Genomic DNA, 72089 nt, shown 5'->3' with positions numbered 1-72089 from the left:
ATCTCAGAATCCATATCACCTCTAGACTCTTATCATTTTACACATTAGCTTTTGGGGGACATCTCAGATCAAAACCACAACACAGGTGGAGAAAGAGAGAAAGGAGAAAAGCAGAGAGGGAATTTCATCAAAACAGAGGAAATATCAGTAGCATAGATGAAGGCAATTAAAGGGGAGTAAGGTGGGACAGGAAAAGGGAAGAATAGTGGAATGAACCTGATAGATGTTTCATGTGTACATAAATATAGCCCTGTGAATCTGAACATCAAGTATATTCATAAGATGCTAACTTTTAAAAGTATAAATAATTGCAGAAATATTAATAAAATAGAGGGTGAGAAGTATGGAGATGGAAAAGGGGAAGTGCTGAGGACTGAAATAGGACAAATTACATTCCATGTTTTTGTGATTATGTAAAAATGTATCCTGAAGTTACATATAACTAAAAAGAATCAAGAAAAAAGTCATTTGATCATAAAAAGAGAAGAATTAGGGATCACCACTAGTAATGAATATCAATTGCCCCAACGTTAGAGAACTCATACTGGTGGAAAAAAGAACAATAAATTAAGACATATATATAAGTGTCTCATTTAATTTAATTGTTAGTACACCTGAGTGAATTTACATTGATGAGGTAAAATTAATGTTGAGAATGTGAGCAAATTTTACTGTGTGCATAAGTTAGTTAATACAAGTAGATTTATAGTAGTAAGAAATCCAATGAATATAAGGAATTCAGAATGAATTTAGAAGCAATTGAATCTATGTTGCAAATCAGAGAATTCATACTGATTGTAAACTTTAGAAATTAGGAATTGGAGAATGCCTTTATTGTTTGTGGACAAATTACTCAATATCAGAGAATTTATACTAGTGAGAAATTGGATGAATGTAAAAAATATGAAAGAGATTTAAAATTCATAACTTACTATTTATTAGAGAATTCATACTGGTAAGAATCATTATGAATATAAGAAATACAACAAGTACTTAATTATTTGTGCATAACTTACCCTATCTCATAGTATTAAATGGATGAGATATTTCATAAATACAAGAAATGTAAAAAGGTATTTATACATAATTGAATTCTTCTAAAAACTGGATAATTATACTATTGATAACTTTATGAATTTAAAGACTATGTAGAGTAACCAGGGAATTCATACTGGTGAGAAACTTGATGAATGTAAAAAATGTGAAAAAATATTCAGACTTGGCTATGTACTCACTCTATATTAGAGAATTCATACTGGTGAGAATTCTTGTTAATGTAAGAAATAAAATCAAACCTTTTCTGTTTGAATAATTTGAATATAAAAAACACTTTTAAATTTTTTGAATATTAAAAAACACTGTTTTTTAAAACCCCTATGAGTATAAGGAAAGTGGAAAAGCCTTTAAGGTGCATTGAAACGCAATTTACTGGAGAAATACAAATTATTGGAGATTAGAATATTCATATTTTTGAGAATGTCTATATATACAAGTAATGTGAAAAGACTTTTAGATATAATTTAAAACTTACTGCATTTCACTGAATTTATACACAGGTGGAAATTATGAATGTATGGAATATGAAAAAATCTCTAATTCGGTAAACATCTTGAAATTAAAAAAGAGAACTCATACTGATAAATATCCTATAAATATGAGCACTGTGATGCAAATTTAATGTTCATGAAATTACTCAAATTAGTTTAATTTAATTTATATCAGAGAAAATTTTATAAATGTAAAGTATGTTTTGTCCATTTCAGAAGTCTCTATGATTTCTTGAAATCAATTATTCTGTTAAGAAAAAACATATAGCACAGAGAAAGGCCAATGAGCAAAACATACATATTTCTCCACATTGAGAAGTCTTAGCATAATTTAATTGAACTGAGCATATATTTACTTTTTATATTTGTTTGTAGAATATCATAATATGCATTCTAAACGAAAATTTGGAAAATATAGAAAATTCACATGCTACTTTAATCTCATGTCACTAAATGGCACATTTTACTAGGTACAATTGTGAATTACAGAGAGCACTGTGGAAAACATCTGATTTGGAATTAAATTCATACATTTGAGATGGATCTTATGGAAGAAAAGTGAATTTATATTTCTGCTTTCCCAGTGGTGTGTTTTTCTCAATTTGGATGAAAAAGTTTTCAACTAAAATCTGGACTTTAAAATTGTTTCACTAAATAAATCCTTAACTAAAGCAAATGGGAAATATGAGAACCTTTCAATGGACTCATTTGCAGATCCATGAAGCTCATTCTACTTCCTTGCTTATATCTTCTATGCTTTCCTTACACTTCCTTCACTCTCAAAAACTTGCTTTACTTTCATGGATTACTAACCTTTAGTTCTCATTCTTAACTCAAATTGAGATAGAGGGCTCCTTGGGGAGAGAGAAAAACAGATCCTGAGTATATAGAGCTCTGAATCTTCAAGAATGTCCAGTCACGCATGACAGTTTAGTTAGATGAACAAAACCTCCATGGTGTACTTATAGCAAACTGAATATAACAAAAGCATAATCAGTTTAAATATCATATGTTACTTATGAGATAATTGCAGATGAATAATAGTCAGCATGTACTGGCTTCTCCCTGAGATTGAATTAAATCAACAATTGTGCAGATACATGACAAAATAAGGGAACAGTGGGCAAGCACCATATTCCAACTCAGAGAACCATTGATTATCTAAAGCACAGGAATAATTATTATTAAGAATAATATCAGGGCTGGGGATGTGGCTCAAGTGGTAGCGTGCTCACCTGGCATGGTTGCGGCCCGGGTTCTATCCCCAACACCACATACAAACAAAGATGTTGTGTCCGCTGAAAACTAAAAAATAAATATTAAAAATTCTCTCTCTCTCTCTCTCTCCCTCTCTCTTTAAAAAAAAGAATAATATCAAAGTAAAATAAAAGACACATTGAAAGACTACACCAGTCCTGAAGGCTTGGCCATTCAGTGGGGGAGCAGAAACTCCTTCCTAGAGAATTGAAGAAAAGAAATAATAAATATTTCAAGAAATTTAGCCTCCACCATCAGGTCAATAGGCATATAGAGTATAAAGCAAATTTACTATGTAATGAACCAGTGTGACTAAAGGGCAGATCTGCACTTGCTGCTGGAATCATTTTTGCATTTATCATAATTGCCATTCAAAGTGGTGTAAGGGATTGATTAAAGCACTTTGAACAAGTTCAGTGGTTAAGTACCCCAGAGTTAAATATCTGGGTCCTCTGGCACAGAGATATAGTGCTGGCTTAGGACATATAGTAACATGAAAGCAGCCTACTAAAAAGTCTTTATAAGACAGTAGGAGAAGGGATACATTTCAGCTCACGGGCAAACTTAAATATGAGAAATCAAGGAAACAAGATGTCTCCCAAAGTTTGCAACTTCCTGCCGCAGTCTGGCTGGGCACAAAATAACCGAGTCACCATGAGGCACTTGTAGGTCCAAACAGGAACTACTTTATTGTCCGAACTCTCACTGGCACTCACTCGCGCACTCCCCGGGAACTCTCTCTGCCCTCCACACGGCTCCACGAGAACTCAACGGGAACTCTGTGAGAAGTCAACGGGAACTCCCTGAGAACTCAAAAGTAGCCGGTGACCGAGGCAGCAGGAGCTGCCCTATTGCTGGATAGCAGGGGTCTATATATAACTGAATACACAGCCTGTTTCAATCCAGCATCATCCAGTCACAGCAATTATACACAACTTAACTTAATTATCATCATCTTAATGGCTTGCTGGAGTCACCTCTCAACCACTCCTTCTGGCAAAATGCCAGGCGCCATCCCAACTCGGCTGTGGCTCTCAACATTTCCCCCCTTCTGTTTAATTAAACAACAAGCTTGTGGCTTAGGGACCGTGCCTGTCTTAGGTTGTCCAATACTACATATGGTTCTTACCCATCATTGGATGAACTGACCTCAAGGTGTCAGCCTCCTGTCTTAGGTTGGTACCATTGCAATTGGATCTTACCCATCATTGACTACTGGCCCAGCATACAGCCATACTTGTGGATAGGCCTTTGCACCAGTGTGGGGGGGTGAAGTTCTTTGCCTCACCTCTGTTGGCCCCCAAATTTTAGCTGAACGACCATCACAAGCAGAAGGGAGGAGGATACAAAATGCCACAACACCAAGCCAATTGATGGCTCCTTTTGGAAAAATTGTACCACCGATGACACCATCAGCAAAAATACCCTGGCACTACCAAAGTCACTGCACCAACAGATAGTTCACAATGCATACAAGTGATACATAGTCCAGGCAAGTTCTGCAAGTAGTTCAAAGCAGAGGAATCTATTAATATGTCCATTTCCTCCCAAAGTAAATCGACTTCTTGATTAAGCATCACTTGTTGAGTTACATTATTCATTGATGCATCAGTTTATACAGTTTGTTGTGATAGCTATCGCAGAAGCTGTAGTTTGGTTTTATCTTTGTCTTCACTGGCACTGGGATGAAGATAGGAATTCTGGCAATGATGGCTAAAAAAAATTATGTAACATTCCAGAAGGCACTAAAAGAAAGCAATTTTCTAAACAATTTAGTATCCTGAATGGAATTAGATATAATGAAAAAGAAAGGTGAAAGTAAACAAACAGATCTGTTAACCTCCTTATTTGTTCACATATTAAAACAATCCTCAACAGCTGTTTACCCAATTTAAATTAAACCATTTAAATCATGTGAATAAAAAGAAATTTGGATCCATTTTTTCATGAGCACTCCTCATATATGATATGTGTACATATGCACAGACATACAACACAAAATACAAGTGTGCACACACAATACAATACATACAACACATAACATAATAGTAAAGGCCTTGTAGCTTTTCACAGGTGAAATCCCCATTGCAATGCTCAAAAACTCCACAGTCAAAAAATAGAACTGATCAGAAAAACATTAACCTAGGTCTGTATGAGCTCAAAAAACAAAATAGAACTTCATGATGTGGGGAAGGGCAATAATAAAATTGATATTGAAAAAAGCATCCTGGTTACCACCTGGGTTTGACTCTTCTTTTGATATCTCATCCTTCTTCCTGTAACTTGCAAATGGGTTTGAAGGTATTCCCACAAGCAAGCCCCAAGGTTATTTACATTTGAAATAGGCCTTAATGGTGTTCATTATTCATTAGCCTCCAGGTGTGGGAGAACCACTGTTGCAGATGTAAGGATAGCTAAACTGAAGTTCTGGATATCAGCTGTTATGGATTTGAGCCAAGTCATCTTCTTTTTGGTCTGTAGAAATCGCTTTAGTTAGTCTCTCTGGAATCCAAATTGGCTGCTGTTCTCCCCCCCAAGCTTCAGGCGTCCCCTGCACGGGCCACCAAATGCCATAGTCTGGGCACAATATAACTGAGCCACCATGAGGCACTTGTAGGTTCAAACAGGAACTACTTTATTGCCTGAACTCTCACCGGCACTCATTCGCGCACTCCCCGGGAACTCTCTCTTCCCTCCACATGGCTCCATGAGAACTCAAAGGGAACTCAAAAGTAGTGGGTGCCCAAGGCAGCAGGAGCCGCCCTATTGCCGGACAGCAGGGGTCTATATACAACTGAATGCCCAGTCTGTTTCAATCCAGCATCATCCAGTCACAGCAATTATACACAGCTTAATTTAACTATCATTATCTTAATGGCTGGCTGGCGTCACCTCTCAACCACTCCTTCTGGCAAAATGCCAGGTGCCATCCCGACTCAGCTGTGGCTCTCAACAACCTCCCAAGCATTGAATTCACAAATATCAAAGTGGATGAAATTTCAGATAAATAATTCAAAAAGTTGAGAGTTACCATGATCAATGAACTAATAGAAGATCTAGGGAATAAATTAAGATAAAAAAATACAAAAGGTGAATCAGTCAATAAAGAGAGATTCTAAAAAAGAATCAAACAAAAATCCTGGAAATGAAAGACATAATATACTAAATAAAAAAATTTTGTTGAAACTCTCTGAAAGAAAACTGGCACAGAACTGATTACACACACACCAAGGCAGAAACAGATTTATTGCCAAGCACCTGTCAAAAATGCTCTGCATAGAGAGAGAGTAGCAGCAAGTGAGGGAGGGAAGCAACAACTCCCCTCGGGGGTTACTTTTTCTAGGCCAGAATAATGTCCGCCTGTTAGGAGCGGGTTTAGTTCTTGTGACTAGAATAGAAATCATCACCTCATTTAGCAGAAGGCAAGTTTCTGCCTTTGGGGAACAGAGATGGGCAAGTATTTATATCGTAAAGAGAGATCAGAGACCAGCAAGTCTCTGTCTCTCAAGGAGAGAACAGAGACTGGCAAGTTTCTGTCTCTCAAGGATGGGCAAGTTTCTATTTCTTGAGAATAAAAACAGTATTCATAAAGTAGGATGGGGAAAGGAAGATGGCTGTAGTTGTGGAGACACTCTCACCAATATATTGAATCATGCAAAAGACAGATTTTCTGGACTTTTAAATACAAGGTATTTGTATTTGAACACTCATTCTACAATAAAGATAAAATATAAAGAAACCATTATCAGAATATATAAGAAATCTTAGACAAAATTAAGAGTGCAAACTTAAGACTCATTGGAATATAAGAGGGATCTGAGATACAACCTAATGGCATTGATAATCTTTTCAGTGAAATAATTCAGAAAAAAAATATATAAAATAAAAAACCTTTATGATACATTGTAGTTAAAATGCCCAACATATGTAACAAGCAGTTTTAAAACTATTTTGTAATCTTCATTCACATGTCTCAGCTCCTAATTTTGACTCATTTATTTTAATATCGACTCTCTTCCTCTCTGCCCCATCTTTCTTTCTTTTCATACACACACACACACACACACACACACACACACACACACACAATTTTTTTCTAAACATTTTAAGAGTAAATAATTTAAATCATGTACTTTTACCCTTAAAATACTTAAGTCTGTATTTCCAAAGGAGAAGAGTATTTGCCAGGTGAAGTTTCACATGCCTGAAATACCAGCAACTCAGGAGGCTGAGGCATGAGGATTGTACATTCTAAGCCAGGCTCAGCAACTTAGTGAGGCCCTAAGCAATGCAGTGAGATCCTGTCTCTAAATAAAATACAAAAAGGACTGGGGATGTGGTTCAGTGACTAAGTGTCCTGGAGTTAAATCCCTGTGCTAAAGAGAGAGAGAGGGTGAGGGAGAGGGAATTCTTAGGTAACAACAGAACAGTTATTAACCTCAAGCAGAAATTAGAATGGAAGGAATAAAAAAACTTTCAGTATGAACGGAAAATGCATGTAAAACCAGGGACAAGGAAGACGTTGTTAAAGAGATTACAGTAACTAAAAAGGTGCTAAGTATCTTGCACAGAGATAATTGGAGAGATGACTTGAAGCCGTCTTTAGAATTTGAAAGACTATATTCATTTCAGACCCATGGATGTAGAAGAAAAAATTTGAGATGAGATCATGGGGCCTTGCTTACTTATGAATTTGTTTCACCATGCTCAGCCATGCAGCCACTCAGAAGCTACTGAAGCCATGATTCCAGGGTCCCAGGTACTGAGGAAGCTGGTATTAGATCTTGGCATCATCCATGTGATTCTGGTTAATCAAGAATGCAGAATGCTGAAGTTAGGGTATCATGAACACTTCCACTGAGTTTTAAAAGAAGAGCCTACAAGATCAAAGTTTAGCAGGGTTGGAATCTCTGCCTCTGAAAGGGTAATGCATAAAGATATGAAGAGAAGCTAAGCAATTGATTATTAGGACCATAATAAGCACTAGAAATAAAGTAATACACATCTTTATACAATAACACTGATTTTATTTATTCATTTTAAAAAATATTTTTTAGTTGTCAATGGACCCTTTATTTTATTTATTTATATATGGTGTTGGGGATTGAACCGAGTGCCTCACATGTGCTAGGCAAGTGCTCTTACCACAGAGCCACATCCCCAGTCCCTGATTTTATTATTTTATTGGTGCATTATAGTTACACATATCAATGAATTTTGTTATATATCTGTACATGTACACCATATAATTTGGCCAATATCATTTGCCAGCATTTCTCACCTCCCTCCCTGCCTTTCAACCCTTGGTCATTTTTGTTTTTTGATCTCCCTTTGGTTTTTTAGGAGATCAAACACCGCCTTTGTTTTCTTTCTTCCACTCTAGCTTTCACATATGAGAGAAAACATATGACCTTAATCTTCTGAGTTTTACTTATTTTGCTAAATATGATGGTCTCTAGCTCCATCAATTTTTCTGCAAATGCCATAATTTCATTTTTTCTTTATGGATAAATAAAACTCTATTAAATAACACTGCTTTTAAAGGTCTCATCCCTCCACTTAAAATACAGACTACTTCAGAGGGTTTCAAGGTCACTTTCCTGGCTGCTCCATGGCATGAGACCAAGAAAGCAGATATGCAGCTTCTCAGCTAGGTGAGTTAACAAAAAATGGGTGAGGACTTCATTGGAATTTAATATTGAACATTCAAAGCATATCAGGGACTCGGGATGTTGGAAATAATAAAATAAGGAAGAAATCCCCAGCACCACTACTATTGCTATGTCTGGAGGCACAATCCAGAGTGGTTCCTGAAGTGTGTTTGCATATGGAGAGTTTAGAAATAAAAGACATTGCCTTACTAAACTTGAAGGCATGCTGCAAAATATCATTGTGTGGAAAAAAGCCACATCTCTCCCAGCTGCATGCAGAGGACAGAGGAAGGAACCATTTTGTAGCTACAGCTCAAAATCTGGAAGCTGGGGAGCTAATTTTTGACAAACCCAAGCTTTGCTCAAAATGCAGTCCTGGAAAATCCACACTGCAAAACATAGAGTGTGCCTAAGTGACCAGGAGAAAATTAAACATGGAGAGAGGTTTACACAAGGGACTACTGGTTGTGAAAACCCACCCAGCTCTTCTCCTCCCCCTGAATTCTGGCTGCTTAAAGAACTGGCTGGGAGTTCAAAAGGGCAGGGATGGGAGAGATTGAGTTTGAAGACTGAATCTGAAACCAGGAAATACAGTGTCCACAAGTGATGTAGTGGATTAAGAGGGCTTCTACACCACATGAGTGTTACCCAGGGGAGATCTCTGTCATGGAGTCTTCCAGCATGGATGGGCAATTGCTGGGCCCTGGACATACACTTATTTAAAATCTAGAGGCCAGTGAAGATCCTGGAACATACTTAAGCCTAAACCCTGCCTCTATTGTTCTGCTTGCAGAATTGCCTTTTTCACTCAAGCAACCCCACCCTGAGAGTGAAGAAAGCAACACACTCCAGATGACCCCACCTTCCACTGCTGAGAAGAGAAGCTAAGAATTGTTTGAACTCCAACAAAAATAAATCTTTAGTTTTCATTGAGATCTTTTCATCTCTTCTAGTTTAATTATGACCTTAATAGTTCATGAACATTTATACATATTCATATATTTAAAAATCATTTATAGCATTTTTGAAGCCAGTTGTTTTTCATGGATCAGTATTTTGAGAACTAAGATGTCAGATCATAATGGAATAAAATTAGAAATAAATGATAAAATAAAAATAGAGCTACTCAAATGTAGTATAAGACAGGAGATAATTAAAACCAGAGTCAAAATCAAAGAAATTGAAGCAAAAAATTCAAAAAATTAACAAAACAAAAAGTTGGTTCTTTGAAAAAATAAAATTGATAAACCCTTAGCTAAGCTAATGAAGAGAAAGAGAAAACTCAAATTACTAAAATTTATGATGAAAATGAAGTATAATGAAAGACACTACTAAAATGCAGATGATCAAACTATTTTAAAAATGTATACTCCAATAAAATAAGAAATCTTGAAGAATCAGCAAATTTCTAAAGACACATGACCTACACAAATTGAATCAGGAGGACATAAAAAATTTAAGCAGATAAATTTCAAGTAATAAAATTGAAAATTCTGTCAAATGCATACCAACAAAGTAAATCCCAGGACTAGATGGAGTCTCAGCTGAGTTCTATCACATCTTAAAAGAAGAACTAACACCAACCCTCCTCATACTATTCCATGAAAAAGAAAATAAAGGAATCTTTTAAAAATTGTTCTATGAAGATAGTTATCATACTTATACCAAAGCCAAAGACACATCAAGGAAAGAAAATTTTAGGCCAATATCCTTGATGAACATTGATGCAAAATTCTTAATAAAACACTGGCAAATTGTGCACAAAAACATATTAAAAAGATAGTACACCATGATCAAGTGAGGTTCATCACAGGGATGCAAGGTTGGTTCATCACACAGAAATCAATAAGTATAATTCATCATATCAATAGACTTAAAGATAAGAATCACATGATTATCTCAATAGATGCAGAAAAAGCATTTGACAAAATACAGCATCCATTAATTCAAAAGTAGGCCAACTCTCCATCATGTCACCTTAAGAAGTGAATTCATCAACAAGACTCTGAAAGTGCAAGAAGTAAAATCAAGAATCAATAAGTGGGATAGCATTACACTAAAATACAGCAAAGGAAACAATCAAGAATGGGAGAAAATCTTTGCCATATGCACCTCAGATAGAGCATTAACCTCCAAGATACACAAAGAACTCAAAATAACTTGACCCAGCTATCCCACTTCTTGTTTTATACCCAAAGGACTTAAAAACAGCATACTACAGGGACACAGTTACATCAATGTTTATAGCAACACGACTCACAATAGCTAAGTTGTGGAACCAATCTAGATACCCCTCAGTAGATGAATGGATAAAGAAAATGTGTTACATATACACAATGGAATAGTACTCAGTATTAAAAGAGAATAAAGTCATAGCATTTGCAGGTAAATGGATGAAGTTGGAGAACATAATGCTAAGTGAAGTAAATTCCTCCTCCCTCAAAAAAACCCCCCAAAATTGCTGAATGTTTTCTCTGGTATAAAGATACGGATCCTGAATGTGGATGGGGGTGAGCATGGGTGTAAGAGATGAACTTTAGATGGGGCAAAGGGTAGGGAGGGGAAAGGAGGGGACATGGGGGTGGGAAAGATGATGGAATGAGATGGATATCATTACCCTAATTACATATGAAAACACAAACTTTGTGACTCTACTTTGTGTACAACCAGAGGCATGAAAAACTGTACTCTATTTGTGTTATATGAATTGAATTGCATTCTGCTGTAATATATAATAAATTAGAATAAATTAAAACCAAATAACCCAACCAATAAATATACAAAGAAACTGAACAGACACTTCACAGAATAAATACAATTGGTCAACAAATATATGAAAAAATGTTCAACATCTCTAGCGATTAGAGAAATACAAGTTAAAAGTACACTGAGATTTTATCTCACTTCAATTATCAAGAATACAAGAAATGAAAAATGTTAGTGAGGATGTGGAAAAAAGGTGCACTCATACATTGATTGTGACACTGCATAACTGGTGCAACAGCTTTGAAAAGCAGTATAGAGATTTCTCAGAAAACTTGGAATGGAACCACTATTTGACCCAGTTATCCCACTCCTTGGACTATACCCCAAAGACTTAAAATCAGCATAGTATAGTGATGAGGCCATATCAATGTTTATAGCAGCTCAGTTCACAATAGCAAAGCTATGGGACCAACCTATATGCCCTCAAAAAGATGAATGGATAAATAAAATGTGGTATGTATACACAATGAGCTATTACTCCACCAGAAAGAATAATCAAATTATGGCATTTGCTGGTAAATGGAAGGAACTGGAGAAAATTGTGCTAAGTAAAATAAGCCAATCCCCAAAAGCCAAAGGCCAAATGTTGTCTTTGATATGTAGATGCTAACACAATAAGGATGAAGGGAAGGAAGAATAAATGTTCATTGGATTAGGCAAAGGGAAATCAAGTGAAGGGGGTGATGGGAATAGGAAAAACAGTAGAATAAATCAGGCAAAACTTTCCTATGTTCATATATGAATATATGACAAATGTAACTCCACTTCATGTACAACCACAAGAATGGGAAGTTATACTCCATGTATGTATAATATGCCAAAATACACTCATTGTCATGTATATATAAAGTGAACAAATTAAAAATAAATAAATAAAAATAAATGCAACAGTGGATATTGAATTCTCCCACTATTTTTGTTCAATATTATGTCTATCCTCCCTTTGAGTAACCTTGATTCATATTTTGAGGTTCTATTATGTGTATTCATATTTAATTTTTAGAACTTCAATATAGACTGAAACATTTACCAATATAAAATATTTATTTTTATCTCTAGTAACATTTTCATATTCAAGTCTATTTTGTCAGGTATAATTTAGTTAATTTAACTTTTATATATCAGCTGTTTGCATATATCCTTTGCCAATCATTTACTTTCAATGTATTTCTATATTTGATTCCAAAGTGTGGTCTTGTAGATAACATGGTTGGATTATGATTTTTAAAAATTCCATTTTGTCAATTTCTGCTTTTTTAAATTTGATTTTAAAAATAACAGCAGAATGCTTTACAATTCTTATTACACATATATACCACAGTTTTTCATATCTCTGTTTGTACATAAAGTATGTTGACATCCAATTTGTGTCTTAATACACGTACTTTGGATAATGATGTCCACCACATTCCATTATCCTTGCTAATCCCCTGCCCCTCCATTTCCCTCCAATCCCTCTTCCCTAGATGGAATTCATCTATTCCTCCTATCTCCCCCTCCCTACTCCACTGAGTCAGCCTCCTTATATCGGAGAAAACATTCAGCATTTTGCCTTTTGAATAAATAATTTTATACATTTATGCAGGAAGCCATCTGTAAAAAACATGAGAACCTCGTCTTGGCATGGAAGCCAGGGAAGGATAGGACTGGCATTGGGAATTTCTCAATGCTCTTGACCTTCCCCTCTGCTATGCTAGAAAGGTTCCTCATAGTGGCACTGGAGATAGGCATAACCCATTAGGAACTAAACAGCCCAACTTTAACCTGTTTTGGAAATGAACATTCTATAGAATCTCTTTGATGTCTCCCAATATAAATAAAGCAGGCATTTTGTCAGAAGCTGTATCCTTCGGCTCAGCTTGCCCATCCTGCCACCACTTTTTAAACTACTTTCTGTGCTCTATGATTTTTTTCACTATTCTATTTTCCTAGCTTTTATTTCTCAGCCAGTTTATTTCACCAAGCAGAACCCCATGCCCACCGTCCAGAGAGAACATGGGTGGAACATTTATAGTTAGGGTAATTATTAATAAAAAGGACTTCTGCCATTTTGGTTTTTATTTTATATATGTTTAATAGCTTTACCCTGCTCATTTATTCCAATACCGCCTTATTTTTTGTTTAGTTGATTTTTACAAAGTAATAAGCTTTGATTCTCATTTAATTCTGTTTATATTTTTTAGATATTACCCTTATGAATAACATGAGAATTACATATAACATCTTTTCTCTTTTGGGTATGTCCCCCCAAATTCATGTGTTGGAAATTTAATTCCCAGTCCAACAGCATTGGAGTTGGAATATAATAAGAGTTGATTAGGTCATGGTAGATCTACTCTCATTAGTGGATTCATGTTATAGACATTGGAATTTGTTAGCTATTTCAAGAATGGTATTATGTTTTGGATGTGAGGTGTACTTCAAAAGCTCATGTGTGAAACAATGCAAGAAATTTCAAAAAAGAAATTATTGGATTGTAAGAGTCTTAACCCAATTAGTGAATTAATCTCCTGATGAAGATTCACTAAGTGGGAACTGAAATGATAGGGTGTGGTTGAAAGAGGTAGAAATTAGGGACCTGGTTTTGGGGTATATATTTGTATCTGGCAAGTGAAGACCTCTCTTTCTGCTTCCTGATCATAATGTGAGCTATTTCTGTCTGTCACACTCTTCCACCATGATATTCTGCCTCACCTTGAGCCCCTAGGAATGGAGTCAATCTTCTATGAACTAAGACTTCTGAAACTGTGAGACCTCAAATAAACTTTTCCTCCTCTACAATTGTTTTGGTTGGGTCCTTTAGTCAAAGCAGTGAGAAAGCTGACTAAAACAACTGGACTAATTATAAAAGTGAGTTTGACATCCTCCTGCTTTTATGTTCTCTTTCACTTTATTCCTAATGGAATGATGTAGTATAAAGACTTTCTCAAGATGTCAGCACCTTGGTGATGGATTTCCAAGCCTCCAGATCCATGGAACAACTAAACTTCTATTGTTTCTAAATTAGCAAGTCTATGGTGTTCTTTTAAAGCAAAACAAAACAGAGTAAGGCATTATCCTAAAGTTATAGCCATCTAATTGGTATCGATAGCAATTTAATTTCACTCATAACTCTCCTCCTACAAAGCTTTATTTAACCTTTATATCATTGATGTTATATATTATATCTTTTTTTTAATATTAGGGATTGAGCCAAGGCCTTTCACATGGTAGGTTAGTACTGAACTGCATCTCCAGCCCTTTTTATTTTTATTTTGTGATAGGGTCCTACTGCTGCCCAGGCTGGCCTTGACTTTTTGATCCTCCTACCTCAACTTCCCAAGTAGTTGGGATTACAAGTGTGTGCTATCATACCTGGATACACATTATATCTTTATTCATTGTGTGTCCAATAACATATATTTATAATTATTTTATAAATATATTTGTCCCTTGAAAACTATAGAATACAAAAAGTGGGTTTCCAACCAAAATTACAATAATATTTGCATTTATATATGTCTATGTTATTATCTTTCCTGGAAATTCTTATACCTTCATTCAGATTGGGGTTATTGTGCAACATTCTTTTATTTAAACTGAAGCACTTCTTGTACAGCAAGTTTAATGGGAATGAATTCGCCCATCTCTTATTTATCTTGGAATGTCTTAACTCTCATTCATTTTTGAAGAACAGTTTTGCTGGATATGGAATTATTTTTATAAGTTTTTTTCAATATTTTAAATATATTATACCATAGCCATATGGCTTCCAATATTTTTTTTTTCAAATTTATGGTAATCTTTTTATTCTAAAATAACTCATCATGGTCAATGTACTTTATGCAAGATATCCTACTAGGCCAGAGAAGAAAACAATAACTTCCTTTGGAAACACAAACAACCCAGACAAGAATCCAGTAGCCATGTGAGATTAGAAGGTCTCCAGGAAGGGAACGTAAAATGTAGATGCAACTGGCTAAATGTATAGGAAGATATGTAAAAATAAAACAGAAACAAAGAAGGAAAAGAAGTAATATTAAACATAATGAAAGGCTGAAGAGCACTAAGAAGCCTCAAAATTTCTTCAAGGGAGACTGCTGTTTCTAGGTCTAGAGGGCAGGAAGATAAAACCACTAGACAATGAGACTACCACAGTGAGGGGTTATCTTGTCTCAGGATTCCAGAACTTCCAAGGAAACCCAAGCAAGCACAATAGGAAGGATGCATTCCTGGAGGTTTAGAGATAGATAACAATAGCAGAAAGGCCATTGCTGTGCTGGGATGATACTTACTGGGCAAGTGAACTCTTAACATGCCTGAGAAAGGGAGAGGGGGGTAAGACATGTGTCATGGCTTTAAAAATTTTCTAGGGATTGATGTTGATTGGCATTTGATCCAGAGTACTGCCCATGGGCAAGGGCACAGCCCTGGGTATTGGTAGAAAAACCAGCATCCTGCTCTCTCCCAGTTAAGCTTCTGTGAATCCTCCAATCCAATGCCTACCTCCAACTTTACCAGTAATCCCAAGAAGGTGAAATGTCTTAGGGACAGGATGTGTTGCTCTCTCAATAGTCTCCTGATTCTCAGAGTTGAAGGACAAGGAGTACATGAAGTTCTGAAGTCTCTGTTTCTTTCCTTGCATTCAGCTAATATTTTGACAGAATTTCTTGAACTCCAAGAATGGAAATAGACAAAAACAAATTAAAAAAGTGAGGGTTGAGAAGGGGAGAGAGAGAGAGAAAAAACAACTACCTCTCCCAGTTTTAGCAGATTGTATCTGTGATATCATATTTCTTTACCATAGATAGGCTTGTTCTAAACCTAGGGACCAATCAAAAGTGAAACCTAAAATCTTTTCAGTACTTTTGTACAGGTATTAATATGGATCTCTAAATTCCACAATATATGTAGCTGACTTAGAATGTCCTGATTTGTGTAAAAAGCCTCACTGCAACTTATCTTCTGGGTGTTAGGTGGTCTTTTTTATGTCTCTATACATAATCTCTTGCTCCAGTAGTCTCTTGTTTTTTTAATCAACCTGTAGCTTCCAAGAGCATTTCCTATCAATTTGTCCACCTATATTTCTAGTTAACAAACAAACACCTTGTGTTAGTACTTCTGATGTTTCCTAGAAGAGGCAAATTTTAAAAATTTGCAAATAAGTTTTTTCTGTTCTTTCTGGTTCAAGGGAGAGAACTGGAAATTTGGATGCCACCTATTCAAGACCAAGTTTGATGCTGTACTAGGGAATGGTTGGGGAAAGGACAAATTAAAATACCACAAAACTTCTCACCAATTTTTTTCTCTTTTTATATTTTTATTAATTAAATTTATTTGAGCTAATACATAAAAAATTAAAATATGCACACTAATGGGGTGGTACTATGTGACGTTTTGATACATGTAAACATTTCACAATGTTTAAATCTTGTTGCACATACTTTATCACCTCAAGCATTTATAATTTCTTTATGGTGAAAACATTCAGGATGAATTATTCCTGATTAGGCATTTGCCTGGTTTCTGAAAACATTTATTTTCCAGAGTTGTTGTGAGTTTAGTTCAGACTGCTTCTGTGGTTTTTATGTTTCCATTGTGGAATGAGTTTGGATAGTTCTAGTCTGCTATTTTGTTGACACAACTCCTGATTTTATAATTGAAATTTTATTTGAGATAATTATAGGTTCACAGACAGGTATAACAAATAATTATCCCACATATCCTTGACCCAATTTCCCTCATATAACACTTTGCCAATACATAATACAAGATCACATTCAGTATATTGATTGTATCAAGATACAGGGCATTTCCATCACCACAAGGATCTTTCATATTGCTCTTTTATACCTTCACAAGTCTACTCAGGTCCACATCTCCCTCCCAGACCCATCTCTTTCTTAACCTCTACAACCACTAATTATTTGTTTATTTCTAAAATGTTACAATTTTAAGAATGATGTATAAATTGAATAATACAATATGTGACCTTTTAGGATCAAGTGTATTTTTTTCATTTAGCATATTTATTTGGAAATTCTCCCAGGTTGTTTCATTTATCAATACTTTATTCCTATTTATCACTGAATAGAATTCCATAATATGAATGTTCCATAGATAAGTTTTATCATTTACTCATTGACAGATTTCTGGGATGTTTCTAGTTTGGGGATATTATGAATAAAACTTCTTTTATTTTTTTAATATATGTGTAAAGATTTTGTGTGAATGTAAGCTTTTGGTTCTTGGAATAAATGCCTAAGGATGCTATTACTGGATTATACATCAGGTGTATTTGTAGTTCTCCCCAACTTTTTTTTTTTTGGTACTGGGGACTGAACTCAGGGGCACTCCACCACCAAGCCACACCCCCAGCCCTATTTTTGTACTTTATTTAGAGACAGGGATTCACTGAGTTGCTCAGTACCTCACTTTTGCTGAGGCTGGCTTTGAACTCAGGATCCTCCTGCCTCCGCCTCAAAAGCAGCTGGAATTACAACCTGTAGTTGTACATTTTTAAAGAAAATGTGATACTGTTTTGTAGAGTGGCTATGGTATTTTACATCCTTCCCAGCAATATTTGAGTAATCTAATTTCTCTGAATTTTTGCTACCACTTGGTATTTTTACCATTTTTAGTCATTTTGATAGTTGTATGTGATATCTCATTGTAGTTTTCATTTGCATCCTCAGCAGCTACTAGCATTGAGAATACTTTCATGTGTTTGTCATCTGCACATTTTCCTAGGCTGTCATTACTTTTTTACTGCTGAGGGTTTTTTCAGTACTAGGGATCAAACACAGGAATTTCACCACTGAGCTACATGCCCAGACCTTTTTTATTTTCTAATTTTTATTTTGAGCAGGATCTTTCTAAGTTTCTGAGCATGTCCTCAAACTTGTGATTCTCCTCCCACAGACTTCCAAGTAGCTAAAATTACAGGTGTGTGTCATTGTGCCCACTTGTGTGTATAAGAGAGAACATTCAATCCTTCACTTTTGGAATCTGGCTTATTTCACTTATCATGGTGTTCTCCAGTTGCATCCATTTACCAGCAAATGTCATAACTTCATTCGTATTTATGACTGAGTAAAACTCCATTGTGCATATATAATACATTTTCTTTGTCCTTTGATTTATTGGTGGACACCTGGACAGGTTCCATAACTTGGCTATTTTGAAATGTGCTGCTATAAACATTGATGTGCCTGTATTGCCATGATATATGGATTTTTAATTATTTGGGATAAATACTGAGGAGTATAATAGCTGAGTTACATGGTGGTTCTACTCCTAGTCTTTTGAGAAATCTACACAATTATTTCTAGAGTAGTTGTACTCATTTTCAGTCCCACCAACAATGTATGATAGTATCCTTTCCCCCACGCCCTTACCAGCAATTATTATCACTTGTATTCTTGACAATTGGCATTCTAACTGGCATGAGATAAAATCTCAGTGTAGTTTTGATTTGCATTTTTCTGATTTCTCAAGTTATTAAATGTTTTTTCTTATATTTGTTGACTATTTGTATTTCTTCTTTTGAGAAATGTCTAATTCTTCTGCCCATTTATTGATTGGTTTTATTTTTTGGTGTTGAATATTTTGAGTTCTTTAAATATCTTGATATTAATTCCCTGTTAGAGGACTGCATGAACCTATTTTTATATTAATGTGTCATGTTTATCTACATGTCTACTCATCTGCCAAATAGCACATAGTCTTGAATACCAAAGTTATATAATAAAATTACAAAATAGAGTAAACTGATTATTCTTAATTTTGTTTTTCTAAAATTGCTTTAGATACTCTAGTTCCTTTGTTATTCCACAAAAATTTTAAAATAATCACATCTACATCTTTATAATATCTTGCTGGCATTTTGACAAGAATTATTTTAAATCAACATATCAATTCAGGGAAACCTGATGTCTATTTGTGACATGTTGAATTTTCCAATTCATGAATACAGTATATTTGTCTGTTTATTTGGATTTTTAAAAATTTTTCTTTCATTAATATTGTTTAGTTTTCAGAATAAAACTCCTGTACATGTTTTGTTACATTTATTCCTAAGCATTATTTTTGTTTTGTCAATAGTATTGCATTTTTAATTTTTTGGGGGGTGGGCGGAACTGGGCTTTACAAATGCAAGGCACACACTTTGCCACTGAACTACATCCCAGGTCTGCATTTTTAATTTTGATATCTATCATTGTATTGTTAGTATGAGAGAAATTATTTATTTTTGTATGTTCATCTTGCTTTCTGTGACCTTGAAAAATTCACTTATTTTAGAAGATTTTTTTTCCCATTCTTGGTATTTAAAATATATTATATATTAATATATATTTTATATGCAATTGTATTATTTATAAATGGGGATATCTTTCTTTCTGCCTTATATTTCCTTTCATGTATTATTGCATAGAGTAGAATTTCCAACAGTAAAATGAGTAAGAGTGGGGAGAACAGATATTTTTGCTTTGTTGCTGGTCTTAGTATTCAGTTTTTCACAATTATTATATCGTCCACAGATTTTTCATACATGCTTTTTTTTAAGGTTGAGGAAGGTCTCCTCTATTGGTATTTTTTCTAAAAAATTTTAAGACAACTTGGTATTGCATTTTGTGAAATGTTCTTTTCTTCACTGATTAATGTAATCATATGACTTTTCTTCTGTTGCCTATGGTATGACGAATTATGATGATTTATTTTCAAATATTGAACCACCATTGCATACCTAGAATAAAAAGTCCCATTTGGTTATGGTATGTAATTCTTAGAACTTTTACTTTTAAATCTGTGTTTATGAGAGGTATTCATTTGTATTTTTTTCCTTTTTTAAAAACTGGCTTTACCTATTTTGTGTTATAGTGATACTAGCCTCATAGCAAGAATGGAGAAGTGTTACCTCCTTTTATATTTTCTAGGGAGAATTTGTGGAATTTATATTAAATTTTCTTAACATGTTTAATAAAATTTCAGTGAAACCATTTGAGCCTAGAGATTTCTTTTTCAGGAATTGTTAAATCATGAGTTCACATTTTTAGTTATGGGGTTACTCAAATTATATACTTCATATTGGGTGAGTATGGAGGTTTTTGTTTTCAAAAGAATCAGTTCATCTCTCCTAAGTTGTCAGATTTACATGTACAGCATTTCTTTCCTTTAGATATCTTCAGGGTTTGAAGTGATACTCCCTGTTTCATTCATGATAATACTGAACCATGTCTTCTTTTAATTTTTCTTTGGGAGTCTTGCTAAATATGTTAATTTTACTGATTTTTTCAAAGAACTGTCTTTTCACTTATTTTTTGTTGTTGTTGTTTTAAATTTTATTGATTTCTGAACTCTTCCTTTTGTGTATTTGCCTTTGGTTTGTTTCACTCTTCTACTTCTAGCATTTTGTAAAAGTTTTTTTTTTCATTGTAGACACATTACCTCTATTTTATTAACTTATATTTGTGTGGTGCTGAGGATTGAACCCAGTGCCTCACATATACCAGGCAAGTTCTCTCCCACTGAGCCACAACCCCAGCCCTATTTCTTGACTCTTAATTTGAGAATTTCTCTCTTACCAAAGATATTTATTTATTACTTGCTATGGTGTCCATGTCCCCCCAAACCAATGTAATTTGTCATTGTGACAGTACTGAGTGGAATTTTTAAGAGAGGATTAGGTCAAGAGCTTCTGATTTGCATGAATAAATTACTGCTGTTATCATGGGAATAGGTTAATTATTTTATGTAGTGGGTTTCTGACAAAAATATAAAGTTCCGTTCTTCCTATCTCTGTTTCATATGATCACTTTCCCTTCCAACTTATGCTTTGGGATGACAGAGCATGAAGGCTCTCACCATTTATTGCCATTCCCTTGAACTTCTCAGCCTCTAGGACCATGAAATGAGCAAACTTCTATTGTCTATAAATTACTCAGATTGTTGTATTCAGTTTTGGCAACAGAAAATGGACCGAGACAGCACTATAAATTTCCCTTTCTGCAATGATTTAGCTTTGTTCCACAGTTTTTGCTATGTTGTGTTTTTAAAAATCTATAACCAGTTCAATGTTTTTCTTTTCTTTCTTTCTTTCTTTAAATAGTTTAATATATTTTAATAGCAAACTTATAGGAACAGCACAGAAGACAGAAGACTACTTGCGTGTAGGACAACTCAGAAAAGTATAGTGAATGGATGGAATCTACTGTATGATAAAAATGCTACAAACAACATTTAGTTGCTGTCAATAAGAAATCTGCTTGTTTAAAAAGTCCAAATGCTGGCATTTTCCAGAAAAATTTAACAGTTGTTTTATAATTATTATAAAGTTGAACTGCTGAAATTTGTTCACTGAAACATTTTGACTTGCATTTATACTAAAAATTTACACACAAATGAAAGGGGAAAAATGGCCAATGCTTGATTTCTTTCTCCTACTTTTCCACTCACAATTATATACTTAGGTAACTTTTGACCCCATGGAAAAAAATATCTAATGTTCAGAACTACCAATAACAGGAAAAAGAGGAAAACCCCCTTTTTTTGACAATGAAATGTTTTCCCATCATCGTGAATTTTTAAGCATGTTTTCCATGTATGAATTGTGCTAGTTGGATGTCAGTTGGCATAATTGTTACATGTTTGGCATGGATAACACATAGGTTGGTGTCTTCAAAAAGGCAACCAGATAGGCCTCACTTGCCTCCTGCAAAGCACCTATAGTGGTGCTCTAGAATTGCAGACCTGTTTTGAAGTTCTGAGCAATCTCTTTCACCAGAGACTGGAAGGTAAGTTTGCAAATCAGAAGCTCAATGGACTTCTGATAACATCTAATTTCATGGAATGCCACTGTACCAGGCCTGTAAAGATGAGGTTTCTTCACCCCTGCAGTAGAAGGCATACTCTGTGAGTGGCTTTTGTAGCAGTTGTTTCCTGGGTGCTTTACTTCTGGTTGATTTGTGGGCAGTCTGCTTTTTATGAGCCATGGTAGAAAGACTTCTTCACTTACCCCCCTTCTCCTTTGGCTGGAGTTCGGCAAGCTACAGATGGAACTGGCTTTAGAGAGCGATGGCTGCTAGGCGAGGCAACTGTGAACACAACTGAAAGATGGCTCTCTCTCTTTTTTTTGGAGCAGTCCTAATACATGAATTATTTTAAAAGTATACTCTTTAGCTTTCAAGTGTTTAGAGATTTTTCTTTTATCTTTCAGTTATTGGTTTCTAATTTGATTCCATGTGATCACAGAATACACTCTGATTTCAAGTTTTTTGAGTTTATTAAGTTTTGTTTTATGATCTTGGATATGATATATTTTGGAAACAACTCCATGGCACTTGAAAGAATGTATACTTTTTGTTGTTGTTGTTGTTGTGTGGTTCTATAAATGTTCACTTTTCTGCTATTGGTTGAAGGTGTTGCTGAGTTTTTCTCTATCCTTGTTGATTTTCTCCTTAGTTGTTCTATCAGTTGTTGAGAGAGGAGTGTTGAAATATTCAATTTTAATTATGGATTTGTTTATTTCTCTTTTCAGTTCTATCATGTTTGCCTCATATATTTTCCATCTTTGTTGTTTAACAATATGCATTTAGGATAGCTACATCTTCTTGGAGTGATTTATTATCATTTATAATTTCCCCCATCTTTAGTAATTTTCTTTGCTCCAAACTCTTATGTGATAGATACTCCTGCTTTTCTTCAATAGTTGTGTGCTGTATCTTTTTATTTCAACTTTCTTATATTGTTAATTTCAAGTGAGATTCTTATATATAGCAGATAACTTGGTCATATTTACTTTCTCAATCTGTCCATTATTTGGTATATTTTACATTATTCACATTTCATGTAATTACTGACACATATTGGCAGTAAAATAACATACTGTTATTTTATTTTTCTTTTGTTTTCTTTGTTCTTTTTATTATTTCATGTCTGTTTTCTTTTTCCTGCCTTTATGTAGGTTTCTTGAACATATATTAGAATCCCGTTTTCATTTACTGACAGTATTTTTTGTGTTACCTCTTTGCATAGGTTTTTATTGGTTGCTGTAGATATTATGTTATGTACACATCAGTCTACTGGTGACTATAACCTTTTGTTATAGTCCATGAGGTTCTGTTCATTTTATCTTCTTTTAGTCTATTTTCTCATTTTACCAGTTAAAATAAAATTTAGAATATATAACTTCTTTACTCTTCTACCCTTTAGTTTTTTTTAAGAGAGAGGGAGAGGGAGAGGGAGAGGGAGAGGGAGAGGGAGAGAGAGAGAGAGAGAGAGAGAGAGAGAGAGAGAGAGAGAATTTTTTAATATTTATTTTTCAGTTTTCGGTAGACACAACATCTTTATTTTATGTGATGCTGAGGATCGAACCCAGCGCCCCATGCATGCCAGGCAAGCGTGTTACCGCTTGAGCCACATCCCCAGCCACATCCCCTTTAGTTTTTATAATTTTTGTAAATGCTTTCTCTACTTTTCATTTAAAATCACAGGCAACAGTGTTTGTAATTTTTTGCTTCAACTACAAATAATTTTTGAATCTGAAGAAGAGAAAATATTATTTTACTTACCTACATTTCTGCTTACTGTGTTCTTTCTTCCTTCTCCATCTCCCAAGATCTTTTATCACTTCCCTTCTCTTTAGGGAGTGATTCTTTATTTTAGTGATTCTTTTAAGGTAGGTCTGCTGGTGACAAATTGTCTTGATTTTCCTTCATATGAAAATTTTCTATTTACCCTTCATCTGTTACTCACACTGAGTCTAGGATTCTGACTTGACAGTGATTTTCACTTATAACTTAAAAATATTGTGACACTTCTTTCTGGCTTTCATACTTTCTCATGGGAAATTCACTTAATTAGAATTGTTCTTCCTATGGGTAGGTAAGATGTCCTCTCTACTGCTGTTCTCAAGATTTTTTCTTTGTCTTTTATTTTCAGAAGTTTACTTATCATGTGTCTTCTTTATGTTTATTGTCTTTGGAGTTTACTCACCTTCCTAAGTTGTTTACCAAATGTGGAGAATATGTTTCTCATTCCTGAGTACTCTATAATCCTCTTCCTCTTTCTTCTCTCCTTCCATGACAATAATGACTAGATCTTTCATTATAGTCCATGAGGTTCTGTTCATTTAATCTTCTTTTAAATAATTTCCTCTCTATTGTTTCTATTTTTCTATGTTTTAGCTTACTCATTTTCTTTTCTTTTACTATTCCATTTTTCTACTGAGATTTCATTTTGGTTATTGTATTTTTTCTATTATAAAATTTGCATTTAGTTTTTTAATCATCTGTTTCTTTGCTGAGACTTTCTAGTTCATTGCCGAGGCTTTCTATTGCAATGGCGAATATACTTAAAACAAATAAATAGGAAGTTAGATTAATGAAAGTTGCAGAAATCTTTTTCATAGAACTCTAATTCTCTGGCATCTATTCAGTTGTCCTCATCTTATTCAGTTGTCCATGTGGGTATGTTCCCAAACCCCCAGTTCATTCTTGAAATCCTAGACAGAACAGAACCCTATATGTATTTTTTTCTAATACATACACAGCTATGTTTAAGTTTAAATTTAAGTTAGGCACAGTAAGAGATTAACAAAAACTAATAATAAGATAAAATTGTAACAATATACTGTAATAAAAGTCATGTGAATGTAGTCAATTTCTCTCTCTTTTACTATTCTGTAGATCTTATAACCCCAGTATACAATTTTTTTTATAATATCAAGAACTTTCTTGTATTCACTGAAAGGAATCAACTTATTGCTTTCCTTTGGAATATATGAATGGCTAGCAACATAACTCTTGCACTTCATTATTATTTTTTTGTCCACACTGAGGTTTGAACCCAGGGCCTTGTGCATGCTAAGCAAGGGTTCTACCACTGAACTACAACACCAGCCCGTACATTAAAATACTTTGAGCACTCAAATGTTGACAATGTTGTCTAAATATATTTTTTGTCATTAAGCAGTAATCATTTTTATTGTGTGCTTTCTTTAAATACTATACATACATTAATTCAGCACTTAGAACAACCCTACATGGGAGAGCTACTCTTATCTTCATTTTATGGGGGAAGAAACTGAGGCATAGAAAGCTTAAGTATTTTTCCCATGGTCATACAGGTAATAACTGACAGTGCCAGAATAAACCCAGGCATTTTGGCTTCAGGGCCAATACTCAAACCAGAATATTATACCTGCACTTAGCTGATATCTACTATGTGTTCTGCACTTTTTTTTAAACAAAAAATGACCACAACTTATTGTCTGAAATCCATGAGCAACAGAACAATGGAGCAATTTCTTTAAAATTCTGAACAAATTAAAAGAAATTGTTAATCAAGAATTGTCATCAATGAAAAAATATATATTTAAAAACGTAAAAATGAAAACAAAAACATTTTTAGTAAAACAAACACTGTGTGAATTTAGCACCAGCAGTTCTTCACTATAAGAACTATTTAGACAGAAGAAAAAAATGATACTAGATGAAAGCATGGGTCTATGTAAAGAATTAAATAGCACAGAAAATATATGTAGACAAACAAAATGTATTTTTTATTAAAAAGAATTCTTTAGCCAGGGTGCTGTGGCACATGCTTGTGATCCCAGCTAGTTGGGAGACTGAGGCAGAAGAACTGCAAGTTTGAGGCCAGATGGGCATCTTATCAAGTCCCTGCTCAAAATAAATTTTTAAAAAGGGACTGGGTGTGTAACTCAGTGGCAGATCTCTTGCCTAATATGCATGAAGCCCTTGATTTAATATCCAGTAATATGCCCCCCACCAATTCCCAAGCAATAACCAACCATTTACAGCAAAAAATATGATAGCTCTGAGATTTATAACATTTAGAGGCAAGATGTAATGAAACAATAGCACAAAAATACTAGCAGGAAGGAAGGGAAGGATGCTGTTTTGAGGTTCTTATATTTGATGTCACCTGATATATATAGTTTTTGGAGATGCATATTGTAAACCTGACAGCTATCATTGAAAGAGTAAAACAGAGTTATAGTTAACAATCCAACAGGGCAAAGGTGTTAGTTTACTATTGTTGCTGCAACACATATTATTCGCCTACCATACTCCATCCTAGATCCCCAGTGACTTATACCCATCCTTTAAACAAAATATTTACCTTATCCCCATGTTGTGAAAAATCCCCCATTATAACGTTAGTACAAGCTCTCCAAATCTCATTTAGGTTTTATCAGCTCAAAAGTCCCAAATTTCATGATCAAAACCCTCTAGATTGGGTATGGTGAGCCTTTGAGTACAATGCTAATTTTATTAATACTGGCAAGGAGCAGTGGCAAATGCCTATAATCCCAACTACGTAGGAGGCTGAACAGGAGGATTGCCTGTTCAACTTTGTCATCCCCTGTTTCAAAAATTTAAAGAAAATTTAAAAATTAAAAACAGGCCTGAGGTTGTGGCCCAGTGACAGAATGGTGGCCCTGGGTTCAATCCCCAGCACCGCAAAAATCAACCAAGCAAAAAGAAAAAAAATTTTTAGGAAGTTTCCAAATTCTAAACTTCCTCCATTTTCGGAATAAGGGTATTTACCTTTTGTAGTAAGGTGGTTTCATCCAACTACTATTGAAACACACAAACTGATATTTCTTTAAATTTTTTTTAGTTGTTGATTAGACCTTTATTTATTTACTTTATTTATTCATATGTGGTGCTGAGAACCCAACCCAGTGCCTCACACATGCCAAGCAAGTGCGCTACCACGGAGCCCCAGCCCACAACCTAATTTTTTTTAAAGCCCCATTTTTTTCTTTCATACTTTAAACAAAGATTTTGATTTCCTACGATGAAGACATAATGGATTAAATAATCCTTATTCATGTTAATATTCTTTAATATTCCACTCCCTTGCCCACCTCGGGTGCCATTGAGTGCAGAGCTCAGGACGCAGGTGGGCGCTACTGCTCTCTCAGCACTGGGCAGCCAATTATCCACGTCTCTTATCACGTGATCAGGGCGCCCGGAGTGTCCACGTGACCTGACAAAATTCAGACTTCTGCGTCTAGACTCCTCCAGAGTAGCTAGTAAGTATTCCAGGCCTGCGATTCCAAGACCGAAGGCAGTCTTGAAGTCCTAGCGCCCGCCAGCGTTGCTAGGTAGCGGATAAAGAGCGTGGCAAGAATGTCTCAGCTCTGGCTTCCTTTCACGCCCCATGTCTTTTTCCAGTCTTCTGGCTCCTGTGTCCAGAGCTAGATTCTTTTATCCTTCGTGATGTCTGATGATATTCCTGCATCTTATCGCAGGGCTACTCTTCTTCCTTCGAGAAATCCTTTCTACCCTTCTCATCAAGACCCAAAGCGAACCCTGTTTCCTAAACCAAATAGGACCACTTATCTCACTCTTAGCACCATTAGCCCAGAGTCCTGGAACATTTCTGGCCTGAACTATGGCCGCAACCTCCTCGACTCCTTTGCTATCCCCTACTCCACTCCCCACCCAGTAATTAAAGCACCCTTAAAGAATGGTTCATGGGTCCTCTGCCACAAAATTGCTGATGGCTTCTTGTTGCTCTGGAATGACAAACTCTGGTAAGTGCCTTACCTCCTCTTATAGCTCATTTCTCAAAGGCCCCGGGATCTTCTTGCCTTAGAGCACTACAGTTGACACAATGCAAACAGTCCATTTTAAATCCAGACACTGCCAACCACCACTTCTACATTTTCCAGAATTCCTTTAAACTTTGTATGCCTCAATTTCCTCATTTGCAAAATAAGAATCATCAGTGTTACCCACTTCCTGGGACTCCTGAGAGAATTAAAGGAGAGAATGCAGGACCACCACTCAACCTTATTAGAGTAGGGGTATTGGATCATAAAACTTTTCCTCAAGAAAGCTCTTCCTCCCGTCTAAAGGAGAAGAAGTCTCTTTATACTATTTTTAAAATGTGTTGTGTTCTGTAATTAATTTTGAAATATTTATGCATTTTATGGGTGAAGTCTTCAGAATCAAAGCCATGCTTATCTTGCTCCCTGATGAGACTGACAACAAGCAGATGTTTGTTGCACACATAAATATACAGCCTCTGTTCCTCCAGTGGTATAGCTATAATGTGGACTTCCAAGGACAGGGGGTAGGTTTGGCGAGCAGGTGGGACACAACTGCCCTCATAGTCTGTTATCAATTTCCATTAAAGTGCATAAAACCATCAATATGCCAGAAATTCTAACATTAGTGGAAAGAACAAAGGGAGGGATTACTGTTCAGGTCACCTGCAGGGCATGTTTCCTCTGACTAGGTTGGCCAGACTTGGGGAAACAGAGTAGTGACTAAGTGTGATGGACCTAAGACTGCTATGCTGCTCATATTGGCTTCAAACCTGAATCTACTTGCCTCAACTGTTTGAGAAGCTGGGATTATAGGCATATGGTATCTTGACTGGCCAAAATTTATTCTTTAAAAAAAGTAACTAGTGAGTTTATTCTGACCACATTTTTTTTAGTCAAATTTTGATGTAATTGTGAGATTCTGATTATGAATTGCACTGAAGGTAAAGAGAGGTTTATTAATAGGTTATTCTCAGATTATTTCTTCTGAAAACTTAATCATTGCACTAGATTTACATTTTTTATTTTGATTGTGAACTGTTATGAGATTTTTCAGTTTGCGTACCAGATAGCAATTCAATATCCTTTATTTTTGTTGAAATGTGATAATGCTTGATCTGAGTAAGAGAAAAGCTATGACTAAAATTTTGATGTTAGAATAAAGATCCAATTGATATTAATTCAATTTGGAATAATGACTTTTCGAAGTCAAAGTTATAAGTTCAAAACTTAGGTCATTATGTTATATAACAAGCAATAGGGGATATCCCTAAATATCTTCATTAAAGCATTTAAAGTATCAAAAAATTATGACTTTTTTTTCAACACTGAGGAAATTTTAAATGTATTTCAGAAATTTTTCTAAAAGTGTCATATGTAAGTCTTGAAAACCATATATTTATAAATACATATAAATATATCACTTAAATAAATAAGCTGTTCTAGAATAAAGTGAACTTTAGTGGTCAAAGTGCATTGTTTTAAAACTTCGGTATACATTTACTTATTTAATAATAAAACTATGTGAGTTGCTAAATCATTTTAAATACAATGATGTAATGAGTGGCAAAGCAAATCCCAAATGTTCTCAAATTCAATTGTAATATGTTTGTGAAAATACTGAACTAATTTCAAAGGAAATTAGAAAATGTCCTAAATCTTTAATTTTTTTTTTTTTTTTTAGTTGTAGATGGCCGCAACACCTTTATTTATTTTTATGTGGTTTGGAGGATTGAAACCAAGGTCCCACACATGCTAAACAAGTGCTCTACCACTGAGCTACAACCCCAGCCCCTGTCCTGGATCTTTAAAGGACTTAAATTGAAAATGATCTTATTGCGTAAATCTCAAATGAATATAGAGACTGTACTTTGAAAAAAATCAATGAATGGATGGAAAACTCACATTAGCCACATGATGTCGCTGTATACCACAAAGTCTAGTCCATAGAAATAAGGTACCCATCACTAAAAGCTTTTGTCAGCATCGGAGAGAAGACAAAAACGGTAAGGAGATACATGATTGAAAATATGAAGTAAAAAAGTAAGATTGTTTAGTAAGGTGAGAACAGAAGGAAAGGGGTAGTGTTTTTGCAATGTTGTTTTTCAGGCGAGGAGGCCTGGGATACTTGCTACTGCTTCTCTTGCTTCTCTCGGTCTGGGAGACCCCGAGCAGTCAGCTCCATTACTCGGTCCCTGAAGAGGCAAAACACGGCACCTTCGTGGGCCGCATCGCCCAGGACCTGGGGCTGGAGCTGGAGGAGCTAGTGCCGCGCCTGTTTCGGGTGGCGTCCAAGGACCGCGGGGATCTTCTGGAGGTAAATCTGCAGAATGGCATTTTGTTTGTGAATTCTCGGATCAACCGGGAGGAGCTGTGCGGGCGGAGCGCGGAGTGTAGCATCCACCTGGAGGTGATCGTGGACAGACCACTGCAGGTTTTCCATGTGGAGGTGGAGGTGAAAGATATTAATGATAATCCACCGGTTTTCAGAAGCAAAGAACAAAGGATATTTATTCCTGAAAATAGACAGTTGGATTCTCGCTTTCCGATAGAGGGCGCTGATGATGCAGACATTGGTGCCAACGCTCTTCTAACTTACACCCTCAGCCCCAATGATTACTTCTCCTTGGACATACAGGCAAGTGATGAACTGAGCAAATCTCTTTCACTTGAATTGAGGAAATCTTTGGACAGAGAAGAAACACCAGAACTTCATTTATTATTGACTGCCACTGACGGGGGTAAACCAGAACTGGAAGGTACAGTTCAGCTGCTGATCACTGTGCTCGATGTTAATGATAATGCCCCACTGTTTGAGCAAACTATATACAGAGTCCATTTATTAGAGACAACAGCAAATGGAACATTAGTGACCACATTAAATGTATCTGACGCTGATGAAGGTGTAAATGGGGAAGTTGTCTTTTCTTTTGGCAGTGATGTTTCTCCTAACATTCAAGAAAAATTCAAAATTGATTCTATTTTAGGAGAAATTAGAGTAATTGGTAATCTGGATTATGAAGAGACAAAATACTATGAAATCCAGGTAAAGGCAGTTGATAAAGGAAGTCCTTCCATGTCAAATCACTGCAAAGTTTTGGTGAAAGTGCTGGATGTAAATGATAATGTCCCAGAACTGGCAATCACTTCACTATCTTTGCCCATCAGAGAGGATGCTCCACTTAACACGGCCATTGCTCTGATTAGTGTGTCAGATCGTGACTCAGGTGCCAACGGACAGGTGACTTGCTCCCTCACACCCCATGTCCCCTTCAAGCTAGTGTCCACCTTCAAGAATTACTATTCTTTGGTACTGAATGGAGCCCTGGACCGTGAGACCACATCTGACTATAAACTGGTGGTGACCGCCAGGGATGGGGGCTCACCTTCACTGTGGGCCACCTCCAGCGTGTCAGTGGAGGTGGCAGACGTGAACGACAATGCGCCAGTGTTCCCGCAGCCCGAATACACAGTGTTTGTGAAGGAGAACAACCCTCCAGGCTGCCATATCTTCACGGTGTCCGCAGGGGACGCGGACGCTCAGGAGAACGCGCTGGTGTCCTACTCTCTGGTGGAGCGGCGGGTGGGTGAGCGTGCACTGTCGAGCTACGTGTCAGTGCACGCGGAGAGCGGCAAGGTATATGCGCTGCAGCCCCTGGACCATGAGGAGCTTGAGCTGCTGCAGTTTCAGGTGAGCGCGCACGACGCTGGTGTGCCACCTATGGGCAGCAACGTGACGCTGCAGGTGTTCGTGCTGGATGAGAACGACAACATGCCAACACTCCTGGCACCTGGGGTGGGTCGCGCTGGAGGCACCGTGAATGAACTGGTGCATTGGTCAGTGGGCGCTGGTCATGTAGTGACCAAGGTGCGCGCGGTGGATGCTGACTCTGGCTATAATGCGTGGCTCTCTTATGAGCTGCAACTGGTGGCAGGTGGTGAGCGCAGCCCATTCCGCGTGGGTCTATATACTGGAGAGATCAGCACAACACGTGCCCTGGATGAGGCAGATGCTCCGCGCCAGCGCCTACTGGTTCTGGTGAAAGACCATGGTGAACCGGCACTGACTGCCACAGCCACAGTGCTCTTATCCCTGGTAGAGAGTGGCCAGGCGCCAAAGGCCTCATCACGGGCATCGGTCACCACTGCTGGCCCTGGAGTGACCCTGGTGGATGTGAATGTGTACCTGATCATAGCCATCTGTGCAGTATCCAGCCTATTGGTTCTCACGCTGCTGCTGTATACTGCATTTCGGTGCTCTGCGGTGCCCACGAAGGATGTGTGTGTGCCTGGGAAGCCTACAATGGTGTGCTCTAGCGCAGTGGGGAGCTGGTCTTACTCCCAGCAGAGACGACAAAGAGTGTGCTCTGGCGAGGGCCCGCCCAAGACTGACCTCATGGCGTTCAGCCCCAGTTTGTCCCCAGGTTTGAACACATCAAACAGAAATGAACATCCAGAAGCAAATTTAGATCTTTCCGGTAATGTAAGTCAAACTTTTAAGCTTTGCCTTAAATTTTTTTTAAATTAGATATAACTTATCTAATGAGCTTTTCAAATGTCACTTTAAAAATATGTTCACGGTGTTCATTGACATTGAAACAAACCTTGCCATTTAATGTAGATGCTCTATTAAATGTAGCTGTGTGTTGAATAGAACCAGGAACAAAAGCTCTAGGGGCAGACTATCATATACATTGATTTAAATGGTGGCATACTTTTAAAAATACTCCAACACTAAGCAATGCTTGTGATATTTAACAGTATGTCAATGGGGTCGTATACAGTGATATTTTCAAATTTACTTATTATCTTATCCCCTAGTGAAATGTCAAAACTCCTTACAGTTAATTGCAGGCCAATTATAGAAACCATCTGCCATCTCTTCAAGTTGCTAAATTTCAAAGTGGGCAATAAACAGAATACTTTTAAGCCCATGAAATTTAAAATATATTTATTAGGTGATACTTTAAATCTGCAACTAAAAATTTACAATCACTTCATTGTCACTAAGAGCAATTTCTTGTTGCCATTAATCTTGACTTCCCTGTGTCTAGAAGGCTTAATATTACATGAATTTGTTATTTAAAAGATCCAGTTAGGAAACACAGCACACCTCCCATTTACTTGCTAATGTTCTAAACCCTTAATTTTTACCTCATTTAATTTTTCCAATGATTTTGCAAGGTGAAACTTTATAGTTCAAGTGCTGAGGCTCAAAACTTTATAGTTGAAGTGCTGAGGCTCAGCAGAACCATACTCAGCATACTTACTAGATTTTCTTTAAATTTCCCAATTATACACAAAAACTTGTTTGCTCTAATACATTCCATAGCTTACAAAGGAAGAAATTTGCAAAAGCAAATTTTAATAATTCTGCTAAAAGTCAATGTATAAAGATCAAGACAAGAGGAGTGAGTGATTTTTCAAAAATCAAGCAGAGACCGAGTGCAAATTTTTACACCATCTTCCTGGAAGTGAATACAGAAATATAAAAAAATAAAAATAAAAAGTACTCTATGCCCATTTTTCAGAAGGGAAAAATATTTTCTTCCTGCTATACAATCAAGGAATATTTGATTATTGATCATTATGTTGATCAATATATTTGTGCACTGTAATGGACAGTATGTTTTATAGCAGTTTTGCAAAATCAGTTGATATATATTGGATATAGACTTCATTGAATTTACTAGTCTTTGAGCCCCAAGCATAATGTTATGTTTTGTTTCCTATGTTTAATTATGGTTACATGAGTACCAAATAAAAATATCTTTGTTTACCAAATGTTCAAAGAAACATACAAAAATGTCCCATATAAGTTCCTTTATGAAAATATTCTAAGAGAAATTAATATAATTTGCTAGTTAAACTTTCACAAATTTGAGCTGGTACAGACCCATTGCTTAGAGAATTGTAAGAATTAAACTGAAAGCATGTTTCTTAATCTTTCCAAATACTAACTATCATACCTAGTCTTTTATTAATCATCAACAAAAATAATAATAATTTAGGGTCCTGGTGCCAAGAAAACATCCCATCTATTCTATATATGAGATAAATGTTTCAGGATTATCAAATTGGAAAAGATAGAGTTGGAAATTACAAAATAAATTTTCATCCCAACTCATGCTATGTCCCCCTAACTACATTTGTTAACAGTATTAATGACCAGGCTTTGGATTAATTCTATGGACATTCAATATTTGATTATTATTGATTCAACAACCACATATTGAAAGATAACACAAACTAAGCCCCATTATAGAATCCTAGAGATGCAGCAATGGTGAAACAAGGTAGCAAGGTCCCTGTCGTCAAGGGGACAATATTCCAACCTATTTAAAATAACAATTGGGTTATAAAACGTCTTGGATTTGATGTAATATTGCTTTGCAGTTTTCTTTGTCAAACCAGGGTGTCCATAGAAAAGGATCTCATTCTATTTGTGACTTTAAAAAATAAGCAATAAGTCAGGACATTTTAAGTAAGCTTCCTGAGGAAAAAAAGGCAGGCTAAGACATTTTCTTTTAATAAAATATTGCTCAGAAAATTGTATGTAGGGCTAGGGGTGTAGCTCAGTGGTAGAGCTTGCTTAGCATTCAGGAAACCATGGGTTCAGTCACCAGCACTAGAAAGAAAAAGTGGTGTGTAATTATCCTTGCTAAAATACAGCAGAAAAAAATCAACTAGTTGGAAAATGCCATGAAAAGGGCAATTAAATTGATTGAATGATTAAGAGGGATAGAGTGAACTATGGTTTGAGGCCAAACTGAAAATCATACGTGGAATGTAAAGAATAAAGATATAATTTTTTCATTACAGCAGAAAAACTGGGGCTAGTTGTTGACATTTAAAACTACAGTTGCACAACTCATTAAAGAATTTATGCAGTTTGAAAAAGCAATTATCTCACAGCACTTTAATGAGAGATTAACCATAAGATTATTAGTGGAACTGAGCGTCTTTTGATAATACCAGTAGCCTTTTAATAGCCTAATGGCATTCATATATACCTTCACACAAATGCATTGGAATCACTGTCAAAAACAAAGTTTGAGATTAGTACACTATAGATCTAAGAACAGATAATTCCTTCTGTATTATAATGATTGTTGTAAAGATTAAATGTTTTCTGGGTTTGTTGAAGGCATTAACTTGGAGGTGAATCTCAAATATTGATCACTATTAAACCAAAAGACATGGGTCACTCCTAAACAAAATATATTATATTACTTCATCTCCTATTCTTCATAAGATGAATCAGTTGCTTTATTTTCCTGCTTTTCCATCTGGTCTTTCCTATGATTCATTTGTTACAATTTACTATTTTAGTATTAAGAAGAGCATAGAATAATACAGATTTATGGAAATTTGTTCTTTAGTGCTTATTTCACAATATATTTACAATTTAAATTAGACAACCATTTAGGAAATGTACTGATTTAAAAGTGATCATATTCTTAAAAGTTGATATTATGAAGACTGAGAGCTTATTAGCAGATTATAACCATTGTTATATGATTAATTTTGGTTAATCTTTAGTATCAAGGGCACAGCTTATTGTCTATCTGAAAAAAACAAGGCAAGGGTGATTGTGCTGTGCATATTGGGAAACACTGAATTATTAACATCTTTCTGTGGAGTCTACAACTTTCAAATGAGCCAATGGGAACAAAATATCATTGATTTCAGTAAAATCTTGATAAAATATGAATTTTTAATTTGAGATTATTTGACCTCAAAAATTAGTTTTGGTTTCATGATTATGATTTTAAGAATGGTAATTTATTTTCAAGCCACCTTGGTATGCTGATACCAATGCAACTTATTATTTTTTTTAAAGATTCATGTGATTTTTTTATACCTTTATTTTATTTATTTATTTTTATTTGGTGCTGAGGATTGAACCCAGCACCTTGCACATGCTAGGCAAGTGCTCTACTGCTGAGCCATAGCCTCAGCCCCCCAATGCAACTTAATTTTTAGAAAAATATTTTTTACACTTCCTGAAATAAAAGGTAGAAAACTTGAGAAGATTTTATTTTTGTATGCTCCTTATCTTAAAAAATTATCATTCTGAACATTAGAATTGCAGTTCTATATTCTAATATAATAATAAATAATTAGAAAAATGAAGTATCAGCCGAGGCATCTCTGAGACTGCTATTCAGTAAAATATACAAATAGGCAAGAATGAGAAATAGTTATTTACTTTAGTAGTCACTATCAATATTTCTGTTCTCTTCCTTCCTTTTTTTATTTGTTGTTTTTAGGTATACATGACAGTAGGGTGTATATTGACATACATGGGGTGCAAACCATTACAATTTTGATCCCTTTCTTGTGGTTCCTGTTCTCCTCCTACTGAGAACACTGGAAGATTTCACTTCTCTATTGCCTTAAAGTAGTATGGTTGTGTGATTTTCTTTGGCCAATGAAATGCAAGTACATGTCTCTTTCAAACAGTTATGTGATGGCCAGTGCAAAACTCTCTTCTCCTATTTTTTTCCTGTTGCAGCAATTACAGAAGCACAGGTTGACATTGATATTGAGATGCCATAAGAAACCTGGGATGCTAAGCTAACATAGGGAGAAAAGCTGTCATAGGAGTCTTCTATAACTACAGATAACTTTGCAGGAGCATGAAATAAAATTTAAGAGTTTATTTGAGACTAAAAAATGAAACAGTGAATGCACAACAATATATTCATTTGTGTTTCTGCCATTAAATTACTGTGAAAAGGATACATTTAATAATTAACAACAGGTAATACAAGTGATAGAACATTATTATTGACATTTTAATCAATGCAGCTGACCATTAGGCAGATTAGATAATGGCTTTTATGGAAAAAGTTTTCGTTATGATTTCTTTTTTATGATTTCTTTTTCTTATGTATAAAATGTAGAAGAAAAATAGCAAAGTGAAATTTAAAATGGCATAGGTATACCTTCTTTTTTCTTGCTTATTATCCATTCCCTCTTTTTTCTTCTGGGTCTTTGTAGTACTTTTGTGAAAGATCGGTTTGAAGGTTTTTCAAGAGTGAATGCTCAGGCTCATAAATATTATACTTGGTTTGTTTTGGTAGGTGCAAAGAGTACAGTTTCACTAGTGTGTATTGTATTAGTTTCCTTGGGTTGCTGTAACAAATTACCACATATTGGTGACTTGAAACTAGTGACTTAAAACCAGTAAAAAATGATGTGTTTTATATATAAGCCATTAAATTATGCTTTACTTTTTTCCTTAAGTCAGTTTATGTAGGATTCTTTGTGAGAGTATGATTAATATAAATGTTCACTTCCATAGACAGAGTTAAGTACTTTAAGATACTGGATTCTAGGAAAAAGTTAAAATAGGGTTCCAGCACCAGGAAAAGCTAGTTTTTCTTTAATTTTTTTTTTGCTTTCCTCTAGGAAAATCACCCTTTATTATGGATTTTGAACATTGTCACAACTCTTGATTCATTTTGTTTTCATTTCCATGTTATTTCATTGTTTTCACATTTTTCCATGCAAAGACCAGCTAAGAATTACTAAAAGATAGTTTCAAATAATTAACATTAAAAAAGATTAATTGTATTGTTCTTGCATAAAATTCAAATGTAACAGAAAAAGAACTATCCCTAAATTAATAATTCAAATGAGAAACAAATTAATTATTAATGGTCAAACATCTGTAAACAATTCAAAAATAAAAATTAAACCACAAAACAGCAGTATACAATTAAGTAAAATACCCTTTGATACATATGTGCTTCCTTTGAAGAAACAGTTAAAAATGGTAGTATGCCTAAAAGAATTGAAAGCAGGATATTCAAGAGAGTTTTGCACACCTGTTTGCAGCAGCACAATGTACAATAGTCAAGAGGTGTAAGTAATCTAAATGCCCAAGAATGGTTGAGTGAATATACAAAATGTAGTACATACACACAATGGAATATCATTTAGCTTTAAAAGGCTACACATGGATGAACTTTCAAGACATTATGTAAGTCAAATAAGCCAGTCCCCCAAAGCAAATACTGTTTGATTTCACTTATAGAAAATATCTAATGTAGACAAACTTATAGAAACTGAGTAGTATGGTGGTTACCATGGTGGGGTAGTGGAAAATAGGAGTTTTCTACTTGGATACAGAGTTTCAGTTTTACAAGATGAAAAATTCACAACAATGTGAATATATTTAATTACTGAACTACACACTTAAACATGGTTAGCATCGTAAAAGTAGAAACTGTTTTAGCCACATGATGTCGCTGTCTACTACAGAGTATTCTCTAGGAAGAAAAATACCTAGAGCCCCTTTGTTACTCCAGATAAACGGAACATTAACAGAAGCAGCAGGACTTGATCAGAGATTCGAATATTTAAAAATTTGCAGAACATGATCCTTTAATTTGACCAACTCACTGAGGATTAGTAATGGTGTCCTCTCTGCGAAGGGGTCGAGAGGTCTGGCAGTGTCCTCTGCTCTCCCTTCTGCTCTTGGCAGCCTGGGAGGTGGGGAGCGGCCAGCTCCACTACTCGGTCTCCGAGGAGGCAAAGCACGGCACTTTCGTGGGCCGCATCGCCCAGGATCTGGGACTGGAGCTGGCGGAACTGGTGCCTCGTCTGTTTCGGGTGGCGTCCAAGGACCGCGGGGACCTTCTGGAGGTAAATCTGCAGAATGGCGTCTTGTTTGTAAATTCTCGGATCGACCGGGAGGAGCTGTGCGGGCGGAGCGCAGAGTGTAGCATCCTCCTGGAGGTGATCGTGGACAGACCGCTGCAGGTTTTTCATGTGGAAGTGGAGGTGAAGGACATTAATGACAACCCGCCCGTATTTCCAATAACAGTTAAGACTATCCGGTTTCCTGAATCTAGGCTGCTTGACTCAAGGTTTCCTTTAGAGGGAGCATCTGATGCAGACATTGGAGTAAATGCTCTTATCTCCTACAAACTCAGCTCTAGTGAGTTTTTCTTTCTAGACATCCAGACGAATGATGAATTAAGCCAATCCTTGTTTCTTGTGTTGAGAAAATCTCTGGACAGAGAGGAAACTGCTGAGATTAATTTGTTACTGGAAGCTATGGATGGGGGGAAACCTGAACTCACCGGCACTGTTCAAATACTTATTAAGGTATTAGATGTGAATGACAATGAACCGACTTTTGCTCAATCAGTTTACAAAGTGCAATTGTTAGAGAACACTACAAATGGAACTTTGGTGGTTAAATTAAATGCTTCTGATGCAGATGAAGGATCAAATGGTGAGATTGTGTATTCACTCAGTAGTGATATGTCTTCCAGTGTACAGACAAAGTTCAAAATAGATAACAGCTCAGGGGAAGTCAGAACTAAGGGGAAATTAGATTATGAAGAAACAAAATTCTATGATATTCATGTCATTGCATCTGACAAAGGAACCCCAACAATGTCAGGACACTGTAAAATTTCAGTAAAACTTGTGGATATCAATGATAACACACCAGAAGTCTCAATAACATCACTCTCGCTTCCTATCCAAGAAAATGCTCCATTGGGCACCGTCGTCGCCTTCATCACAGTGTCAGATCAGGACTCTGGTACCAATGGGCAGGTGACCTGCACGCTAATGGCCCATGGTCCCTTTAAACTGCTGTCTACTTTCAAGAATTACTATTCCTTGGTGCTGGACAGCGCCCTGGACCGAGAGACCATAGCTGATTATAAGCTGGTGGTGATTGCCAGGGACGGGGGCTCCCCTTCGCTGTGGGCCACAGCCAGCGTGTCCGTGGAGGTGGCGGACGTGAACGACAATGCACCAGTGTTCGCGCAGCCCGAGTATACCGTGTTTGTGAAGGAGAACAACCCGCCAGGCTGCCACATCTTCACGGTGTCAGCGCAGGATGCAGATGCACAGGAGAATGCATTGGTGTCCTACTCTCTGGTGGAGCGTCGGGTGGGCGAGCGTGCGCTGTCGAGCTACGTGTCAGTGCACGCGGAGAGCGGCAAGGTATACGCGCTGCAACCTCTGGACCATGAGGAACTTGAGCTGCTGCAGTTTCAGGTGAGCGCGCGCGACGCTGGTGTGCCACCCCTGGGCAGCAACGTGACGCTGCAGGTGTTCGTGCTGGATGAGAATGACAATGCTCCCAAACTGCTGACACCTGGGGTGGGTGGGACAGGGGGAGTGGCGAATGAGCTGGTGCCATGGTCTGTGGGTGCAGGCCACGTTGTGGCTAAGGTACGCGCGGTGGATGCAGACTCTGGCTACAATGCGTGGTTGACCTATGAGCTGCAAGTGGCGGCGGATGGTTCCCGCAGCCCTTTCCGCGTGGGGCTGTATACCGGTGAGGTCAGCACCGCGCGCGCTCTGGACGAGTCGGATGCGCCACGCCAGCGACTGGTGGTGCTGGTGAAGGACCACGGCGAGCCGTCACTGACCTCCACAGCCACAGTGCTGTTGTCTCTGGTGGAGAGAGGCCAAACGCCAAAGGCCTCTTCAAGGGCATTGGCAGGCGCTGCTGACCGGGAGATGGCGCTGGTGAACGTCAACGTGTACCTGATCATAGCCATCTGCGCTGTATCTAGCCTGTTGGTCCTCACACTGCTACTGTACTTGGCATTTCGGTGTTCCGTGGTGCCAACTGAGGGCGCCTGCAAGCCTGGGAAACCCAGGCTGGTGTGCTCCAGCGCGGTGGGGAGCTGGTCTTACTCGCAGCAGAGGAGGCAGAGGGTGTGTTCTAGCGAAGTCCCGCCTAAGACAGACCTAATGGCCTTCAGCCCCAGCCTACCTCAAGGTCCAGACTCCGCAGAAGGGCAACCACCTTCAGAATCAAAATACATCGGAAAGGTGGGTTTTTAAATTTCTTTCCAATTCTAGAATTTTCCATGTTTTATTCTTTAGGAATTCTACTAATTATTTAGATTCATAGCTCTGCCTTTATTTTGAATCATCATTCTACCATCCAACATTGATTATGTATTAAATATCAATACAGAACAATTTTTATTAAATTAGAGATTAATAGAACTTTCTTAAATGTTATTTTTATTTTTATACGGCTTTTTCCTAATTAAATCTCTCCATGAGTAAGAAGGATGAAAACACACTTGAGCAAAAATTTTCAATTTAACATTAACTATAAATATTTGAATCTCTTAAAATTTTTAAATCAGAATTGGAGAAATTTTAAGTACATTATTACATAATATTTCCAGTTTATACGATCTTTTCATTCTATTGGAATATGTTTGGAATAAGGTTATATTTGTTCTGGACATTTCCTATATTGTTCTTTGGACCAATCATATATTTGTTTTTATCCATTCATGCAAAAGTAAGTGAGTTGCTTTTTCTTACTTTGTATTGGAAAGCATCCTGAATCTTCAATGCTAGGACCTCTAAAAGTATTTATCGCACTCCAGCACTTATATGCTAGCACTTAGAAATACTTGTTAATCTTAGATTTGTCTTTTATAAGTAAATAACCTATTATTGAGGATAAGAATTTCACACTGGCAAAATCCTTTAGTTTTCAGTCAAAATAAATAATTCACTAAGAAAGAGTCCTTTCAAGTCTTAACACTTTAAAATCATGTGGGATTGGCCTGGTGAGACCTTTACTTTCTATAATTGGAGAGTTCTCTAACCCAATCTTTGTGTTAGTGTTTGATTAAATCATCGTTCCAGTATCATTATCATTAGTCTAGTGCATGCAGGTCTTTCACAATACAAACTGGGAAGCTTCTGCTGGCACCTCACTGTGCCAGGGATTACATCACTGTGAGTTCACTCAGTTTCACCAGGTAACATTCATACTCTTAATGAAACTGAAGTTTCCTCAGAAGGTAAGGCCTGGCATTGGATGATTACATTTTCATTAGAATATACTATAATGGGTAATTGAAAAACTGACCTTACCCAGTAAATTGATAACTGAGAAGGACTCTTTTTGTTTGTTTTGTTTCAAACCAAAGGGGTTAAATCTAAAACTGTCTTTTGTTATTTGGTTATCAGTTATTTGCTCTTTTCCCAGATAATATGTGCATATTGATGAATCATATCATTAACTTCCACTAAGTGATCTTGGCCTCAGTCACTTCATAGGTAGTCCAGAAGTTTTATATGGAATATGCTTTTAAAGGAGCTGGGAAGTTTGGTGGATAAATCTTGACCTATAGTCAAGCACAGTCTATGCCTACAGGAAACTTACCTAATTAGAGTTGATAAGTCTCATCATGCAAAGTATACATTTCCTGAAAATCAGAAAAGTTCATTTAAGGTTTTACAGAGAAAAATGAATGATTTGAACAAATGAGGATGAAACTCTTCCCTGGGAGTTTTCATCCTACCTAGAGTATGGCATGCAGAATATATGAATGGTCAGGTGGAGTCTGTCCTACTGGAAGTCTGGTCATTATGTTTCTACTCTAGGTAAATTGTAACCTTTAAAAATTATATTCAGATGTACCTAGATCTCCAAGAATTACTATCTATGGTTCAATAAATTCTTATTCTTATTTATATTTTTCTTGGTTAATTTGCTTAAGGAGATAACTAATAGAAACTATTCCCTGATACTTTATGCACACATTGATCCAATCTTCTAAACTCATGTTCCTTTAACTTTATCTTATCTTCTAATAATCAGTACTGGAGTCTACTCTGCTATAAATTTTCTGTGAGGCATTCCATCTTTCAGTTAGTATAATTCTTAAAAGCAATGCAAGGCCCATAATATTACAATAAATTGTCAAAAGTATCTCATTAATATGAAGTCTGTGATGATATAAAATTTTAATTTTGTCTTTCATTTTCAAACTAACTACCACCTTTTAATATTCATCAAAGTTATAGCTGGCATTGTAATAAACAATTCTTTAAAGTTTACTTTCTTCTTCATGAGCTAGCATGCCGCAGTCTGGCTGGGCACAAAATCACGAGTCACTCACAGCTTTGTAGATTCAAACAGCAATTCTTTATTCCTGAACTCACAGCGGCCCTCTACAAACACGTTCTGAGGCAAAACACGTTCTCTGCCCAAATACTCTCTGAATCCCGTGAGAACTCAATGGGAACTACAGGAGCGGGCACGCCCTATTCCCAGCAGGATACACCTTAAACCTGGAACCACCCTAAACCCAAGGAGAGCCCTAAACCCTGATCCGCCCTAAACCCGGATCCGCCCTGGTCCTTGAGCAAGGTCACCTTACATGCAATGTCACTGCAAAATGTCCAAGGCAAGTCCATTTTACCACGAGTCCTTCCTCTAAGCAACATGGGGTACGCTGGCAAGGAAATTGTCATACCTACTTGGCTAATGGCTCTCAGCACTAGCACAATATAATCAGTTAGAAATTAGGAAAGTTTTATGCTAATAAATATATTAATATAATGCTTTACTTATCTTGCTTGAGAAAGTTAATTTCAAACATTAATTTATTCACTAAAATTAATTGATAATATATTCTATTATAAATATAAATGATGAACTGTGAGTAAATTGTATCATGGCTTCCCTTTAGTAAAACACAGGAAACAACAACTTGAATGAAAACTGTTCTTCAAATTCTTAAATATCGAATTGCATTTAATAATGGTCAGGCTATATGCAAGGAGTTGTAATATTCTTATTGTTCCTAATTCTCTACAATAGACCTTTACCAAAGAATTTTGTTATTTAACTTACAAATGCTCAGGGAACTCATGACTCTCACCAAATTCAGAGAGATCTTTGAGATATTTCATCACCTACTGTTACCTGTATTGACTGGTGACTCATGTTTGAAGGTTGCTTTTCTCTCTTTTGTCATTTTTGTCATAAGAACTTTTAAAGCAATGGAAATCTAAAAATTCATCCAGAGTGGATTTTTTTTTCTGGTACTGATGATGGAACCCAGATGTGCTCTATCACTGAGCTATATCCCCTACCCCTTTTATTTTTATTTTGAGACAGGGTTTTCCTACATTGCTGAGGCTGGCCTCAAATTTGAATCCTCCTGTCTCAGATTTCCAAGTTGCTGGGATTGTGTGAGTATGCCACTGTGTCCAAACAGAGTGGAGGCATTTAAAAAACAAAATTATCACATTTTGTAAATGCTTTAGTATATACAGGTAAATTGGAAAACATAAAGATGTGAAAAATTTAAAAACTAGTATGTTCTTACTTGTTGTGGTACAAGTATAATAAATATCCAATTATACAGTGTTGTCCTGCAATAGGAAATAAATTGACAAAACAACTTCACTGGAAAATACTGATTTCTTACATCTTTATTTAAATAACCGGTAAGATAGTTAACAAGAATATAATTCTTGAAAAAGGGACATAGGAGTAATTTACAGATATCCTAGAATTAATAAATATAAGGGAACCTATTTTAAATATTGATAATTGCCATAATGATGCAATAATAATTATCATAATTGCCATTTATGATAAATGCCATAAATATGTATACACTTTATGTATACATATTTACCAATGTTTCCTTTTTATGTTGTGATGGTCACAAATCTCAAAAACTCTACTTTTTCCATAAACTATAGTCTGAGAGGCTAAGTGATTAAAGGAATAGCAACTTAAATCAGATTGACATCCCACCCTTACACTACTAAAGTCATTCTTAAGTTACTTAACTTCTGTGTATTTGTAAAAAGTGAAGCACATTCATATATTTTTGATAAGAACAAAATAATAATAAATTCTGGCAAGAATGTCGGGGGGAAGGTACACTCATACCTTTTGGTGAGATTGAAAACTGGTGCTACCACTCTGGAAAGCAATATGGAGATGTCTCAAAAAACTAGGAATGAAGCCATCATATTACCCAACTATCCCATTCCTTGATCTATATACAGAAGAACTAAAATCAGCATACTATAGTGATAGACAAGTCCATATTTATAGTTGTGCAACTCAACAATAGCCAAGATAATGAGCCAGTTCAGGTGCCTGACAATAGGTGAATGGATTAAGAAAATGTGGTATATATACACAATAGAGTTTTACTCAGTCACAAAGAAGAATGAAATTATGGCATTTGCCAGTAAATGGATGGAAGTTGAGAACATCATGTTAAGTGAAATAAACCAAACTCAGAAATTCAAGGGTCAAATATTCTCTCTTATATACAGAAGCTAGAGCAAAGTAAGGGGAAAAAAGAGTGAAGGAGTGTTTGAATATCATAAATATTGAAGGAAAGTCAGTGGAGTAAAAGAAGGAGACTGAAGACGAGGGAAGAATGATGGGAATGAACTTAACAAATGAGGAATAAACTTAACAAAATCATAGTATGTACATGTATAAATATACCACAGTGAATTCCACCTTTATGTATACCTATAAAACACCAATCAAAATAAATAATGAGAAAGGTTGACAAGTAGAGTAGAGAAAGGGGAATAGGGAAAGGGAAAAGAGGAGGTAAAGGGAGAGAACTGGGGACTGAAATGGATCAAATTAAGTTTTATGTATGTATGATTATGTCAAATTAAACCTAACTATTATGTAAATATAAAGCACCAGTAAGAGGAAAAAATCCTACTCGTATAAAAAAATGCCTTTCTGAGAGGATATTTGTGAGAATTTAATGGAATGATTCCATTAAGACAAATGTAACAGTGCCTGTCACGGGAAACATTTTCAATAGATGTTCATTGTTACAACAGTAAATAATCGATATCTTACTGTATGTTATGAATCGGAATAATTGAAATTGATGAATTAGTATAAATTTTCTAAGGACAGCTTGATAAACAAATAATTGAGTGAGTACTCAAAGTATAATTGAACAGAAATTTAAAATTTAAAATTTTGAGAAAGTTCAATGGTCATATAAGGAAAAGAAGACAAATATATTTAATACTTACATATTTAGCCACATGATGTCGCTGTCTACCACAAGGTCTTTCTCCACAAAAGCAGTCCGCATTACGTATTCACGTTGAAGCCTTTCTTCATCATCTCTGAAGTATGGTGACGGTGGGAGTTTAAGAAATGAAGAATAAAGAAATCAAATTATTGTTTTTAAATTTTGGATTGATGTAAGAGGAACCAAATATTTAGGAAAAGCTGGCAATGGTGTTTTCCTGGCGAAAAGATCCTGGAACTCAGCGTCTGCTGCTCTGGCTTTTGCTCCTGGAGGCTTGGGAGTCAGGGAGCGGCCAGATCCATTACTCGGTTCCCGAGGAGTCAAAACACGGCACCTTTGTAGGTCGCATCGCTCAGGATCTGGGGCTGGAGCTGGCGGAGCTGGTGCCGCGTCTGTTCCGGGTATCGTCCAAGGACCGAGGGGACCTTCTGGAGGTAAATCTGCAGAATGGCATTTTGTTTGTGAATTCTCGGATCGACCGGGAGGAGCTGTGCGGGCGGAGCGCGGAGTGTAGCATCCACCTAGAGGTGATCGTGGACAGACCGCTGCAGGTTTTCCATGTGGAGGTGGAGGTGAAAGATATTAACGACAACCCGCCAGTATTTCCCATGGCGGTAAAAAATCTATTTATTTACGAATCCCGACAGCTTGGCTCTCGGTTTTCGCTAGAGGGCGCATCCGATGCAGATATTGGAACTAATTCGTTGTTGACTTACAGTCTTGATTCTAGTGAATATTTTGCTTTGGACGTTAAAAGAAATGATGAGGAAATTAAATCCCTTGGACTGGTATTGAAAAAACTTTTAAATCGAGAGGACACTCCTAATCATCATTTACTAATATCTGCGGTTGATGCCGGGAAACCAGAACTCACTGGCACCACTCAAGTGAAGATCACTGTCTTGGATGTAAATGACAACGCCCCAGCATTTGAGAGGTCGGTTTACAAAGTCAGATTATTTGAAAATGCTCCATATGGTACCTTAATAGTGATCGTTAACGCCTCTGATTTGGATGAAGGAGTAAATAAGGACATTGAATATTCTTTCAATACAGATGTATCAGCAGAAATTCTGTCGAAATTTCACTTAGATCAGGTTAGTGGACACATCAGTGTAAAAGGAAACATAGATTACGAAGAAACTAGGTCATATGAAATCCAAATAGAGGCGACAGACAAAGGAAATCCTCCAATGACAGATCACTGCACGGTTCTAGTGGAAATTGTGGATACCAATGATAATGTTCCTGAGTTGGTTATCAAATCATTATCGTTACCCGTTTTAGAAGATGCTCCACTTGGCATGGCCATAGCCCTGATCAGCGTGTCAGATCGTGACTCAGGTGCCAACGGACAGGTGACTTGTCACCTGACGCCACATGTTCCCTTCAAGCTAGTGTCCACTTTCAAGAATTACTATTCTTTGGTGCTGGACAGCGCCCTGGACCGCGAGACCATATCTGACTATAAGCTGGTGGTGACCGCCAGGGACGGGGGCTCCCCTTCGCTATGGGCCACAGCCAGCGTGTCCGTGGAGGTGGCTGATGTGAACGACAATGCGCCATTGTTCGCGCAGCCCGAGTACACAGTGTTCGTGAAGGAGAACAACCCGCCAGGCTGTCACATCTTCACGGTGTCTGCGCATGACACAGACGCGCAGGAGAATGCTCTGGTGTCCTACTCTCTGGTGGAGCGGCGGGTGGGTGAGCGTGCGCTGTCGAGCTTCGTGTCAGTGCACGCGGAGAGCGGCAAGGTGTATGCTCTGCAGCCTCTGGACCATGAAGAGCTTGAGCTACTTCAGTTTCAGGTGAATGCCCGCGATGCTGGCGTACCGCCCCTGGGCAGTAACGTGACGCTGCAAGTATTCATACTGGATGAGAATGACAATGCGCCAGTACTGCTGGCCCCTCAGGTGGGTGGCGCAGCGGATACAGTGAGGGAGCTGATGTCTCGGTCTCTGGGCGCTGGCCACATTGTAACTAAGATACGCTCGGTGGACGCTGACTCTGGCTACAATGCGTGGCTGTCCTACGAGCTGCAACCGGTGGCAGGTAGTGCACGAAGCCCATTCCGCGTGGGACTGTATACAGGCGAGATCAGCACCACGCGAGCCCTGGATGAATCGGATGCGCAGCACTACCGTCTGCTGGTGCTGGTCAAAGACCACGGGGAGCCGGCACTGACTGCCACAACCACAGTGTTGCTGTCTCTAGTGGAAAGCAGCCAGGCGCCAAAGGCCTCAAGGGCCTTGACTGGCGCCGCGGGCCGCGAGGCGGCGCTAGTGGATGTGAACGTGTACCTGATCATCGCCATCTGCGCGGTATCCAGCCTGTTGGTGCTCACCCTGCTGCTGTACACAGTGTTTCGGTGCTCTGCGGAACCCAACAAAGACACTTGTGGTCCTGGAAAGCCCACGCTGGTGTGCTCCAGCGCGGTGGGGAGTTGGTCGTACTCACAGCAGAGGCGACAGAGGATGTGCTCTGGAGAGGGCCCACCCAAGGCCGACCTCATGGCTTTTAGCCCCAGTCTTCCACCATGTCCAGTTAACCAGGATAGAGAGGAGCAACTGGCTATGGACATGGATCTCTCTGCCAAAGTAAGTAATTTATCATTCTTTCCAAAGCGTTTTCTTTTTTTTGTTCCTGTATTTTCACCCCCTTGAAAACATGTTTAAGGTTAATTACACTACACTCTATTCTACTAATTAGCATTTTTCAGTTGCTGATTTTGTGATTAAAATGGTCAGATTCTTCATGACTAAATTTTGAATGAAGAAATGAACAGTGAGATTAACATTTATAATGTTATTTTGTTTTGTTGATAAGTGCAGTAGCAGGATTATTTTATTGCTAAATGGGTACAAATAAATTTTTTTTCTTTGACAAATTTCATTATTTACAGAATTCAACTCTAACTTGTGGCCAAGTGCTTCCTGCAGAATAACTATCTTTTACCTCTTTTCATTGCATCATGCAGGCTGGCCTAGAACTCTCGGCCCTTCTGTTCCAGCCTCCCAAATCTCTAAGATTAGAGGCATGCACCGCTATGTTTGGTTATCTTCATTTTTCTCATTATTTTTATTAGCAATAATGAAAATATCAATATGAAGTGAAATTTTAATTCTTCCGTGGCATATTTAAATGTTATTTTAAAAAGAATTTTTAAGTTGGGCATGGTGATGCATTCCTGTAATTCTGGTGACTCTGGAGGCAGAGGCAGGAGTTCACAAGTTCAAAGCCATCCTCAACAATTTAAGTGAGATCATGTCACAAAATAAAAAAATTAAAGGGCTGGGATTGTAGTAGTGTTGAGCCCCCTTGTGTACAATTAGTAACAAATTGAAACCAATTGTCGCTCAAAGATATTATAGAGAGTCCAAAATGTAAAATAATTATGTCACTCACTCCTCTCTTTTCCCACTTGCATTTTATTTTCAAGCATATCCTTTGCTGCCACTTGTTCATCAAGTATTAATCCAGCCTTGATTTAATATTTATTTTGTTAGTTCTATTATCATCCTGTTGTAAATAATAGGATCATCCAAAGTTCTTGCCTTGATGGATATGAGACTTCGGTCTTCAAATTGAGCTTTCTTCTTGAAATTCTTGACTAACAAGACTCTTGACAAAAACATTTTGAAAATTTTTGAGTTTTTTTCTTCTTAGAGATGTATTGATGCTATACTAAGTGAACAGTGAATAGGTATTTATTTCAAATAAATATTTTTATTCTGTTGCATTCCTCATCTATACATTTAAATATTTTTAAAATAAAATGACTGAGAATTTAATTATTTTCAATTTCTCCCAGTGTGCTTGATCTATGATCATTTTGTAAAACCCAAAATTTGGGTCCCCAAACAGAGAAAGTACTCTGATTTCCATTATGATTCCAAAATTTGTTTTTTGTGAGTGTAGCTCTTCATAGAGGAGAACCTGAAACTATTTTCACTAGATGGCAATTTTTGTTTAGGCAAACACAAAGGAAATGAATTTAAGTATTTAAGCAGCAAAAAGTTTGACAATTGCTATTATCACTACCTCCTTCTGTATTGTTTATTTACAAAAATGTATAATACTGTATTGGGAAGATTTAATTGCTCATTACGACTGGGGATGATTCAGAGATGATGACTGTAAAAAATTGGCATGAAAATCAAGCTAAAAGCCATGTTTTCCACATGGAAATTGAAATATATCTTAATTAGGGCAATTTCATAGGGAAAATATTTTTGTATGATTTAGAGAGTTTTCAGAGTGCTAAGACATCATATTTCCATATTAATTTTATGATCACCTTATATTAATGTATTAGGCAATTAAAACCTAACCATTTCTATTATCATAAATGTCTAGTAAATGTTAAGTATCTATTTTTAATTTTAATTTTTTTAGCTGTAGTTGGATACAATTGCTTTATTTATTTTTATGTGGTGCTGAGGATTGAACCCAGTTCCTCAAATGTGCTAGATGAGAGCTCTACCACTGAGTCACAACCCTAAAGGAGAATTTTAAGAAAAAAATTGAAAGTAGCCAATTATCCTGTTTGACTAAAATATATGAGTACAATAGGAGAAAGCAGAAATCTTAGACACTGGAAAAGTAGTGGTCTAAGTAGTCATTGAAGACATTGGAGATCAGGCAGGTATTTATAAACCATTAGAGTAAAAATTAGAATACTCTTCTTGCTTATAGGAGATAAATAAGTTACAGTCAATAACATTATCTGGAATACTTCACCACACAAGCTATTTACTAGAAGTTTCTTTTTAAAAAAATTTAATCGATTTTGTTATATATGACAGCAGAATGCATTCCAACTTATATTACACATATATAGCACAATTTTTCATATTTGTGTTTTAACTAGAAGTTTCTACTTCCTTGTTAAAGCCCCCTTGAGCATTTGGCACTTAGGTGACTCAAGGAAGATATTCAATTAAATTATGATAGTCTTTGAATGCTTCTTAAAAATATTTGCAAATTTACCTTTCAATGGCTTTGTCCTTGGAACCAATTTCCCCAGGTACCATTCCCTTTGCTTCAACACCAGTAATGCAAGTACAAGGATAGGCAGGGTGTCATAATTAATAATAACCTCTAGAATGCCAAATAATACAAGGAAAATATCATGAATTTTCCTTATCAACACTTCACAATTGTATATTTTCAAAGTTTTCATTAACTACAGTTGGTTCTTTGTAAATACTTAAGATCTGTATAAAAAAAGGATTTCCACTGTAGTAGAAGCTACTTCTGTGGTAAAACTAAGAATCACAGTCAAATTTCTTTGGTGCAGAATGTGCACCTCAGTATTCTTGTTATCCCAAAACTGGAAATGTGTTCGGAGAAGCCCCCTGGCAATGATAGTAGTATGGGTTTCCGGAATCGGTACTTACGGTTTGAAGCCACATGATGTCGCTCTTTACCATAAAATACATCTGACAGGAACAAGAATAAAAGGGAAAATATCTCTTCTTAAGATCCGGCGTTTGAAAAATGGAGGATGCTGCCGCACGGAAATGACCAAACAGATTTTTCCTAACTTTGAGACAAGATTCCTAATCATAATAAAGTTCTGTGCGCTTGACATGGAATTTTCCTGGGGAAGTGGCCCGGAATCCCAGCGCCTGCTGCTTTCCTTTCTGCTCCTCGCAATCTGGGAGGCAGGGAGTGGCCAACTCCACTACTCCATTCCCGAAGAGGTCAAACACGGCACCTTCGTGGGCCGCATCGCTCAGGATCTGGGGCTGGAGCTGGCGGAGCTGGTGCCGCGTCTGTTCCGGGTGGCGTCCAAGGACCGCGGGGACTTTCTGGAGGTAAATCTGCAGAATGGCATTTTGTTTGTGAATTCTCGGATCGACCGGGAGGAGCTGTGCGGGCGGAGCGCGGAGTGTAGCATCCACCTGGAGGTGATCGTGGACAGACCGCTGCAGTTTTTTCATGTGGAAGTGGAGGTGAAGGACATTAATGATAACCCGCCTATGTTCCTGGCTACACAAAAGAATTTGTTCATTGCAGAATCCAAGCCACTTGATACTCGGCTACCACTAGAGGGCGCCTCTGATGCAGATATCGGAGTCAACGCTCTGCTCACTTACTCGCTGAGCCCCAATGAGTATTTTTCTTTGGAAAAACCATCCGATGACCCACGGGTAAAAGGTCTTGGGCTTCTATTACGGAAATCTTTAGACCGAGAAGAAACTCCGGAGATTTTTTTAGTACTCACTGTCACTGATGGGGGCAAACCCGAGCTGACAGGCACAGTCCAGTTACTCATTACAGTACTGGATGCTAATGACAATGCTCCAGTTTTTGACAGAACACTCTATACGGTGAAATTACCAGAAAATGTTCCAAATGGAACCTTGGTAATCAAAGTTAATGCTTCAGATTTAGATGAAGGCTCGAATGGAGACATTATTTACTCATTTTCTACTGATATTTCACCAAATGTGAAATCCAAGTTCCACATAGACCCAGTTACAGGACAAATTTTCGTAAAAGGATATATTGATTTCGAAGAATGCAAATCCTATGAAATTCTTGTAGAGGGCTTTGACAAAGGACAGCTTCCACTCTCTGGCCACTGTAGAGTTATTGTAGAAGTAGAAGATACCAATGACAATGTCCCAACTTTGGAATTCAAGTCCCTATCACTTCCAATCAGAGAGAACACTCCACTGGGCACCGTTGTCGCACTGATCAGCGTGTCAGATCGTGACTCAGGTGCCAACGGACAGGTGACTTGTCACCTGACGCCACATATTCCCTTCAAGCTAGTGTCCACTTTCAAGAATTACTATTCTTTGGTGCTGGACAGCGCCCTGGACCGCGAGACCATATCTGACTATAAGCTGGTGGTGACCGCCAGGGACGGGGGCTCCCCTTCGCTGTGGGCCACAGCCAGCGTGTCCGTGGAGGTGGCTGACGTAAATGACAATGCGCCATTGTTCGCGCAGCCCGAGTACACAGTGTTCGTGAAGGAGAACAACCCGCCAGGCTGTCACATCTTCACGGTGTCTGCGCATGACGCAGATGCGCAGGAGAACGCTCTGGTGTCCTACTCTCTGGTGGAGCGGCGAGTGGGTGAGCGTGCGCTGTCGAGCTTCGTGTCAGTGCACGCGGAGAGCGGCAAGGTGTATGCTCTGCAGCCTCTGGACCATGAAGAGATTGAGCTGCTTCAGTTTCAGGTGAGTGCCCGCGACGCTGGTGTGCCGCCCCTGGGCAGCAACGTGACGCTGCAAGTGTTTGTGCTGGATGAGAACGACAACATGCCAACACTGCTGGCACCTGGGACAGGTGACACAGGGGGAGCTTTGAATGAACTGGTGCAGTGGTCAGTGGGTGCTGGCCACGTGGTAACGAAAGTGCGTGCAGTGGATGCTGACTCTGGCTACAACGCCTGGCTGTCTTATGAGCTGCTCCAGTTAGCTGGTGGCTCGCGCAGCCCATTCCGTGTGGGTCTGTACACGGGCGAGATCAGTACAACCCGTGCCCTGGATGAAGCAGACGCGCCACGCCAGCGCCTGCTGGTGCTGGTGAAAGACCACGGTGAACCGGCGCTGACCGCCACCGCCACAGTGCTGGTGTCTCTGGTGGAGAGCGGCCAGGTGCCAAAGACCTCCTCCAGGGCACTGGCGGGCACTGCTGGCCACGACGCGGCGCTGGTGGATGTCAACGTGTACCTGATCATTGCCATCTGTGCAATTTCCAGCCTGTTGGTGCTCACACTGTTGCTGTACACGGCGTTTAGGTGTTCGGCGGTGCCCACAGAGGGCTCCTGTAGACCTGGGAAGCCCACGCTGGTGTGCTCCAGCGCGGTGGGGAGCTGGTCTTACTCGCAGCAGAGGAGGCAGAGGGTGTGCTCTGGCGAAGGCCTGCCCAAGACCGACCTCATGGCTTTCAGCCCCAGCTTACCTGATTCTAGGGACAGAGAGGATCAACCACAAACTACTGGAGATTCCTTGGCAAAGGTTAGTTTATAATATCCTTTTGTTCAATCTAAATAGTCATACTCTTTTGCACTATCATTTTACTTCTCATAATCAAATTTCTCCCTATCAATTTTCTCTACTTCTGTTTATACGTTTCTTTTAACTCTAATGTCCTGAGGCCAAGGAAGGGTGGTGGGCTAGGTATTTGGGAGGCTGTGGTGGAGGGATCACTTGAGCCTAGGAGTTACCACCGAGTCAAGCCCAGGCAATAATGAGACCCAGGCTCAAAAACAAACAACAACAAAACAACAATAAATCAATAAAAAGGAAGTAAAAAAATAGAACATGAAGACCATGTACATTACTTTCTTTTTATTCTTCATTATTCAACATTCATATAGCTATAATTTCCAACATATTGTAAGGATTATATTTGTCATATTTTCAATGGTAATTAATATTTAGGAAATGTTTTACTGTTTTCACCTATAAGACATACACAAATATAATCAGACAGAAACAGAACAATTCTATTAAATTTTCTGAAAGTGAAAATCAGTCATCTCCTTTCCTTAAAGCCCCTCACATACCCATTCCAAATCACTTTCTCTTATTGTCCCCCAAATGTAAGCACACATTTAACAAATTGTGGTTAATTGTATATTTCCTGCAGTTCTCTAAGGAGAACTGCACAAAATGTTTTGTCCGTGTTTGTGTGTTCTTTATATTTATCACTCATCATTGTTTATGAAGTCATCTGTATTGTTATGTAGTTGTCATTTATTTAACTCCATTGAAAATTATTTTATGAATATACTGTGAGTTATTTATTCTATAGTTGAGGAGCTTGCCTTGTGTTTGATTATGCCTACTCTAAACAATGCTATTCTTAAATATGTTGTACATTTTTTATGTCCATCTACATATATTTCTCCTTGTTTTTTTGTTACATAGTATATATATTATTCTGACTCTTCTCTTACATTGGTAGTTTTTTCTTCTTTTAGTCCTTTATCAAAATCATCAATTGAATTCTTAACTTCAGTTATGGCTTTTTCAGTTTTAAAATGTAATTTGCCTTAAAAAAAATACATTACAGTTTTTTTTTGGTGGAGCTCTTTAATTTATTATTCATTTAATTCAAAACATTACTCATTATATTTTTGATCTGTCAGATCATTTTAATAATTGAATCATCTGTGTGTCTCTTTCTATTGTTTATTTTTATGACCCTCTTTCTTGTTATGCCTAATAATTTTGAATTGAGTTTGGATATTGTGAATAAAAACCGTAATTGTTCTGGATGATGTTATCTTCTTCCTCAGCAGAACAATGAACTTCTAGTTATCTGCTAGATGTGGATTTAGGGTATTTATGATAGAACTTAACTTGAAATAAGTACTCTACCTCTTCTTTTTTGTTGGATACTATGCAATCTGGCATTACAAATATTTTCAACATCTTATTTTTGTTTCTTTCAATTCACTTCCCCCATTCTATTTTATAGACCTACTTAAAATAAAACAAACATCAGGCTCAGGATTTGTACCATATTTGAAAAATCTGTTTCTTTCTTCTCCATTACTGAATCTCAAGAACCAGGATTATTGAATCTTTTTCCCTTTGATTACCTGGAATATTGATAATTGCATTAGAAACTTTCCTCCCCCAAAGTTTCTATTTACTTTGGCTAGCATTTTTAAACTGAATGTAACCCAAGAGAACATCATTCCCCTCAATTTAATGATGAATCAACTGTATCCCCAAGACAAAACAAAACTTACCTGAGATCACATGCTTAAGTTTAACTCTTTGTCTCTTTGTCTAAGGACTAATTTTGAAAGTCAAATGCTAGTGATAACTTAAAACATGGTTATAATTTAATACATTTAAAGATAAATCAAATGTCAAGAATCTTATTTTCTCCTGAAATATCTACATAATACCATGAATTATTTTCCCAAAGACATGCATGTGAATCCTTTTCTTCATTGAATATAGTTTTAAGTACTCAATATTTACCAGAAGTGTTAAAACAATACACACATTATAATACCATATTGTCAGTTTTACCTCTTAATACTTGATATTTACTTTTTTGAAAGGATATTTCATGTTTTTATAAAATTTTCTACAATAATTTATGCTATAGCCTTGTCATTTCACATCAATTACTGCTCTGTAGACTATAACTACCAGGCATGGTAAGCTCAGTGGTTCAAGAGGCTAAAGTGGGAGGGGGTCCGCAGAGGGGTGGGCGCAGAGGCAGGGTGGGAAAGTTCAAAGTCAGCCTCTTGCAGTGTAGGAAGTCCCTAAGCAACTTAGCAGGACCCTTTCTCAAAATAAAAAAGAAAAGTAAAAGTGGATTGGGAATGTGGAAATGTGGATTGGTGGCTAAGCATCCCTGGGTTCAATCCCTGATACCAAATAAAAAACAAACAAAAAATAAAAATTAAAGAATGTGAGTATCGTCTGCTGATGTTATTCTGAAAAAACTTATCATTTTCTTTTTTCATTCTATTGGGTATTAAAAGATTTTAAAATTATCATGAATAATGTTCAATAAATAGTATTAAAAATTGATCCGTATTTTTATTAATCATCCTTTGTCACTATAACAAATACATGAGATAATCAACTTACTAGGTTTATTTAGATTTATGGTTTCAGAGGTTCTAGTCCATGATCAGTTGGCCACCTCATTTTTAGGCCTGTGTTGAGGCAGGACCAATCATTGTTAGGAGTCTACAACATTCACCTCTGGCCAAGAAATGAAAAAGAAAAAGAGGAAGAAACCAGGGTTCCAGAATCCCTTTTAAAGTCACGTGCTGCCCCCCAGAGACCTAAATCTTCCCATTAGACCCCATATCTTAAAGATTCTTTACCTCCCAAAGTGTCACCCTGGGAAGAAAGATTTTGCCTTGTGGACCTTTAGGGACATTAAGGTAGTAACTATAATAGTGTTTAACTGATCTGAATGTTAAGGGAAAGTCATGATAATAGGGTTAGTAATAATCTTACTAAATATAAAGGCAATGATAAACACATTTTCAAAGATTATAACCAAAACAAATTCTGTGACATTATTTTATTTCTTTACAAGATTGACCTCTGGAAATCAAATAACTTTCAGCTGACTGCATTTTCTGGTAATTTCTTATTTTTTCCAAGCTATATTTTATTATGAATTTCTTAGCACTGAGAATTACATGTTTTAAATGTAAAAGTATGCAGAAATATAATTATGGTTCTGTTAGTTCCTCTTGTCCTCACAGGTAAGGAAGATTTTGTAATGTTTAAAGAAATCTATGGAGTGTATATAAAAGCAGAATATTAAATATTTCAATTAAAATGTTGGTGACTTTTTTTTGGCTATATTTATTAAGCGAAGTCAACTATATTGACTGAGTAAAATTCAAATGTAAGTTCATGCAGAAGAACAGTTGAGGGAATAATGGAACTAATATAGAAGTAAGCTGGTTATAAAATGGGTATTCTTTTCACATGATTACTTTTACTGTAATCTACACATCTGGCAGAGAATTGTAGGATTTTGACTTACTGAATAAATACAAGAGATATGATTATTCAAATTATACAGTAATAGCAACTTGGAGAAATGCTGTCTAGATATGTCTAATTTTAAAATACTGTCAGGGGCTGGGGTTGTGGCTCAGTGGTAGAGTGCTCGCCTCGCATATGTGAAACCCGGGTTTGATCCTCAGCATCACAAAAAATAAATAAATAAAATAAAGATATTGTGCCTATGTATAATTAAAAAAATAAAAATAAAAAATAGTATCAAGATGCTTACTAAAAATTGTTTTAGTATATACTAAAAATTGTTTTAGTATATTTTGACTTCTAGAAAATTGAAATTTCATATCACAATTTTGAGTAAACACAAAAGTGGTGATATTATAAAAAACATAAAGAACAAAATTTTCATTAGTTTGGAAACTAGACTTCCAAAAAAGGAACTCAGGAAAGGATGTCATGAAATGAAATAGTTCAGTTATTTTAAAAATAACATTAATAAAAATTCAGGACTAAACATTACAAATTAGAATAAAAATTTGTTTAATGAGTAATTACAGAGGTAGTACATATCCTTTAAAATGATAGGGAAAAATTTAAAGAAGATATCTAAGTAGAGAAAGAAAAATCAAAATTTTATTAAATGTTATTATGCCAGCCCTGGTGGTACATGCCTGTAATCCCAGCAACTAAGGAGGCTAAAGCAGGAGGATTTTGTTGCAGTCCGGCTGCAGCAAAATAACCAGGGGGTGACGAATGACTTGTGTACCTTGATATAGCAGGAATGGGAGCCCTTTATTGAAGGACACCAGTGATATTTATACATTTCACACAGCTTATCTAATTAGCATAAAATAGATACAGCAGTCAACCAATAAGGAATCTCCACACTTAATGGCTTGCTTTTGTTACTTCACAAACCATTCCTTCTGGCATTTGGCCAGGTGCCATGCAGACTTGTTTACAGACTCTAACATTTCTCTGGCAAAATAACAGGTGCCAATCTGACTTGTTTACAGACCTTAACAGATTTGAGGCCAGTTTGGGCAGTTTAACAAGGTCCTATCTCAAAGTAAAAAAAATAAAAATAAAAAACGGCTGGCCTGTAGTCCCTGTGATTGAGGAGGTGGAGGCAGGAGGTTTGCAAGTTCAAAGCCAGCCTCAGCAACTTAGCAAGACCCTATTTCAAAATAAAAAACAAAAATTAGAAAGGGCTTGGGACTTCGCTCAGTGGTTAAGCCCCACTGGATTCAATCCCCAGTACCAAAAATAAAATAGCCACTACTGCCACATCATGTCCACCACAAATATGGGAAGTTATACTTCATGTATGTATGATATGTCAAAATAATAGTCTACTGTCACATATAACTAAAAAGAACAAATAATTTTTTTAAAAGATCAAAAGCATTTAATGATCTTTGATAAGCTCAAAATATTTATTTATTTTGACAATTATATAGTAATATTAAATAAATAGTTAATACCAAAAAAATACCTGGTACTGGGAAAAATATTTTTATCAGTTGGAAATATATAAACCCTTAACTAAATAAAATAGAACATTGCAAATTACTTTAGGAGGGATTTGGGTGTCATGATTTCAGAAGTGATTTTTTTAATATTTTAGTGATGTGCTTGTATTGATTCATTTCAATTTAGGTTTTAATATTTTGACTAGAGAAAGGAGATATACAGAGTCATAGAAAATATGTCACTGAAATTGGGTAATATTTGATAAATATTTGACAAACATAAGGTAAATAAAGCAAAACATGGAAAAATACTTACCCTTTCATCCACATGATGTCGCTAGACACTGACAAATCTTTTCTCCCTCCTCCAACATACAAAGCATACGGTGAGTACATTTTTAACAGGAAGGAAAAAGACCTTCCATTTGTGGCTCTGCTACAAAAGATCAACCAGGCGAGGGAATTGGGGGAAAAAAGTAAATTTGGATTGAATTTCCAGAAGATATTTTGTGGCGATGCACTAGAGATTGGAGAAGTGCAACGAGATCCCGAGATTGCGATGCTATATTCCCAAAGAGGAAGTCCAGGATCCTGGCGCCTGCTGCTCTCACTGCTGCTCCTCCCAGCATGCAAGAACGGGAGCGGCCAGCTCCATTACTCGGTCCCGGAGGAGGCAAAACACGGCACCTTCGTAGGCCGCATCGCCCAGGATCTGGGACTGGAGCTGGCAGAACTGGTTCCTCGCCTGTTCCGTGTGGCGTCCAAGGACCACCGGGAACTTTTGGAGGTAAATTTGCAGAATGGCATTTTGTTTGTGAATTCTCGGATCGACCGGGAGAAGCTGTGTGGGCGGAACACAGAGTGTAACGTCCACCTGGAAGTGATCCTGGACCAACCGCTGCAGGTTTACCATGTGGAGGTGGAGGTGAGAGACATTAATGACAACCCGCCTAGGTTCTCTCGATCAGAACAAAGATTAAATATTTTAGAATCAAGAATGCCAGATTCGCGATTTCCGGTAGAGGGCGCATCTGATTTGGATATAGGAGTAAACGCAGAATTGAGATACAAAGTGAATCCTAATGAATATTTTGACTTGGATGTTAAAAGAAATGAAGGAGAAACAAAGGTTTTAGAGCTAGTTTTGAAGAAACCTTTAGATAGAGAAGAAACACAAGAGCATCGTTTATTACTAATTGCAACTGATGGAGGAAAACCTGAACTAACAGGTACAGTTCAGTTATTGATCAAGGTATTGGATGCGAATGATAATGCCCCAGAATTTGATAAACCCATTTACAATGTAAAAATGTTGGAAAATACACCGAATGAGACTTTGGTTATTAAACTGAACGCCTCAGATGCTGATGAAGGTAGCAATAAGGAAATAACGTATTTCTTCAGTAATCTCGTTTCTGATGATGTAAAATCTAAATTTTCAATTAATTCTGATAGTGGTGAAATAAAAGTTAAGGGAGAACTGGATTACGAAGACTGTAACTTGTATGAAATTAATATTGATGCGGTAGATAGAAGTGCATTCCCATTAACAGGACACTGCAAAGTAATAGTGAAACTCCTCGATGTGAACGATAACTCTCCTGAGATGGCCATAACCTCCCTCTTTCTGCCTATCAAAGAGGACGCTCCCTTGGGTACTGTCATCTCCCTGATTAGCGTGTCCGACCGTGACTCTGGTTCCAATGGGCAGGTGACCTGCTCCCTGACGTCTCACGTTCCCTTCAAGCTGATGTCCACTTTCAAGAATTACTACTCGCTGGTGCTGGATAGCGCCTTAGACCGCGAGAGCATATCCGAGTATGAGTTGGTGGTGACTGCAAGGGATGGGGGCTCGCCTTCGCTGTGGGCCACAGCCAGCTTGTTGGTGGAGGTGGCAGATGTGAACGACAATGCGCCAGTATTCGCGCAGCCGGAGTACACGGTGTTCGTGAAGGAGAACAACCCGCCAGGCTACCACGTCTTCACGGTGTCTGCGCGTGACGTGGACGCTCAGGAGAATGCGCTGGTGTCCTACTCTCTGGTGGAGCGTCGTGTGGGTGAGCGTGCGCTGTCGAGCTATGTGTCAGTGCACGCGGAGAGCGGCAAGGTGTATGTGCTGCAGCCTCTGGACCACGAGGAGCTGGAGCTGCTGCAGTTTCAAGTGAGCGCGCGCGACGCTGGTGTGCCTCCGCTAGGCAGCAACGTGACTCTGCAACTGTTTGTGTTGGATGAGAACGACAACGCGCCAGCTTTACTGGGACCTTGGCAACAAGGAGCAGGCGGCGCTGTTAGCGAGCTAGTGCCGCGGTCAGTTGGTGCAGGCCATGTGGTGGCGAAGGTGCGGGCGGTGGACGCTGACTCGGGGTACAATGCGTGGCTGTCCTACGAGCTCTTGCCTTTGGTAGGTGTCGCGCGCAGCCCGTTCCGCGTAGGGCAGTACACTGGCGAGATCAGCACCACGCACTCCCTAGACGAGGCAGACGCGCCACGCCAGAGTCTGCTGGTGCTGGTGAAGGACCACGGAGAACCAGCGCTGACCACCACCGCCACAGTGCTGGTGTCTCTTGTGGAGAGCGGCCAGGTGCCTAAGTCCTACTCGCGGGTGTCTGTGGGCCCCGGGAGTCAGGAGGCTGCGCTGGTGGATGTCAACGTGTACCTGATCATAGCCATCTGCGCGGTGTCCAGCCTGTTAGTGCTCACGCTGTTGCTGTACACAGCATTTCGCTGCTCTGCGACGCCCACCGAAGGTTCCTGCAAGCCTGGAAAGCCCACACTGGTGTGCTCCAGCGCGGTGGGGAGCTGGTCTTACTCGCAGCAGAGGAGGCAGAGGGTGTCCTCTGGGGAAGGTCCGCCCAAGACCGACCTCATGGCTTTCAGCCCCAGCTTACCTCAAGGTCCCAACTCTACAGACAATGTGAGTCTTATTCACCCTATTCTTCCCTCTTAATTCTTGAACATTACATATTGCATGTTTTCTTCAATAATTTCTTTAGTTTTTGAAAATTAATAATTAATAAAATAATTAATTAGTAATTATTATAGCAGCTTCTTGTATTTTTTATATTTGTACTAATTTATACTTTAAATTATATTATTTAAAAATTCTAGCTTATTCGAGATATTTTTGCACTAATATGACTTGTAGTTAGTATTTTTATGTGATTTTACTAAAATAGATAACCAATTGTCTTATTTCCATGTCATATAATATTTTCAAACTTTTTAGAGTTTAAACACTTTAGTCTCTGGGAAATATTGTAAGACATGTATTTTAGAGTTATTTATTCCAATGTCTCATTTTATGACTACACAAAAGTGTTTTTACACCACTCCACCAAATATGCTTTTTTCCTTTCTGTTTAATTGCAATTACTTTTTTACTACACTATAAAAATTTAATTTTCTTTTGTCAGTCAATTTGTGTGGTATTCCTTTCAACTCTGTCTAAAGAGTTGACTTTGAATACTCACTATGGATTTGTTATGTACAGCTTAAAATTTTAGGGTTAATGTCTCCTACTGAATAGGAAATGCATGTTTTATCACCTAAAATTCTAGTAATACAAAAGAGGACAGATATAATTTCCCTTCCACCTTCATCACAAAGCTTCTTAATATTCCTTATATTCCTTTTTCAGCACTTCAAACATTTCTATTTCTTGGTTATCCTTCTACAGATTTTTAATCTTTATACACTAAAATTCTTACCCCCTTAAAAATGTAACATTAGTATCAATTTTAATCTTGTTTGGGTTGGGGATATGGTTCAGTGGGAAGGAGCTTGCCCAACATTCATAAGGCCCTGGGTTCAATCCCCAGCACTGCAAAAGAAAATTTTTAAAAAATCTTGTTTCCCCCCCCACACACACTTTACAAGATGTCTTTGTGATCATTATTTATTAAATAAGGATATTTATCATTCTATTATCTAGTTCTATATTGTTCCATGTGTTTATATGATAATTATTTTATATGATAATTTAATTTTCCCAAAGCTTAACATCAACACTTACTGGAACAATTATTTAATTCACCTGAAACTTGCATATTTTTCAATTTATAAATTATTTATATTGGTGAGAAATAATTGTGATCTCCTTCAGTTGCAAAATTCCTAATATATTTAGTTAGAAATTTGTGCTACTTATTGCTGCTTTTCATTTTTAGACTAATACAAAAAAATAAATGTATTCTAATGCAAACTCCTCTCTTGAGTTTGTTGTTTACAAATAGAGTTGTTTACACAAAACTGTACATTAGAATTTGCCACACACAACAGTCCTCTTCATATCAAATAATGAGAAATGTTTCTCCATTTTTTGATATAATTTAATTTTTTGCATAAGTGTTGGTTTAACAGAAAATATTACATGCTTCATATAATGAAATGTTAACTCCCTGTTTTATTGCATTGCCAATTTCTTTTATTCTCACATGCATTTAATTTTATAATACCCTTCTGCCATACTAATTAGATATTTCTAATATTTGAGGTACTTTGGGGAAATCTTAGAGATTGAGAATGGGTTCTTGCCACTGGTAACAACTGCCAACATTTTAAAAATTAAGTTAATTTTGAAATAACTCTTTAGCTTATGTTATCACTATTAAATTTTTCTGTGTATGTGGGGGAAGGAGCTGCTTGTTTATAGAAAGATTGATTAAGAATATTTTTTATTAACATAATCTCCCTCTACCAGAATGAACTATTTGAATAAACAAAATAAAGACAAGGTATAAGGTGTTTATCAGGAGGTCAATATTTTTATTTTCCATATCAATTTATTTTACATAATGAATTTCAGTATGGTTTATAATTTTCTACCTGGAGCCAATAATATTATTAATGGTATCCCAATCATGCATTATTAAGCTTTGGAGAATTGCTAAGAATTGCAATGGAAAGATAAGTAAGATACTTAACTTTATTTCATTTTTACAAGAAATTTAGTGTAGAAAGTACAATTAACTGAGATCAAAGTGTATAAAAAACAATGGCTACTAAAGAAAACCTTCAATCAGAAGACTTCAGATCAATGTATTTTTATGAAGACCTATCTTCACCTAAGTAGAAGAACCTTTCCTTTTGGGGGTTTTTATTGATTAGCAAATGAACTTCTTGTTTGTTCAAAATAACTGCAATAGGAAATTTGTGAAAAAGACTGCAAAATGGATCCACATTAATTACATTAACAATTTTTTATGGAAGGAAGAACTTTATATTACACTTTTGAGACTTAATGTATATAAGAATTATGGAGAAAGGTGGAGATGGTCACTTGCATTTGGGAAGTTTTATTGGTGACTCTAATTTTCTTCTTTGAAAAAGGAATTAAATCACCTTCACTTGATGACATTAAATGAATTAATGGTGAAGGTGATATTTGGGCTTGATTTTAACATATGACAACATTTTTACAGGTAATGATAGAGATGTTAACAAATTTGCCTTGACCAAAGTCTGTATTGAGGAAGAGAAAGTGCAAGTGTTCTATACCATCTGCAGAATACAATTCATATTGGAGAATAATTGAAAGTAATTATTGAAATATTGGGTTATGATCACAACATAGGTCACCTTGAAGTGATTCTCATGTCTTAGCATTTCTAGGTTCAGTAAAATTCAATGAAGAGTTGTACTTCATTCACATAAATATGGTGTCTGTGAAAGTGAGGTGGACGGTGGGCAGATTTTTGAATAAGCCTGGTAAAGGGCAAGAAGTAATAATAAGTTACCATGGATAACACAGATAATGTGTATACCATTATTTAAAAAAAAGCATGGAGTTAGGGATATAGTTCAGTGGTAGAGTGCTTGCCCAGCTTCCAAAAGACCCTGTGTTCAATGCCTAGTAGTATTAAAAAGATGAATTATTAATTAATTTGTTTGATATTAGAAGTTAAACCCAGGGATACTTTACCACTGAGCTACATTCCCAGCACCTTTTGACTTTTTTTTTTTTTTAATTTAAAACTGAGTCTTGCTAAGTTAGGGACTCACTGAGTTACTGAAGCTGACTTTGAACTTGCAGTCCTCCCGCCTCAGCCTCCCAAGTCACAGGGATTACAGGTATGTGTAACTATGCTCAGAAAAAAATGTGAATTTTGAAGATTTGAATTGGGGGGTTATTAATGACTAGTCATTCTTCCACATTAAACAGATTGTATTCAAGGAGTCAGCATGTATGGGTGAAAGTGACAATCAGAAACAGAAAGGAAAGATGAAGTTGTGGGCTTAGGGATACCCTAGAAAGATGAAGCATGGAAGAGGATGAGAAAGAACATTTAGAAGATATACCAGGAGCCTGAGGTTCAGAGAAAAGGATGAGCTCATTCTGGACAACTGAAGAATCAAGAGTAGAAAAATATACTGTGTAAAATTCACACTAGAATTTGAGGTGTTGAAATATATGGAATGAAAATATTTTAAGTGGGAGGAGTAATATAAGCTGCACAGAAATTAAGAAATGTCATAAAGAATGCTAACTAAAATTTCACTTTCTATTATTACATAAAAGAACCTTAAGATTATTGATATTTATGGTACAAAGAAAGACTTGACATCAATGATCTATGAGGTTTTAAATTTTTAGACAAAATTAGGTAATTTTAAATTATATTATTTCCCTATAGCAATATATAATACATGTATATGTATGTATATATAATAACATTACTATGTTTTCTGACAGCCATACATGGGCAAGTTTCTTATCCTTCCACACTTCTAACTTTCCAAAACTAGTTGACATCAAATTTAAATTTTTAAAGTAAATGTTTAAAATTTTGGAAGAAAAATTGTATTTCTATGAATAGAGAGTTTCCTCTAATAATAGATGTCAGGAAAGATGACACTGACTTTGAAAATAATAAAGACAAGGATTTACTTTCAAACTAAGGTAAATAAAAATATATATACTAGCATTCTTTGATATTCTCAGTTTATGTATATTGTATATATCTACGTGTACATATAGATACGAATTACCAAAGAATGATACTTTAATCCATTGAATGAATCCATTTCTTACTCTTTGGAACCGCATGATGTCGCTGTCTACCACGAAATTACAAGTAGCCAATATACAAAACCCGTTCGTCCTATTACTTCTTTACAAGACTGCTGAATGATGGCGGACTCAGAAGAATTGAATTAATAGACTTGGAAACATTCAGCATTTCATTTTTATGCTCAGAAGATATGTTCTAATGGAATTAACACAAGAAATATTTGACATGGATTTTACCACTGAAGGCAGACTGGGAATGCGATGTCTGCTGCTCTCCTTTATTCTCCTCATAGCCTGGGAGGCGGGGAGCGGCCACCTCCACTACTCGGTCCCGGAAGAGGCCAAGCACGGCACCTTCGTGGGCCGCATCGCCCAGGACCTGGGATTGGAACTGGAAGAGCTGGTGCCCCGCCTATTTCGGGTGGCGTCCAAGGACCACGAGGATCTTCTGGAGGTAAATCTGCAGAACGGCATTTTGTTTGTGAATTCTCGGATCGACCGGGAGGAGCTGTGCGGGCGGAGTGCGGAATGTAGCATCCACCTGGAGGTGATCGTGGACAGGCCACTGCAGGTTTTCCATGTAGAGGTGGAAGTGAGGGACATTAACGACAACCCCCCGGTGTTCCCGGTAAAGGAACAAAGAGTGCTGATTTATGAATCTAGGCTGCCAGATTCTCTGTTTCCACTGGAGGGCGCATCAGATGCAGATGTTGGATCAAATTCCATCTTAAACTATAAACTCAGTTCCAGCGAATACTTTGCATTAAACGCGAAAACAAACAGTGATGAAAATAAACAAATTGGACTCGTGATAAGAAAATCCTTGGACAGAGAGGATGCTCCTGAACACAATTTACTCCTGATAGCCACCGATGGAGGCAAACCTGAGCTCACGGGCTCTGTTCAGCTGCTGGTCACTGTGCTGGACGTGAACGATAATGCTCCTAGTTTCGAAAGGTCTGAATATGAAGTGAGACTATTCGAAAACTCAGACAAAGGAACTACAGTTGTGAGACTGAATGCTTCTGATCGGGATGAAGGAACGAACGGGGCAATTTCCTACTCTTTTAATAGTCTTGTTCCACCCATGGTTACTGACCAGTTTAGTCTAGATGCAAACACTGGAGAAATAACAACCCAAGGGAATTTGGATTTTGAACAAGTAAGTTTATACAAACTCCGCATTGACGCGACGGACAAAGGCCACCCTCCAATGGCGGGTCATTGCACCGTTTTAGTGAAAGTTTTGGATGAAAATGATAATGCCCCTCAGATTGCAGTGACGTCCTTATCCTTGCCTGTCCGGGAGGACGCTCAATTCGGTACTGTCATTGCCCTGATCAGCGTGTCAGACCGTGACTCTGGAGCCAATGGACAGGTGACCTGTTCCCTGACGCCTCAAGTCCCCTTCAAGCTGATGTCCACTTTCAAGAATTACTACTCGCTTGTATTGGATAGCGCCTTGGACCGCGAGAGCATATCTGAGTATGATTTGGTGGTGACTGCGAGGGATGGGGGCTCGCCTTCGCTGTGGGCCACTGCCAGCTTGTTGGTGGAGGTGGCAGATGTGAACGACAATGCGCCAGTGTTTGCGCAGTCCGAGTACACGGTGTTCGTGAAGGAGAATAACCCGCCAGGCTGTCACATCTTCACGGTGTCTGCGCATGATGCAGACGCTCAGGAGAATGCGCGGGTGTTATATTCACTGGTGGAGCGTCGTGTGGGTGAGCGTGCGCTGTCGAGCTACGTGTCAGTGCACGCAGAGAGCGGCAAGGTGTATGCTCTGCAGCCTTTGGACCATGAGGAGCTGGAGCTGCTGCAGTTTCAAGTGAGAGCGCGGGACGCTGGCGTACCACCCCTGGACAGCAATGTGACTCTGCAAGTGTTCGTGCTGGATGAGAATGACAATGCACCAGCACTGCTGGGACCTTGGCAACAAGGAGCAAGCACTGCTGTTAGCGAGCTGGTGTCGCGATCCATTGGCGTGGGCCACGTGGTGGCGAAAGTGCGAGCGGTAGATGCAGACTCTGGCTACAATGCGTGGTTGTCTTATGAGCTTCTGATGGCGGCGGGTGTAGCGCGCAGCCCGTTCCGCGTAGGGTTGTACACTGGGGAGATCAGCACCACGCGCGCTCTGGATGAATCGGACGCGCCACGCCAGGGGCTACTGGTGTTGGTGAAGGACCATGGCGAGCCGGCTCTAACCGCCACAGCCACGATATTGGTGTCTCTCGTGGAGAGCAGCCAGGCGTCAAAGGTCTCCTCTTTGGAGACCGTGGGCGTAGCAGGCCAGGAGGTGGTGCTGATGGACGTCAATGTGTACCTGATTATCGCCATCTGCGCGGTGTCCAGCCTATTAGTGCTCACGCTGCTGCTGTACACCGCCCTGCGGTGCGGAGCTCCGCCCACCAAGGGCGTGTGCGTTTCTGGGAAGCCCAAGCTAGTGTCTTCTAGTGCAGTAGGGAGCTGGTCTTACTCGCAGCAGAGGAGGCAGAGGGTGTGTTCTGGAGAAGTCCCGTCCAAAACCGACCTCATAGCCTTCAGCCCCAGCCTTCCACCTTGTCCAGTTGGGGTGGACATAGGTGACAGCCACGATTTGAATGAAGATCATTGTGCCAGAGTAAGTCTAAATTTTCATAATTACTGTTTAATATGTTTTATTTTAAATTTATAATTATTTTCTGAAAGCCTAGGTTTTACATTTTTTATTCTTAAAATTTTGATTCACTTTACTATATTTATATATTTTTATTCTTTTCTTATTATAATCTCATTGGTTCGTTTTTAGTTTTAGTGGAGAGTGGGATTAGGTATTTACCAATTGTAAATCTCTTGATTTTTTTCTCAAAATCAAAATTTTATTTGATATGTCATTTTCTATGTCATTTTCCCTTTTTATGGTTGATTTCCTAGGATATTACCTTTTTGGATTTGAACTTCAGGAAAGTTATTCTGAATATGCTTTCACTTTGATCAAACATCGAAATCTCAACATCACTATGTCACTTATGTTTTATACTTTCTGGGTGTTTTTTTAAAAATATTTTTTAGTTGTTGATGGACTTGTATTTTCACTTATTTGTGTGTGGTGCTGAGAATCTAACCCAGTGCCTCACGCATGCTAGGTAAGCGTGCTGAGCCACAACCCCATCCCCTTCTGGCTGTTTTTTTGTTTGTATTTTTGGTGTTGGAAGTCTAACTTGGGGCCTTCTGCATGCTAGGTTAATGCTCTACCACTAAATCCCCTTCCCTGCATTTTCCATTTTAAATTATTCTCTGCTGCTAACTTTTATTACATAACACTTTCAATTTATCTATTTTGTGCCAGAACTCTACCCATTATATGTTATTTTACATGATCTCTCACAGGCCATTTTGGTTCCAAGAGGCATTAGTAATCTTTAATGTTGCTCATTTAGGGATAAAGTACAAAACAGTGGTTATCTGATTGCATGCCTGTGATGGATATGAAGGAGTGAATGAAGAGATTTCATACTTCAATAATGTTATTTAGCCCATGGTCATTTCTCAGTTTATTAATGATACAAATACTGTATAAATAGTAATTGCAATGAGTTTAGACTTTGATCAGAGTATATTAATACAAGATCTGCATTCCTGGGGTATGGCTCAGTGGTAGAGTACTTAGCTCACACAGGAAAGATCCTGGGTTCAAATCCTGAAAAAACAAACAAAACAAAAAAACCCCACAAAATCTCAATAAACAACAACAAAATAAAACAAAAAACCTGCATTCTTGTGAATTTTCAATTATCTTATTTGTGAATTTCATTTGGTGGGGTTCACTAAGTATTTTATAATACTTTTACTATTTTCTGTATAATTATTTCAACTACTCATTATTTCTTTATTTGAGAGGCAGCAAAGAGAAGTGACTAAATGTATGGAGCAGTGATACTCTTTTCCCTTGCCTAAATTTCACCACTACCATTTTTATGTTGTGCAACATTGGATAGATTATTCTTTTAGATCTCAGTTTCCCACTTACAAAAGAATAAGAGGGAATTGTTGTAATGATTTAGCAAGTTGGTAAGTATATGGCACTTATAACAGTGTTTACCAAGTCGTAAATGCTTAATTAAATTTAGTAATTATTATTCTGAAGAGGGAAATAAAAGTTTTTATGTCAGAAAGTTGTTATTATGAATTCCGTATCATTTTACTTGGTGTAAAGATATTTGTTATGGTATTCATGGGGTGGTCATAATTGCCAAATCAGAGATATATCTATCATTTTGAGTGCCATGTGTTACATTGAAGAAAATATATCAGTTTTCAAAGATACAAAATGAATTGAGATTTTTGACAGTGGAAAGCTTTTGAATTCAAAGGACATTTAAGATGCTGAACCCTCAGTGAATTCCTGAAGATTATTTTAGGATTTTCTATTGTTCATGTTTTTCAGGAAATATTAGACCTTCATAAACCTGAATGAAATATTTTCCCACATTTTGAAATTGTTCAATTTTCATTAAAGGAATGGATTAGGATTTGTTCTCCCTGATGTGTGCTCAATTATAATATTTAATGAAAGAAACTATTGAGTTTTCTGTTTTTTTGTTGTTGTTGTTTATTTGTTTGAGACTGGATCAAGATGTGTTAGGCTGGGATTGAATTTATGATCTTCATTCTCTGGAGTAGTTGGGGGTGACAAATCATACCTCAACTTGTTCTGCTCTGAGTTTTTAAAAAGGAATATATAATGATTTGTAAACACTTATTTTGCACTAGAGAGCAAAAAAGAAAAAAAAAAACTCCAAATCTCCCCTACTTAAGAGCAGCAAAATCAGTGCTTTTTACACTAATCAATAAAAAGCAAAATTTGTGTAGATGATTGTATCTAGCAACCTTAAAACAGTTTGCTTTCTTAGGAATTAAAAAAGAACCACAATCATTGCTACTGAGTAAACATTTCTAAAAAGTTTCTATGCCAGTCTCTATAATACTGTGCCTGCCAAGAACCACTGACTCAAAACCCAATCCCTGGCTTCTAGAATTTCATAGAACAATAAAGATGTGTCATACATAAACATGACTATAATAAAATGCAGAATATTGTAAGAGGTAGAGAAAGATAACTCGTAGTATAATTAGAATTGAACAGAAAACTCTGCCTGTTTCCCTAAGTTGAGGTGAATCTTCCAGAGTCATGATGATTTTAGTGATTTTAAGAATATTGAGAATAATTGGTGTTCTTAGGAAGAGAAAAAATTAAGTAAATGAGTGCACAGAAAATCCCAAATATTTCTGAAATCAGGGAATTATCCACTTTGGTTAAAGCATATGATTCTCATAAGAGAGTATGAAATAAGGCAAGAAAATTAATGTGAGAAAAAAATCTCTTGAGGACTGGAGATATAGCTTGCCTTGCAGGCACAAGGCCATGGGTTCAATCCCCAACACCACACACACACACACACACACTCACAAATATCTTTGAGTAACTGGACAAAAATTTTTACTTTCTTTGAGAGTCATTTGGAAAGTCATCCAAAAGTGTGAAGCAATGGTAATAAAGGTGTTTCAGGAATTTATTACTGTAAGTATCTGGTGAGGGTGAATGAGGTTGAGATGGAAAAGGTTACATAATAAAATGGAGAGCAGCAATCAATAGAAACTCATTTAGGAAGACAACAAACATGGAAAGCATTAAAAGAAAAATGTGATTATTTTACCTGCATTTGGGAACAGGGTGAAAAATTTGAGAAAAGTAACATTACTAAGCAGATCTAAAAAGCCTTGACTGAATGCAATTGCTGGTCACATTGCAGATTAGCATAAATATTTAGTTAATGAAATGTTTATACATAGAAAGAAATATTGGAAATCATATTGGAGATGATAAATAAAGGCATGTAATCATAAAACACAAGGCTTAGAAAGGATGGAAAGAGTAAACAAATATTGGAATCATGAATTCCTACATCAGAATTTATAAATTCTGATAAAAGGAGAAATTCAGTATACTTGTTCCTCAAAACTTACCCAAATACAAATTCTTATCTTCATATATTCAAAAAATCTTATAATAGCTTATTTTAATAAGAAAATTATCTAAGTCATTTACATACTCCTTACCTCCTTAGAGTAAAAGCCTAAATTTCCTACCATTAGTACATACTTCAAACACTAAATCCCCAGATTGCAATGGAGTTTTCTTAACAGGTTATATTAAACCTAAGAATATAAAGTTTCCTGAACCAAAGGAATTTAAATTTAGTGTTATTTAAATGATTAGCATTATTTTTCACTTATATTTATCTTTATTTAAAAACTGTTGATAAAAATTCTTCTAAGGCATAAAAGCCATTATGGTGCTACCAGATATTCAAAAGCTACAATTTTGGTCTCATTAAACATACATAATTATAACTCCAAGAAGCATGAAAAATATTGTCTCACATTTTAACACAATGAAGGAAAATATTCAGCGTTTGAAATACACTTTTAATTTTATTAGTAAAAAGCTAAATTTTATAATTCCTACTTAC

General features: G+C 37.2%; 5 protein-coding genes and 1 pseudogene across 5 annotated transcripts; 5 read left to right on the top strand and 1 right to left on the bottom strand.

The window, feature by feature from the left end:
• Positions 1–21783: 21783 nt before the first annotated feature.
• Positions 21784–22191, bottom strand: LOC143399252 (histone H3.3A-like; annotated as a pseudogene).
• A 7683-nt stretch (positions 22192–29874) lies between these two features.
• Positions 29875–32307, top strand: LOC143400440 (protocadherin alpha-1-like). The gene has a single exon (XM_076857669.1). It carries the CDS (start codon positions 29875–29877, stop codon positions 32305–32307), a length of 2433 nt encoding a protein of 810 aa, XP_076713784.1.
• A 5897-nt stretch (positions 32308–38204) lies between these two features.
• On the top strand, positions 38205–40607 carry LOC143399820 (protocadherin alpha-2-like). The gene has a single exon (XM_076856845.1). It carries the CDS (start codon positions 38205–38207, stop codon positions 40605–40607), a length of 2403 nt encoding a protein of 800 aa, XP_076712960.1.
• A 5218-nt stretch (positions 40608–45825) lies between these two features.
• On the top strand, positions 45826–53607 carry LOC143400439 (uncharacterized). Its single transcript, XM_076857668.2, has 2 exons — positions 45826–48220; positions 51068–53607. Exons 1-2 carry the CDS (start codon positions 45826–45828, stop codon positions 53605–53607), a joined length of 4935 nt encoding a protein of 1644 aa, XP_076713783.2.
• A 5520-nt stretch (positions 53608–59127) lies between these two features.
• Positions 59128–61515, top strand: LOC143400438 (protocadherin alpha-5-like). Its single transcript, XM_076857667.1, has one exon. It carries the CDS (start codon positions 59128–59130, stop codon positions 61513–61515), a length of 2388 nt encoding a protein of 795 aa, XP_076713782.1.
• Positions 61516–65764: 4249 nt separating this feature from the next.
• Positions 65765–68251, top strand: LOC143400437 (protocadherin alpha-6-like). The gene has a single exon (XM_076857666.2). It carries the CDS (start codon positions 65777–65779, stop codon positions 68249–68251), a length of 2475 nt encoding a protein of 824 aa, XP_076713781.1. The 5' UTR covers positions 65765–65776.
• Positions 68252–72089: the final 3838 nt, after the last annotated feature.

Source organism: Callospermophilus lateralis, chromosome 5 (genome assembly GCF_048772815.1).
Source record: "Callospermophilus lateralis isolate mCalLat2 chromosome 5, mCalLat2.hap1, whole genome shotgun sequence".
In the NCBI taxonomy this organism is placed as follows: domain Eukaryota; kingdom Metazoa; phylum Chordata; class Mammalia; order Rodentia; family Sciuridae; genus Callospermophilus; species Callospermophilus lateralis.
This window is presented reverse-complemented; position numbering and strand designations above follow the sequence as displayed.

Excerpts from the sequence above, each read along its gene's own strand:
- LOC143400440 (XM_076857669.1), top strand. The coding sequence starts at position 29,875 with ATGTTGTTTTTCAGGCGAGGAGGCCTGGGATACTTGCTACTGCTTCTC.
- LOC143399820 (XM_076856845.1), top strand. The coding sequence starts at position 38,205 with ATGGTGTCCTCTCTGCGAAGGGGTCGAGAGGTCTGGCAGTGTCCTCTG.
- LOC143400439 (XM_076857668.2), top strand. The coding sequence starts at position 45,826 with ATGGTGTTTTCCTGGCGAAAAGATCCTGGAACTCAGCGTCTGCTGCTC. Across the intron at positions 48,221-51,067 it reads GGATCTCTCTGCCAAAGTAA|GAACAAGAATAAAAGGGAAA; the intron begins GTAATTTATCAT and ends TACATCTGACAG.
- LOC143400438 (XM_076857667.1), top strand. The coding sequence starts at position 59,128 with ATGCTATATTCCCAAAGAGGAAGTCCAGGATCCTGGCGCCTGCTGCTC.
- LOC143400437 (XM_076857666.2), top strand. The coding sequence starts at position 65,777 with ATGGAATTAACACAAGAAATATTTGACATGGATTTTACCACTGAAGGC.